General features: G+C 35.6%; 5 protein-coding genes, 2 long non-coding RNA genes and 2 pseudogenes across 16 annotated transcripts; 6 read left to right on the plus strand and 3 right to left on the minus strand.

Annotated features, from left to right (window-relative positions):
• Positions 1–26,407: 26,407 nt before the first annotated feature.
• Positions 26,408–32,705, plus strand: LOC147499687 (clustered mitochondria protein-like). Of its 10 annotated transcripts, XM_086561476.1 has the most exons (10): positions 26,408–26,703; positions 27,415–27,474; positions 27,751–27,935; positions 28,021–28,155; positions 28,300–28,339; positions 28,478–28,697; positions 29,821–29,897; positions 30,098–30,154; positions 31,244–31,342; positions 32,228–32,705. In XM_086561476.1, the coding sequence occupies exons 3-5, from the start codon at positions 27,797–27,799 to the stop codon at positions 28,314–28,316; spliced, it is 291 nt and encodes a 96-aa protein (XP_086417602.1). In that variant the 5' UTR covers positions 26,408–26,703; positions 27,415–27,474; positions 27,751–27,796; the 3' UTR covers positions 28,317–28,339; positions 28,478–28,697; positions 29,821–29,897; positions 30,098–30,154; positions 31,244–31,342; positions 32,228–32,705. The 10 variants fall into 10 exon arrangements, with proteins under 10 accessions (XP_086417602.1, XP_086417604.1, XP_086417603.1 ...); XM_086561478.1 differs by lacking the exons at positions 26,408–26,703; positions 27,415–27,474 and having other exon boundaries at positions 29,799–29,897; positions 32,442–32,705; XM_086561477.1 differs by lacking the exons at positions 26,408–26,703; positions 27,415–27,474 and having other exon boundaries at positions 32,442–32,705.
• Positions 32,706–38,341: 5,636 nt separating this feature from the next.
• Positions 38,342–39,297, plus strand: LOC147499688 (anamorsin homolog pseudogene; annotated as a pseudogene).
• A 233-nt stretch (positions 39,298–39,530) lies between these two features.
• On the minus strand, positions 39,531–39,902 carry LOC147499689 (small ribosomal subunit protein eS19 pseudogene; annotated as a pseudogene).
• Positions 39,903–42,085: 2,183 nt separating this feature from the next.
• LOC147499690 ((-)-kolavenyl diphosphate synthase TPS10, chloroplastic-like) lies at positions 42,086–46,921 on the plus strand. The gene is made up of 9 exons (XM_086563518.1): positions 42,086–42,398; positions 42,499–42,682; positions 42,806–43,020; positions 43,110–43,230; positions 43,324–43,436; positions 43,517–43,743; positions 44,550–44,665; positions 45,462–45,560; positions 45,644–46,921. The coding sequence occupies exons 1-9, from the start codon at positions 42,086–42,088 to the stop codon at positions 46,146–46,148; spliced, it is 1,893 nt and encodes a 630-aa protein (XP_086419644.1). The 3' UTR covers positions 46,149–46,921.
• A 911-nt stretch (positions 46,922–47,832) lies between these two features.
• On the plus strand, positions 47,833–49,721 carry LOC147499691 (uncharacterized). The gene is made up of 4 exons (XR_015194506.1): positions 47,833–48,218; positions 48,892–49,041; positions 49,131–49,216; positions 49,500–49,721. It is a non-coding gene; the product is annotated as an uncharacterized LOC147499691 (long non-coding RNA).
• A 4,892-nt stretch (positions 49,722–54,613) lies between these two features.
• Positions 54,614–55,289, plus strand: LOC147499692 (uncharacterized). Its single transcript, XM_086563519.1, has 2 exons — positions 54,614–55,104; positions 55,190–55,289. The coding sequence occupies exons 1-2, from the start codon at positions 54,614–54,616 to the stop codon at positions 55,287–55,289; spliced, it is 591 nt and encodes a 196-aa protein (XP_086419645.1).
• Positions 55,290–58,111: 2,822 nt separating this feature from the next.
• LOC147499693 (uncharacterized) lies at positions 58,112–58,993 on the minus strand. The gene is made up of 3 exons (XR_015194507.1): positions 58,881–58,993; positions 58,669–58,772; positions 58,112–58,318 (listed from the first exon to the last, which is right to left on the minus strand). It is a non-coding gene; the product is annotated as an uncharacterized LOC147499693 (long non-coding RNA).
• A 6,564-nt stretch (positions 58,994–65,557) lies between these two features.
• Positions 65,558–66,969, minus strand: LOC147499694 (iridoid oxidase-like). The gene is made up of 2 exons (XM_086559161.1): positions 66,706–66,969; positions 65,558–66,414 (listed from the first exon to the last, which is right to left on the minus strand). Exons 1-2 carry the CDS (start codon positions 66,880–66,882, stop codon positions 65,779–65,781), a joined length of 813 nt encoding a protein of 270 aa, XP_086415287.1. The 5' UTR covers positions 66,883–66,969; the 3' UTR covers positions 65,558–65,778.
• A 2,838-nt stretch (positions 66,970–69,807) lies between these two features.
• LOC147499695 (uncharacterized) lies at positions 69,808–71,625 on the plus strand. The gene has a single exon (XM_086563520.1). It carries the CDS (start codon positions 69,808–69,810, stop codon positions 71,623–71,625), a length of 1,818 nt encoding a protein of 605 aa, XP_086419646.1.
• Positions 71,626–72,089: the final 464 nt, after the last annotated feature.

Genomic DNA, 72,089 nt, shown 5'->3' on the forward strand with positions numbered 1-72,089 from the left:
ATTTATAGTTTTATAACATTCTAAACGATTTTTGATGAGATTGTACATCTTCAAATGAACTAATTTTTTGTGAATATGATCTCCTTTGTGTGGAGAACATCTCCACCAAAAATCAGCTTCTAATTCATTGTATTTAGTGGTGGAGTAACTTTGGAGTAACTTTAAGTAGAGTTCATATAACCATCCCGATATATATAAAAATGTTGTATATGGATCCCTCCTCATATGTAATAATACACAGTGAATATATCTTATTTCGTTTTGCGCAAATAATTTTAGAAGTGATTGATTTCCACACACAATGTGCAAGTCCACTTATGGATTGTGTATGTCGTTTCCATATGTCAACGTTATATATGTGGAAATCAATTAGTTGTACAATTATTTGTGCGAAAGGATATAAGTTTCAGTCTTGAACATTGATGAAGGAATGAAAGGTTATAAATTTATTAGTGTTGGAGGATGGTTAGTCAGTCAAACCTGAGAATTTGTGTCTTATATTTCCAGAAGGGCATTTGGGATGGTGTAACTTGATTGTATGCTAGGAAATTTTTATTTATTTGTTTGTTGATCAAAATAAAAGTGGCATCAATCACTTGCATTTTATATCTAAGGAATGAAATTTTTTATTCTGAAATTGATTAATGATCTCTTTTGTTTAAATAAATAATTGCTTCTAGAAAATTATTTTGATCTATATTTTAAAGCTCTCATGTTTTAAGTTTGCTCCATGACTAAATTAAAAGGGAGGGGCACATGTTAAAAAAACTCGTAAACAAACTCAAAATCGTTAGGGCATTTATAAGTTTTAGATTAGCCTAATTTTTAGTAGATATGATTATCTAACTATTCTAAACATTGTCACAAAAAAACAAAATAATACAAAAATTCTAAGCTTGCCAAATATAGTATTAAGAATCGTGAAAATGAACGGTCCACAATTAGTTCTTAATTTGTCGACTACATTTAATGGGGTTACAACTTTCTGATTTGAATAATTTTTTGTAATAATGTTTAAAGTAGTTAGGAGATCATATCTACAAAAAAATTAGGCTAATCTAAAACTTACAAATGCCCTAACAATTTTGAGTTTGTTTACGTATTTTTTTAACGTATGTCCCTAGAACTTAACCCCATGGTGTGACTATATAGTTTTATTAGTTATTGTGCTTTAATTACATCGTTGTTTTCGTACAAGAAAATATGATATGACTTATACTTATTCCCTCTGTGCAGGGGTGGATCAAAGCAAAAAGTCAATTCAATGATTCTGGTTCGTCACTGATTAGAGAATAGAAAGAGAAATGTTAACGTTGGTAGAAATTTATTTCCCTCATACTTTTATGGTGAGAGAGCTATAGAGACGACATCATGGAAGATATTAAAAACTTGATATTGAGGCACTAATACTGTAGTGATGCCCCCAACACCTTAATTAATTGTATTTAGAACTTAAAGTAAGGTGTTTGGTCATCACAATTTCACAGTCCAACAAAATCCTGAAAGATATCTACCAACTATAACCAACTAATTTAGTATTTAATCCTAAACGAACATAATCTTCAAAAATTAAATATATGCCAACTCACCTTGCATGGACTATAATTAACCTATTGATTTAGTATTATATATATACTAAACATGTGATACAATGTATGTCAATATATAGTATATATTCCAATATATGTTCTCGATAGATGCAATTGTTTTCAGCCTTAATAGTGAAGTGGATATCTACCTACAATGTCAAACTTAAGTAATATCACTACTAAAAAAAGGACTTTTTATGACCGCTATTTTTTTTTACCTTGACGGCTTTCGTATAAGCCGTTATTATATGTATTTCACAATTAACTTTATGATACTTGATGTCAAATGTTGACTGTTATAGAATAGGCGTCATAAATTTCTTGATCCTTTTTTATTTAAGTGTCAAGGTTGTGTCTAACAATTGTAAACCAAACAAAAAAACCAAGAAAGCCTTAATTATTCGCCGCGTTCTTCTTGAGATTAAAAGGGATTGAGAAGAAACCCAACCCTCCAACCCCCAACTCCACCTCCGTAACAACAAAACCACTGGATCGACTTCCCTCCTCTGCTACTTGAAACCCTAGCTAAGCTCTTGATAAGAGCCCAAAACTGTAGTTTTAACCCTTTAACAGTCATACTTTTGGACCAATTATGTGAGTAATAATTAAGAGTTAACACTGATTACGTGTTTTTATGCATTTCAGGTTTCAAAGTCCATTATGTGCAGAAATGTGCCACTTTAGCGAGATAAAGGAGTTAAGGTCGGTTACTAAGGAGTTACGTAATTTAAGGCCAAGATTCAAGAAGACAAAGCCTTTCTAAAGCCCGGTCAAAAGCTGAAAAGTCGACGCGGGCTGAAACAGCACACAAGTCAGCAGAACTTCCAAAAGCCGTACCTTTGGACTCAGACCTCGGAATTGGACTTACCTTATGTCAAAACGACCGGCTCGGAAAGAGCTTTCCAATGGTCTAAGCCTTGACCCAATCAGAGGAGTAGAAGTAGACGAAAAGTCTATTGAAGCCAACTATAGCTGAAGAGGCCTTTTTGGACTGAAAGAATTGGATTTTGGGCCTGATTCTCTGGCCCAAAACATGGCTCCAAGCCCATGCACGATTTTTGGATCTGGATGTATAAAAACAAAAGTTTAGCTCTTTGTTAATGGTAGCTAGTTAGACCTAAAATAATATAGATAATTCTAGATCTGTTTTCATTAATTAAATTAAGCTTTAGTTCCATTTTCAATTCTTGTTTTAGATTAAGTCTTTGAATCATTGTTCTTGATTGATTAGATAAATAAAATAGTTGTTTTATCAATTTCGAATTGTGTTATTTCAATCTATTAGATCTAGTTTCAATTATTGTTGGTTACCATCTCTTAGTTGTTAATTAGAATTTTAATCATTGTTTAGTTTAGATTAGTAATTTTCGAATCTTGATAATATGTTTAGTTTAGATTCATATGGAAATGATTGTGGAATGATTCAAGGCTAAAACCTCCATTAGAGGGGTTGATGAAGCCTTGATGAAAACTTGGTGGTATAGTGTAGAAACATTGTAGGATCTATTCCAATCTAGAAGGTCGTGATTCGCCATGAGAATGGGTGGACGACCTCACATGCTAGTTAGTACTCGGTAGAAATGTCATGAACACTAGGGATTAGAACTCGAATTTCTTGCCGTAAGAACGTAAGAATCGAGATACAAGAATCTATGTTAGGTTATTAAGTTGGATTCGAGGTGGATTCAACTCCCCTCTAATCCTTTATCTAGATTCAAAACAATCATATTTCCATAGCATTAGTAGTTTAAAAGTCAAGTAATCAAATTCAGTAAGTATCGTAGCATATTACCTTCATAAAGCTCTCATTAGACTTAAGACCGACTAATTAGATTAGAAAACATTCCATGCTAGAGCACTAGGAGTGGAACGAACTTCCTACTCCACTATATATCATAGGATTGAGAGTAGAGAATCTTTGATAAATTAGACACATATAAGATTAGTTTTAGTTTTACTTGCGTTTTGAGACCATCGTTCATTTCATAGGTAAGACTATTCAATTTTATCGTTTATCAAATGGCGCCACTGCCATCTTAGTTGCACTTTAGCATTGTTTTGATAGTAGAATTAGTCATTTTTAAGTCCCATTAAACCCACCCACCCTTGTTTGATTCATACTGTGGTTATTCGTATCAGCGTTAAAAATTCGGGAAAAATTATACGGGCGATCGCTTATAAGGAGCGGCGCTACCTATACTGGACTTCGACCTGCGACCCACCCTCACTTATGGACTCGAGCGACCAGCCCTCTTACCAAAGCGACCCGCTCTCACTTATGGACTAGGAGAGCGACCGGGCTTCTATCGCGCGCGCGCTGCGCCTCTATGCAAAATTTTTTGCGGATTTCTACAGTTTGTTTGAACCCGATTTTTTAGTTTTTGGTTGTTCTAACTTGTTATTTACACTAAACACGCGTAAGCAAGACGCTATTCATAAAGCGAAGCAAGGACGCTATCAGGTATTCCTTTCTTCCATACCTCGCATCTCTAGTTAGAGGTTCATACTAATATATCAAGATTGTTTGGATTGTTTTCGTGTTTAGACTTAAACTTGCATGAGATTAAGGTCTGGTCGGAGAAAAACACCGAACGTAATTAACCGTCAACAAACAAACATATCGAGTATACCAATCACTACACCTCTAACTACTATCCCACCAACCATACCTGCATAATGGCTGAAAAAAAAGAGACTCCTCTCTCCGACTTCTACAAAGCTTTGAGCAATAGCCCTAAATCTTGCATCGTTCTAGCAGACCCAGTGGGGGATTTTCAAATCCCCCCAAACATATTTAATTTGTTACCCGTTTTCCATGGTTTAGGCCATGAAAAACCTTACCAACACATGCGTAGGATTGAACAAGTCCTTATAACATTCCATCATCCTACGGTTGGTGCGGAACAAATTAAACTGAGGGTATTTCCCTTCACCTTAGCCGATAAGGCGGCGTCTTGGTTAACTGCCCAAGCGCCTAATTCTGTGGACTCGTGGGCCAAACTTGTTCAGTTGTTTATGGAACATTTTACCCACCCCTAAAAAGCGGATGAAATGCTTTCCAAGATTCACTTCTTTCACGGAATCCTCATGAATCATTTTCGAGGCTTGGAATCGTTTCACCGACGCTTATAGAGTGTCCACACCATAATCTAGCAAAAGACACGTTAGTGCGTGCCTTTTCAAAGGACTTCAACATCACCATAAAGAAGTCCTTGACATAATGAATGGGGCTAGTTTCCTAAGTAAAGGAGCCTCAGGAGGCTTACAAATTTTTAGAAGAACAAACTAAACACAATACCAATTGGGGAGTGATGATATCCCCGCTCGCTAGTTCTTCTTCAACAGATTAAGGCAGCCCGGTATGTTTGAGATGAAACCCGATCCGAACTTAAAAATTTAATCAAATCTCTAACTAAAAAGGTAGAGGCTATTTCTATTCAACAAAAGCCTATTATTCCGTCATGAATGTCAACTCCAACCCATGTAATTTCTGTTTGAGTCCCGAAAGCACCCGACTCCTATATTGTCTCTAGCCTATGAACAATAACAAGTAGAGCAAGATAATGTTTGCTCCATTAATAACTATCCTATTCCTAATGCCCCATGGAGACAACATCCCAACTTTAGTTGGCGAAACAATCAACAAGTTACAACTCGGGGTTTAATAACCAAAATGTTAGGCAAACAAACAACTATAATCAAGCTCCACCTAGGCAGGGGCGAGGGGACAAGGTCAGGAAATTATAATAATTATAACAATCAAGCGCAACCACGACAAGGTGTAGCACAAGGTCAGAATAATTATAATAATTATAATACCAATAGAGGTATCGTTCCGGTTAACAATAGTAACTATCAAAATGTAACGCCCGTATTTTAAAATACGTTTTTTATCTATTTAATTAATTAATTATTTATTTATTTTCAAAATTCGTCGGATTGGATCGGGATACGTGGGCCTGGTTTTTGGGCCCGAGTCTGTGTTGGGCTTGGGTTTCGGACCCAAGTATATAAACACATTTTTCTAGAAAATAGGGTTCAGAGTATAATAGAATAATGAAAATGGAGGTAGAGATAAAAAATTTGGATTTTCGGAGGGTGCACCCGGCGACTTCGGACTTCGGAGGAATTAAGTAGGATTTTCGTTCATACAGGTGAGTAGCTATTTTGCTATTTCACCGAAATACAAAAACCGTTTTATTGTCCTATATTTTCACTAAATTTTATTGTTCATTATTCGGCGTTCTGTCGTGTTGTTAAAACTTCGAAAATCGAAATTTTGAGATTTAACTGTCCAAGCTTTATGGGAATTAAGGGCAGTTAAAGCCCCATTAGAGAAATCGTCATTTTCTTTGTTTTCTCTGTTTATACTCTTTTTGATTTACTGTGGGTTGAACTATGATGTTTTTATTTGTTTGAACTCGTTGGTTGATGTCGGGCTGTCGAAGCTTTGTCGAAAGTTTTCGAGGTAATAAACGCCGGCCGGTTGGGCTTTTTGGGTTGGTTTTGGGTTGAATTGATGGGGGTTGAACTTCATTATAGCCGTGATTAAGATTGGTGGTTAGCATAGAGCTGTTGGAAGCTCACAAAGAAGGCGTTAATGGCCAACGCCACATCTTGCGGATCTTGAGGGGTTGGGTTTTCATTTGTGATTTTCGTTGTTTGAACTGTGTTTTGGTATTGTGGGTTGGTGGTTTGATGTATGGGGGTAGTAGGAGTTTGATGGGGCTGTTGGAAGCTTGGGGAAGCCATTAATGGCGGTCACGATTTTTAGATCTAGATTTGATGAAGTTTGGATTTTAGGATTTGAGGTTTTAGCTTTTGTTAATGTTATAGGGGTTTTTGCAAGGGTTAAAACCGATTGGTTTGTTTGGGTGGTCGATTGGAATGGTGGTGGTCGGTTTTTGGTGGCTGTTGGTGGAGGAGAAGATGAACGATGATTTCGGTGTGGGCTTGGGCCGGTTTAGATGATTGGGCTTGTGCTTGGGCCAAAGCCAATGGGTTTTGTTTTGGTTGGGCCCGATTTGTTTTAAGTTGTTGGGTCGGACCAGTTCCACTAAGTTTTGGACCAGTTTAGATTAGTTCTTTGGGCCGAAATTTCAGTTTTAGTTTTTGGGGCCGAAAACTTAGTTGTATTGTTTTGGACCAATTTAATTAGTTTCCTTTGGGCCCGATCACTTAACTGTTTTGGGCCAGTTTCTAATATTGTTTGGGGCCAGTCCATTGGACTCAAAATAGATCTATTTGGGTCTTTCAATGTTTAGACTTTCGGGTTCTAAGGTTTGGGCTTGGCCAGCTGGGTCCGAACCATTACCTTTGGTCATGAGCCCATGAGCCATGCACCTTTGACCTTTGACCATTGACGTTTGACTTTGACCTTTGACCTTAGCCATGAACCATGGCTATGACCCTGGACTTGTCGAACAGGGAAACGACAGTTTGACTTTGACCATGACATGTTGACTTTGACTTTGACCTTTGACCATCGACCGTTGACTTTGACCTTTGACCATGGCATGTTGACTTTGACTTTGACTTTGACCATGGCATGTTGACTTTGACTTTGACCATGACATGTTGAGTTTGACCTTGACCATGATGTGTTGACCTTTGACCGTTGACTTTGACTGTTGACCGTTGACTGTGAATGTTGACTTTCCCAGTTTTTCATATGTTTGTTTATATGGATATATATAGTAATAAAATATTGTCGATATTGTATAATTTGGTTGCCATTATCTAATTTAGATTTGACGTGAGTAGTGTGTAAAGCATATATATATTGGGCTTTGATTGTGGACTGTGGACTGTCTAATTGTACTACGTTTTATGTTGTATGTTATATGGACAACTATAATAATAAAATGTTGTGGAAAGTTTGTATATATTTGGTTGTCATTATCTAAGAAAGATTTGAAATTGATGTTGTGTGTATTTTTGACACGTGACGATATTGAGATGTTAGGAGATATTATATTCCTAATACATTATAATAAAATGTATGTGATACGTTGAAGCATTGTGACATGATATAATATGGATATTTATATTAATGCAATATCTTGGAGAAATGTATATACACTCCATTATTTTATATATGAGATGCTACTATGAGGTAGCATAGTATTAGTGAAATATTGCCCACGGGGAGTGTGGTGTAGTGCAATAATATATTGGTAACGTGAAAGTATGAAATTGGTTATGAGATATAATTGAGATATTTCTATATATTGTGGCTTAGTGCAATAAGGTAATTGACACTTACGTGATATAGTAGAAATGGTTATGAGTCATAAATGTATGACACCTGAATAAATTACGAACGAAAATCCTAGAACGACTACCACAACTCATGTGATTGGCCCTTCGGCATTTGAGTTAATCGAATGGCCTTCGGTGCCCTTTCCGGGCGTTTTAGTAAATTTGAATGGCCCCTCCCGGCGTAGCCGAATAATGGCTTGATTATTCCGTTCGCAAAATAGAACGATGATGCGTAATATTTTATGCCGAATAGTGGCATTACTTACATAATTGCTTCCGTGTGAGGATTTACGGTGTCGCGGCATCCCATTTCGTGGTGGTTACGCATACCGGAGTGGTTCATTATCTAAGGGGAGGCATGTGGATGTACATGTTCGTTGGGTTCGCGATTGTGGTAGCCAGGAAACTAGGTAAGACATAGATACGACGTGATTTTAGGGACACACAAATAAAGCTTTAATTAATATAATTATGGTAATATGTTGGTAAATGATATATCTTTAGATAGATGATATAATATGCTTGGTTGGTTTTTGTTTAGTTAGAACCTAAGGCGCCTCGATGGAGGAACTACCTGCCTTATTTATTATGTGTATAGGTTGTTGTGTGGTTAGTGGGAAGTTAAGGCGCCTCAGTGGAGGAACTACCTGCCTAGATTATTGTACTTAAGGATCTTGTATTAGTTGTTGAAAGATACGGCGCCTCGGTGGAGGAACTAACTGCCGTATGGATTATGTATATATTTGTATAAGTATATGCTATTTTTAGAGCTACTCACACCAGCATTTTTATAATGCTGACCCGATTTGCATGTTTGCTTATCGGGTGTGTTCATTAAATGAACATAGTTGATAAGTCTTTACAGGTTTAGTGTTGAAGAAGGTTGGCTGCTGCTTGTGGTTTGCATTAGCGTTACATCTCCGGATACGTTTTGTTTTTCCCTTGAGGTGATATAGCTTTTCAGTCTAGACAATGTTTTTGTATTCTCATTTGTATATTTTAATTAAAGAGTTATTGAAAAGAGATTTGTAACCTAATCTTAATTGGGAGTTTTGTAATGAAGAGGACATTTGTATAATAGAAATTTTTATTGGTTTTTAATTATCCGCATATTTTAAACTGTTTATGGGTTTTTTGGAAGTTGAGAGTGCGTCACACCTCGGAGATCGAAGAGTCGGGGACAAATAATGTTTTTCCGAATTCTGTCGAAATTCGGGGTGTGACACAAAACCCACCCATAAATAATCAACGTGAGATAGTTCCAGTCGCACCACCTGTGACTACTAAACCTACACAACCGGACCGTATCGACGCCTTTATACAGGTTACCCAACAACTTTTCCAATCAATGACTCAATCAAACCAACAGATCTTACAATCCATAAATCGGGGCATACAACAGCTTAGCCCAAGAGAAAGCCCAACTAAAAGCGTGTTTCCAGGACAAGCGTACCAAACCCTAAAACAACAAACACAGCCTTTGAGGTAAACGGTAATACTAGTACGGAAACGACAATAGTAGGTGACCTAAATGCCATCACCACTCTCCGCTCTGGAAAAGTGGTTGATAACAAAGTAACTATGCCTATAGTTACCCCATCAGAACTACCTACACCGGATATCGAACTAGATACCGAAGTAGAAACTGAAGAGCTTACCACTGTAGAGGTACCGGTTAAACAACAAACTCAGAAACAGAAAGCCAAGGTAACATATCAAGTCGAGCCATACGCTAAATATAGAGTCAAACCACCATTCCCTCAGAAGTTAGCCATGCTAACCAGGGGATACAAACTTTAAGGAGGATTTAGAGCGTTTTCAAGAATCTAACGATAAACCTTCTTTTCTCGAAGCTATTAAAAGCTCCCTAACCACGCTAAGTTTCTTAAAGAGTTGTGCACTACTAGGCGTAAGACCAACATACCTAAAGACGCTTTTTAACCGAACAATTCCCAACTTTATCCGAAAATAATGGAATTGTTAAGTACAAGGACCTTGGTCGCCCCCCTCTTGTAAAATGCACCTTAGGAGATTCCCACACGACGACCGCTTTATTAGACACGGGGCGAAAGTGTTAACTTACTCCCCGTGATTACTTGTATAAACAAATAGGTCTACAGTGAAATGCAACCTACAAAAATAACGCGTTGCAATTAGCGGACAGTCTATTAAGTATCCTAAGGGGTAGTGGAAAACGTGTTTGTTAAGGTTCGGGGATTTCTACTATCCTGCGGATTTTGTTATCCTCGATACAGAAGTCGCTAATGACTCTATACCGATCATCTTAGGGCGCCCCTTTTTAGCAACTGCCAACGCACTTATTAATTGTCGCGATGGTAAGATGTCCTTATCTTTTGGCCATCTCATAGTTGAGGTAAATATTTTTAAAATGATGAAACAGTTACCAGATTCATCTATAGATGGGGAGGTTAACATGATCGAGAGCTTAGCTCAAGATTATTTTAACAACACGTTTCCTGAAAACAATATGTACAAATTCCTTTCTTTTGGAAAGTCAGATTTTGTAAATGACTCCTACTTAGAGGAAGTCAACACCATCCTTGAGTCCACACCAATTGTAGACACTTCGTTGCTCCACATATTGAGTATGAAGACTTGCTACCTAAGCAAGTATTCATTATGCAAAAAATGAGGACCCGACGAAACATTTATTGATTTTCCTTCCACCCGGTGCTTAAACCCCTTCCCCGAGTTAAAATATATTCAACTCGATCCGGATGGTAGTCATCCGGTAATTATATCTTTCTGTTATCTATGGATGAAGAGACACATTTAATCCGGGTGATTAGGGAACATCGGTCTACGATTGGTTGGTCCCTAGCGACATTAAGGGAATTGACCCTAATGTTTGCACTCATCGTATCCATTTGGAGGATAACGCGAAGACTTCGTGAACCTCGGCCGCTTGAACCCCGCCATGAAAGAGGTGGTTAGGGAAGAAGTCTTTACGATTACTCGATCGCGGGTATCATATACCCCATCTCTCGATAGCGAATGGGTAAGCCCCATTCATGTAGTTCCTAAGAAATCGGGGAGTTACCATGGTTCAGTAACGGAAAGGGTGACTATGTTGTCACACAAGGTCCTATGAAATGGAGGATTTGTATTGATTCTGTGACGTTTAAATGCTATGACACGAAAGGATCACTTTCCTTTACCTTTTATAGATCAAATGCTCGAATGCCTAGCTGGTCATGCTTTTTATTATTTTCTGGATGGCTACTCAGGCTATTTTCAGATTATTATTGATATTGATGACCAAGAAAAGACTACCTTCACATGTCCCTTTGGAACGTATGCCTATAAACGAATGCCTTTTGGCCTTTGTAATGCTCTTTGGAACCTTCCGGTGGTGTATGCTTCATATATTTAGTGACATGGTAGAGCTTTATGGAAGTTTTCATGAATGATTTTTCTATCTATGGAGACTCCTTCACGATCGTTTGTCTAACTTTGTTTAAGGTTTTGACACGTGTGAAGAAAAGAGCCTCGTTTTAAACTGGGAAAAGTGTCATTTCATGGTGAAAAAGGGCATAGTACTAGGTCACATTGTATCTAGTGATGGCATCGAAGTGGATAAGGCCAAACTAGATAAGATAGCGACTCTACCTAAACCACCGTTTGTCGTCCGCGGATATTAGAGCCTTTCTAGGCCATGCGGGTTTTATAGGCGATTTATTAAAGACTTCTCGAAAATATCTAGGCCTTTAACTAATCTGTTTTTGAAAGATGCAATCTTTGATTTTAATTTTAACTGTAAGCAGGCTTTTGAAACTTTAAAAGCGCCCTAACCTCTGCACCAATTATACTGACCTCCCGATTGGTCTAAACCTTTCGAACTCATGTGTGATGCTAGTGACTATGCAGTGGGTGCAGTCTTGGGACAAAAACTAGATAATAAGTCCACTGTCATTTATTATGCTAGTAAAATATTAAACGATGCTCAACGAAATTATTCAACTACAGAAAAAGAATTCTTAGCTGTCATTTATGCTTTAGATAAGTTTCGTCCTTATTTGGTTGGTTCTAAAACCTTAGTTTACACAGACCATGCAGCCCTTAAGTACCTTCTTGTGAAGAAGGATGCTAAGCAGAGATTAATCCGATGGATCCTTCTCCTGCAAGAGTTCACATTAGAAATAAATGACAAAAGAGGGGTCAAAAACGTAGTTGCCGACCACCTATCTAGACTCACAAACGACGATCAGACTGATTCTGATTCCATACCGGACTCTTTTCCTGATGAGCATCTGTATGCCATTTTTTCAGCACCATGGTATGTTGACATTGTAAATTATTTAGCGGCTGAGGTTATGCCTTATAATTGGTCAACAAACGAACGTAAGAAGTTTTTGGCCAGAGTTAAGTTATACTACTGGGATGAGCCCTACCTTTTTAAGTATTGTGCGGATCAAATTATTCGTCGTTGTATTCCCCGGTGGGAATATAATGAAGTTCTATCATCGCTCTGCCATGACAAAGAGTGTGGTGGCCATTTTAGTGGGATGAAAACAGCCGCTAAAGTTCTTCAATGTGGATTTTATTGGCCTACCCTTTTTAAGGATGCCTAAGTGCATTGCAAGACGTGTATTCGTTGCCAACAACTTGGGCCGAATCCGCGAAGCGTAATATGATGCCATTAAATCCAATCTTGATAGTTGAAATTTTCGACGTTTGGGGCATTGATTTCATGGGTCCTTTCCCAATTTCCCACGGTTTCATTTATATTCTAGTTGTCGTGGACTACGTGTCTAAATGGATAGAGGCCCTAGCTTGCCGTAGCAATGACCATAAGACCGTTGTATTTTTATTAAAGAATATATTTTCTGTCGGGTTTGGCATTCAAAGCCATCATTAGTGATGGTGGAACACATTTTGCAAATGAGTTGTTGCATCCCTAGTGAAAAAAGTATGGAGTTACACACAAAGTAGCAACTCCTTATCATCCACAAACTAGCGGACAAGTAGAAGTTTCTAATAGGAAATCAAAAAGATTTTAGAAACAACTGTAAACCCCGATAGGAAAATCGGGTCAAAGCGTCTATCGGATGCCTTATGGGCGTATAGAACTGCTTTCAAAACTCCTATAGGTATGTCTCCCTTTAGACTTGTATTTGGGAAACCATGTCATTTGCCCGTTGAATTAGAGCACCGCGGCTCGTGGGCTATAAAAGCCTTAACTTCAATATCGATGAGGCAGGTGTCAAACGCAAGTTGCAATTGAATGAGCTTGAAGAAATCCGTAGCGATTCGTACGATCTCGCGAAGGATTATAAAGCTAACATGAAACGTGTTCATGATAAGCATATCTTGCATAAAGAGTTTGTGGTCGGTCAAAAGGTTTTGTTTTACAACTCCCGTCTACATGTTTTCCCAGGCAAACTAAAAACCCGTTGGTCTAGCCCTTTTCTAGTTACTGAAGTCACCCCTTACGGGGCAATCACCTTGGTAAATCCAAATGACAACAGTACCTTTCAAGTTAATGGTCAACGGTTAAAACATTTTCGAACCACGTCCCGATGTGTAGGAAGTCCTTTTACGGGACCACTGTCTATGAGGATCGACCCTTTTCATTTTGGTGTACTTACTTTCATTTCCATATATTGATAAGTACACCATTCAGGTAACCGGGCCCTCCCTATGGAGTGTGTGGCTGTAAGTACCGGATCCTAAGTCCACAGTTCACATAATTCACGTTTTCCACTTTTGCATGTTTTCTCGGTTTTTGAGTCATGTTCCTCTATGGAGTGAATTATGTATTTATTGTTTTTCGTGTTTCTTATAATAAACATATAAAATTAAAATTAAAATTCTTAAAATCATAGAAATAGCAATCCAACAAATCTTGGGAATCTGACTTTAAACGACCCATGTTGTAAACAAATTTTGTGTTTAAAAATTTGTTTGGGGGTGGGCAGTCGATCTTTCCATCGGGATTGTTCGAACTTTCCATTGGTTTGGTTTAGGCCCATTAGTTCAATTGGGTTGACGTAATCTAAACTTAGATTTCTTTTCGTTAAGATAACTTACGTCACACACGCACTTCGAGGCGTTCTTCCACCCTCTTATACATCACCCATGGTTGGAATTGAGTGTTTTATGGATCATTGGATTGGAAATTCTCTCCTGATCATTTCCATAACTCATTCGCCAAAATCGGGCTAGTAACGAAGCAGCAAATTGAGTTTGAATTTGCGCAAAAAATCGGAAAATTTCGGAATTCAAACTGGGCTTGGGCCCAAACCGCACGCACGACGGTGCGTCACCTTCCTTCCCAAACCGCACGCACAGTGTTTCCACTTCCATCCCGCCGTTTATAAGTTAAATAAAATTTTGGAAACCAAAATAAAAAATAAATATAGAGAGAGGGAAGAAAACCTAACTACACCTACACCAAGGAAATCAAATCCACCTAAATCTTCTCTAAACCATCATCACCACAAACCCAACTCTGAAAAACAGCCCCCAATTATAGTCTCCACCACCACCACCACCGCCACCAACGCCGTTTTTAGTAGTTTTCTTCAAAACTCGCCTCCCCCACAGTCTACAAACCATTAGTAGTCTAAGAAATTTCAATGGCGCTACGACGTAGAATTTTGCCGGAACACGCATTTGCTTCCGACAGTTTCGCGCCATTTTACGACGCGAAGATGTTTAAGAGACATTGGAACGGACTGTTGTACTCAACTGAGGAGTTCTATCACTATGATTTGGTAGAACAGTTTTATAAAAAGCGAGAATTGGAAGGGGATAGGATTTTCATAAAGTTAGGAGGAATGCGGAGAGAAGTAACACGACAGTTGTTAGCTGAACTGTTAGGAATAACACTTGAAAGCAACCTAGTAACTACAATTCAGGAACCCCAGTATACTGGAGTTCCTGCTTTGATGAAGGATATTGTCGTAGAGGGTGAATACAATTCGACATCCCATTGCGTCCGCCAGACCACCCTGAGAACCAATCAACTGGCTGTAGCTCAGTGGATTGGTAGGAATGTCCTCGGGAAAGACAAAGTCAGTGATATCGGCCTGCAATGTCTGCACGTTCTCTGGATTTTGCAAACAAAAAAGTATAATTTCTGCATCCTTGATTTAATGTTTAATGTGATTCGAGGAGTGGGGAAGAGTTTAGCGCCTCTTCCCGTATTGATCACTAAGATCATGCTCTCCTTTAACTGCCGCAAGATCGCTCCTATTAAGATCAAATTGCATTCTAATGCAAGTATCTATCTGGATTGCATCCAAGAGACTTGGCCGTTGTCGAAGAAAAATGGATGAGTCGGAGGATGAAAGGGAAGATATGACATGGATGGATGAAGATGCATTAGAAGTGTAATTCTAATGTAGAACGATGCAAGTGTTGCAAAAACGCCTTGCGGTGCGTTTATGGTATTTGTGGAGATATCCGAAATAGGCGGATAGTAGTTCAAAAGAAGCAAGGGAACCTTCGGAGGAGATTTGAAATGCTCGAAGGGGTTCGGGACGATATCTTGTATAACATCGGAGACTATCCACCAGCAACAACAAACCCAAGATGCGATTACTTTCGATCTGAGATGGAAGCCCAACGCTTGTTCGAATAGAGATGCTACGACGATGCCACCCGTGGAAGACTCTGTTTCAGCCGAGTCCATTGTGCATGATGGCGTCGTCGCCAAAGGATAGAGGGTTCAAGCCAATCTCCATCTCGGGTCCATCATCATCATTAAAACTAGGTGCTCACCCCGGTTGGAGTTCATTTGTTATTTCATAATTTCGTTTTATTAGAAGGATTTTAATTCAAGTAGTTAAATTTAAATAGTAATGTGTTTATTTAATTTTGTTTGGATTTATATTTTATTTTATTTTTAATATAATTGGTTATTTTCGAAAGTAATCGTTTGTTTTATCATTTATCCCACCTTCCCGACTTGTTTGGGGGTGGAAATATTTAGACGAGCAGCATAAGTCGTTATATGATCATATATATGTGAAGTTGTCTTGGAGGAAAGGTTGATAATTTGGCCGATATCGGCATATCTATGACTTGTGTGGTGGTAGCATGAAATCTAGGAGAGTTTAGAAGTTCTTATTCTAAATCCAGTATGAAAGATACCAGGATTTTTAGGAAATCATGAAAATGGCTTGTTTCCGTTTTCGGTTTTGGGAATTTTCCTATTTCCGGAAATTGCCTTCAAATAAATAGGGAACTTCCCGATTCGTTTTGGAAGCTCCTAACCTATTTAAACTCCATCCTTTCTACACTAACAAACCACAATACATCCCACCATCATCCCCGCACCATCCACTCCAAGTTTTACCTTCTTTTTGCTCTAAACTCCGGTCTCGGCCTTTTACGAGCCTTGTCGGCAAAGCGCGCGCCTTTTACTTTTTTTGAAGAATTTTGTCGAGCACGACCGCCCTCATATCGGCGACCGACCACCCCATCGGACCTTGGAGCGAGCTTTGGACCTATCGACCTAGACCCCCCCTCATACCAAAGCGACCGGGCCATAACATCAGAATCACATTTACACAAGAGCGCCGCCTATCTGGCCAATACGCGCCGCCTTCGTGAACGTGGAAATTTCCAATTTTCACTGGGGTCATTCCAAGATTTTTTGTGGAACTGTTCAAAGAGTAGTTAAGATGACATCTCCCCGTAGTCATACGAACAGTCTTTTCGAAGATGTGTTGGGCACCGAGACCTATGGACACCGGTTCCGGCGGGATGATCCCGAATTAGGATGGTGTCATCTATCGGTAAGTGATGACGAAAGTCATATTCACCACAACTTTCATCGCTTATTTCTATGACCACGTTAAATTCTATTATTGTCGGGATGGAGATCAAGAATTTCTCCGTCAGTAGTCGATGACACGACACATGAATTCAATAAAAATTTGGTCGCTTTAGTTTTAGGAATACCAATACCGATCCGTTCACACACATGGGCATATATGACTGATAATGCATATTTTATGATTATACATATTTCCATGATTATTATGGGGGAGGGGTATTTCGAGTAATGGACCAGGGACGATATAGCATTGCCCTTGGTAGCCTTTCCTTAAACGTAGGCACCACCATGTTATTCATCTTGATGAATATTTTGGGGAATGGCGGTTCATTTCGCAAACAAGATCGCTGGTGACATTTTCCTCGCTTTAGGCGGGGACGCCGCCATTATGACATTCCCCGAAGTTTTGGTCACTAGTCTTAAGAGAGCCCAAACCATGAGGCGTAAGTATCTTCTTATGCCCGTGTTGGTAAAAGCCGTATCATCATGCGTAGTTGTTTACGTGATTCTCGCGCACAATTCACAGATTGAAAAGGGTTGAAGTCATGAGACCCACCAATAGGGGTGGTTCGCTCATTCGAATAATAATGACTTGGTGGGATGGCAGGTGCGACCTCATTTGGTCGCCCCACATCCCATCAAACATAATAACACTTAACATGTTAGCATTAGTAGATGATAAATGGCGGCAAGGCAAGCTTGGCAAGTTATAATGGATTTGGCGGGGATCTTGAAGGAACCTCATATCTTTAATGAGGAGGAGGATGCTTAAGCGGGAGATAAGGTAAGTTTTTAGTTTTTTTTAGTGTCTGCTTATGTCCCAAGCAATTTCATTTTTGTTAACCCCATAATGGGTGGAACTCTTATAGAGTTGCGTCAGTTTTTTATTTTCTATATTAGTATGTTCTAACCTTGTTTTGCAGATGTTCCAGAATTTCACGCGTTTCCATGGTATTTTTCCTACCCTCTTTATTTACAATACTTTGATGACAAAGCATGATTCTTGTTTGGGGGGGGGCATAGAAACACGTGTAATTGAGGCATCTGTTAGGATATAGATATGTATAATATGTATTTGTTTTCTAGTTAAAATTTTTAAAAAAAAAAATCAAAAATATAAATAAATAAGTTATGCTATACACTTAGGAATATTTGTATTGTTTTCTTTCTCCATGCTCTTAACAATCTAGAAGTCTCACGTAGCTTTTGCATCAGAATAATTGTTAGAAACTTAGGTTAATATGTAGGTAATAATCTTTGCATCTATCTATAAATATATTACATGAGTATCTATGATTGTTAGCAGTAAGTTTATGAAATCTAGGCTAGAGTATTTATTCTACAAATCCTGTGAGAATATAGCCTAAAGCTTTATATGAAATAAACAATTGAGAAATGACACAAGGGAGAAGTAAAATCCGGATAGAGATATCACACGCCCACTTGCTTGATCACTATGCCATATCCTAGCGAGAATTTAGGCCCTTTTTGGATCGATATAGCCGAAATTCAAACCTATGAATTATTTTCCGCTAGTAGCCCCCTCGAGCCTTTCTTTAGCCTTCCATAAAACAATTCCTTTTACCCTGTTACAAAAACAAAAACAAAATAAAATAAATAATAAATAAATAATAAATCAACCTACCCAATTTAGAATAAGTCTGAGAATAGAATGAGTGAAGAAAGAAGAAGAGAAAAACCTGTGTAAACAAAAATTAGTTAGTTAAAAAAAAAGAAAAGAAGTTTCCATCCAAGAAAAAAAAAAAAAAATAATAATATAGAAATAAATAAAAACTCCAAAAAATAGAATAAAGGGGAGTCAAACCAAAGAAAAGAAAAGAAAAAATATGGCTAAGGATGGAAACAAAGTATAGAAGCAAAAGAAAATAACAAGGTTTTCTAAGTTACATAATATGAAGACTCTATTATCTCGGGACTTGTCCTTTTGAATATCCATTTCCTTCCTTCTTAAACCATCTCCTAATCCCCCATGAACACCTAATAAAGACCTCTAGCTCAATTAGGAATAGGTTAGTGTGATAGTAAGTGGCAGATGTGTTTGATCGACCCGGCTTCTTTGTTGTTATTGAGATTGTAAGGTAAAGTGTGCCCACCGCTACTTCGGAGCAAATAAAACTTGAGTGGAAAAATCGAGTGGTTTTGTCTTGACATTTATGTGAGGACCTACTTAAGGACGCTTATTCGAGTTTTTAAACGAACCCGCTAGACATTTCATAGTATTACTCATAGTATATATATTTGTATTATAGATGATTGATTATTATGCATATATTAGTTTAGGTTTTAACTTGGATATTCTTATTCAATTGCTAGTGAGATGTATAGATAGTTGAGACATGAATGAGGAAACAATAGTTTTATTTCTTAGTCGTTGTAGTATAGATGAAGTTTGTGAGTACCTTCACTGGAAAACTCTCACGAGGATATAACTCGTCCACTAGGGAATTCCTAGTGGTTTAAGCGCCTGTTGCATATGGTCAATGCAATCGCACTCAAGTAAACGAGTAGAGTAGATAGAACTCCATTTTTGGTCACTTATTTTAATTTCTCATCTTTGCTTGAGGACAAGCAAAATGCTGTTTGGGGGTGGTTTGATAAGAGCCCAAAACTGTAGTTTTAACCCTTTAACAGTCATACTTTTGGACCAATTATGTGAGTAATAATTAAAAGTTAACACTGATTACGTGTTTTTATGCATTTCAGGTTTCAAAGTCCATTATGTGCATAAATGTGCCACTTTAGCGAGATAAAGGAGCTAAGGTCGGTTACTAAGGAGTTTCGTGATTTAAGGCCAAGATTCAAGAAGACAAAGTCTTTCTAAAGCCCGGTCAAAAGCTGAAAAGTCGACGCGGGCTGAAACAGCACACAAGTCAGCAGAACTTCCAAAAGTCGTATCTTTGGACTCAGACCTCAGAATTGGGCCTACCTTATGTCAAAACGACCGGCTCAGAAAGAGCTTTCAATGGTTTAAGCCTTGACCCAATCAGAGGAGTAGAAGTGGACGAAAAGTCTATTGAATCCAACTGCAGCTGAATAGGCCTTTTTGGACTGAAAGAATTGGGTTTTGGGCCTGATTCTCTGGCCCAAAACATGGCTCCAAGCCCATGCACGATTTTTGGATCTGGATGTATAAAAACAAAAGCTTAGCTCTTTGTTAATGGTAGCTAGTTAGACCTAAAATAATATAGATAATTCTAGATCTGTTTTCATTAATTAAATTAAGCTTTAGTTCCATTTTCAATTCTTGTTTTAGATTAAGTCTTTGAATCATTGTTCTTGATTGATTAGATAAATAAAATAGTTGTTTTATCAATTTCGAATTGTGTTATTTCAATCTATTAGATCTAGTTTCAATTATTGTTGGTTACCATCTCTTAGTTGTTAATTAGAATTTTAATCATTGTTTAGTTTAGATTAGTAATTTTCGAATCTTGATAATATGTTTAGTTTAGATTCATATGGAAATGATTGTGGAATGATTCAAGGCTAAAACCTCCATTAGAGGGGTTGATGAAGCCTTGATGAAAACTTGGTGGTATAGTGTAGAAACATTGTAGGATCTATTCCAATCTAGAAGGTCGTGATTCGCCATGAGAATGGGTGGACGACCTCACATGCTAGTTAGTACTCGGTAGAAATGCCATGAACACTAGGGATTAGAACTCGAATTTCTTGCCGTAAGAACGTAAGAATCGAGATACAAGAATCTATGTTAGGTTATTAAGTTGGATTCGAGGTGGATTCAACTCCCCTCTAATCCTTTATCTAGATTCAAAACAATCATATTTCCATAACATTAGTAGTTTAAAAGTCAAGTAATCAAATTCAGTAAGTATCGTAGCATATTACCTTCATAAAGCTCTCATTAGACTTAAGACCGACTAATTAGATTAGAAAACATTCCATGCTAGAGCACTAGGAGTGGAACGAACTTCCTACTCCACTATATATCATAGGATTGAGAGTAGAGAATCTTTGATAAATTAGACACATATAAGATTAGTTTTAGTTTTACTTGCGTTTTGAGACCATCGTTCATTTCATAGGTAAGACTATTCAATTTTATCGTTTATCAGCTCTCTATTATCTATCTAAATCACACTTGTTTTGAAACAATTGAGAAGAAGGGGATTTGCACTCGAACTTAAAATGGGAAGAAGCGATTTTGAGAAGAACAACTCGGTTTTTGATTGTGAAGGGTTTTCAAGCGTAGGAGTGGAAAACAGAAAAACGAGAGGTAAAGATGCAGAGAATAATCAAAAGCCAAAAAGATCTCAACTTCAAGCTAATTGTTGATTTCAGAATTACTTGCCCTAAATGCTAAGGTACCCACCGCGAAACCCCAACTGAAATCTCACCCTTTTTCTGTGCTTGTTTGTTATTTGATGTTTTTTATTTCATTAAATTTCTTTAGTCTTAAATTTTCTACTATACAAACAATTTGTTGCCGCTAAAAGATTGTTTTAGATGGATATATAGAAATTAGAGAAAGTGATGCACTATTTTTATTTTTTACAAATGATTCTTAATAGCATGCGGTTTAGAGATGAATTTTTTCAGTGACGTTAATGGGTATGCAAGGGGCGCATTATCTGTTTGATAAAATGCTAGACAGAAGTTTTGTTGTTTTGGTGTTAAACTTGTTTGTACCAATGTAACTTGAAATGAAAATCGATTGGAGTGTTTTGACACCCTAGGGGTAGTCTGCTATCACTCTACTTTGATTCTCATTCATTTTTTAAGCCTTCTATTATTATTATTAGGGTTGTCCCAAATACATATTGGGATTGACCACCCAACATTAGTGAAACAATAAATGGAAGGAATATAGGTGGAAGTGATTTTCTTTTATTGTAAGTTGTATGCTCTTAGTTTCCTTGATGCCTTAGAATTTGATGTTAATCTGGACCTACCTCTAATGACTATAGTCTTCGATTAATGGTACACGTATGAATAGCTTGTGATTTGCTTGTCTGATTTTGTCCGTGCCGGTTACACTTATAGCAGCTTTGCTCTCTCTCAATCTATCACCAGGTATGAATTTAACACTTAAATTTTTCTTTCAATAGACAACTTTGTTTTCTCAAAGGTGTTTTTGAAAGTGAATATTAACTTTGTTTTCTCAAAGATCTGGATATTGTAATTAAGGAGAAAATCGTAGCCCTAATCACAGCAGCAAACGAAACTGGTTAGCCAACTCTTACTATCTTTTCTCTCACCTATTCGTCGATTTTAATCTAATGATTTTTATATTTTTTTGTTTAATTTGCTTTCCATGACTTTACACTCCGAAGAATTGAAGTTGGAGGTGTTTCGGTTGAAAGGTTTGGATTGGAAATATCTCGAAAGTTTTCGTTTTGCTACTAATATTAATTTCCAGGTAAAAAAATCTTAGGTTATATCATTTTTGTTTTAACATACAACTTCAAAAGTTTGTTTATTTGTTTTTTTTTTAATCATTTTCATTGGCATTGTTGTTTAGATTATATTTTATGTATGGTTGAATTTATGTAAATGAGTGAACTTTTATTACTTCACACATACTGAAAGGGCTCAAGGGTGAATACTCTAACTAAAAGATTTGTGTGGTTTTGACCCGAGGTATAGTCTTTGCATCTAGTACGTGATCACTCTGGGTCATCATATAAAGAGGTACTAGTTGATTAGAAATATGTATTATATACATAGACTAAAATGGTAATAAGCATATGTTAGTTATCCTAAACAGAGTTGCACATACAAGTCACCTTGATAATTTACTCAACAATACTTGCAATTTCTGATGATCTTGTGTGCTAGCAGTTTGGTGTGGTTAGCTTAGGCGTAATATTATATAAGGTGACAAACTTGATATATTCTAGTATATTGTCAAAGGTTTTTGCCTTTCGATTAGTGTGGTTTCAAATTAGGGGATACGAAATAAGTGCATAATCAAATGAGTTATCAAGTGCTTTGAGTCTTGTTTAGCAGGTTCTCATTTGGTCTGACACAGGTGCAACTCTTGAAATTAGTTATTCTTTCTTGTATGTTTTGCATAAACATGCATTTATATTGAAGAAACAATTTGTTGTAGTAAGAATTACTTGTTCTATCCAAAAAGTATTTAGATGTTAGAATGTGTTGTTTACTTTGAAAGGGTTTGTACATAAGTTTGGGAAGTGTAAACTTCCAATTCATCTGCTAAATGTTTGGTAAGTTCCATTTACTTCAAATTACCACTCAATGCGTGTGCATGATTTTTTTTTCTCTTAATTTGGGGTTTTTGTTGGTTTATTGGAATCCTTAATTTGGGAGCTTAATCAATAGTTCACATGTTGCAATATGGGTATTTTTGTAGGTTTAGTTTGTGCTCGTTGTTTACCAAGAATGCCGAGCAATATTGTTGAACAAGGTAAAGCATTTATGAGGATCCCATTTAGCTTGCTCAATAAATGTCATGTTTTTAATGGAGAAACCCAAGTGTGCTATTTCATTTGATTGAGAACAATATCTCTAAAATAACAATTTTGGATTTTTGTGAGATAGTAGTCTATCTTATATGTGTTTATGCACTTCTATCAAATTCACACGTGGCTTTGGCTGCCACTTATTTATATTCCCTTTATTGTGGATATATATTGGACCTAATCCCCACCCCCACACCTCCCTATTTTGGCTACACTTTTTTAGGTCTTGCCTATATGATATTGATGTTCAGATGGATATGCTTGTTTGAGTTTTTATTATCTTGTTATGGTATAACAAAGCTATCTGATGGATCTTTTTTTGTGTTCCACATTGTTGTGTATCCTGGAAAGGTATATTTGGCTCTTCAAGTTGTACGTGCTAGTATTACTAGGTAGTCATGAAATGTCTGTTGGCGTGCGAGCGAAACCACTATCTACCCAATTTAAAGTAGAAGGTATTCTTTTACATTCGTTAAGTTTATCTAAATGAGTTTAAGCTTTCCTTGTATCTCTTATTGAAAAGCATGCGGGGTTTGTAAAATTGGAATTAGATTGCTCCTATATATAATTTTCCGATCTATTGTGTAAGTTGTTATATTAGGTGGCCTACAATTATACTAGCTTTTGAATTATGTCATCTGGATATATTAATGCTTCCCTTCTATACCATTTTAAATTGTTAAATTATATTAATGTCGTCTTGGTACTTTTTAGTTATGATTCCACTTTCCGCGAAACTTGGGTTTCTTCATGGATAAATCTTTTTGTTGCTTTGAGAGGTCTCTAGGCTTAAGAGTTAAAATGGATACCTTGGTGGCTGTTGTCTTGGGCAGAGTAGTTACAATAACTAATGCTCTTAGGATGGCTGTTGTAACTCTAACCCTAAATTGTCGAAAATTTTATTGATTATCTGAGCATGGTTTGTTCTAGTTACCATTGCTAATCAGTTCATTCACATTAGCCTGAACTTTTTCCGCCAGACATTTCGAATTATGTAGAACATAGATTCAATTCAACACCATCAATGCATCTCTCAATCCATAGGTCTAATTTCTTACATTCTTTCCTTTGCCTATTAGCTAAAGGGTTATTTGTGTACTTGTGGTAAATATACGGATCAGATATATCCTACAGTGGTGTATGTTATTTGGGGCATAACCAACATGATTCTCTATCATAGTTGACTGTATCTCTTTCGTTTAGTAGTTATTGACTTATTGTGCTAAAACATTGTTTGTGTATTTTTTTTAATCTGTGTTATATGATTATATTTTTAATTTACTTATTAAACAAACTAACACATTCTTTTTCATATTATTGCTTTTTAGGTTATAAGTGAGATAGCATGGTAGCTCAATTAAGTTTGTTTGAGATGGATCGGTTGATTAGCAATTTGTTGGATGGGTTATGTAAATTGCATTGTTGTTGGATTATGAGACTTGATTTTGAATCAAGTGTTTGAGTTATTTAAATTTTTTTCTCCGTGAATAAATCATGTAATATGAACAAGTTCTTGGAATGATTTATGTTGGTAATAAAAGTATGATTTTCGTTTCTGTAAGAGACTTGAGTTGTTAAGTGTATGAATACATTGGTTCACAGGAATTTCAAATTTACAGGAATTTTTAGATTTACAGGATAAAAAAAAAAGTTATGACGGCTTCCAAAGAACTGTCGTGTTACATATCAATTCTTGACAGTTTTTAGTGCTAATTTCTTGACGCTTTTGTTTCTCAGGGTGACACTTAAATAAAAATAGTCATAAACGAAGATTTAGTTCTTGACGCTTTTTCTAATAAACTATGACGGTTAAGTAAAACATGTCATGCAAAAGGATCTAGTTATTACGTTTATAAATGAATTTTTGTCATATTAAGTTTGAGATTTTATGTCAGCTTCTCCAAAACCGTCATTAAATTTATGACATTTTTTGTTAACTTTTATGACGGGCTCTATAATGACGGTTATTTTTTAAATGAAAAAATGTCATTAAACCTGTTTCATGATGGCTAAAAGCTGTCATCACAAGTATTTTTTTAGTAGTGGTAACAATAAAAAAAAGACCTGTTAATGCTTTAATTAGTAACAACAAAGAGAAGCGCTAAAAAGAACACCCCTTGTGACTGGTAGAGTGAGGAAACCGTATTGAACAGGGTTAAGTCTCGTGTTAGTATAGCCTTTTCCTTTTTAGCCAATATACGTATGCCCAATTCACAAAAAAACCAAAATATATTTAAAACCCTAGCTAATACTGGAGAAAATATAAATCGATATGGATAAAAGATTTCCTGGTTTGACAAATAGATACCGCGCGCTTCACTACTAAAAAAATGACTTGTGATGACGGCTTTTAATCGTCATGAAACAGGTTTAATGACATTTTTTCGTTTAAAAAAACAACCGTCATTATAGAGCCCGTCATAAAAGTTAACAAAAAACGTCATAAAATTTATGACGGTTCTGGAGAAACTGACATCAAAGCTCGAACTTAATATGACAAAAATTCATTTATAAACGTCATAACTGGATCCTTTTGCATGACATGTTTTACTTAACCGTCATAGTTTATTAGAAAAAGTGTCAAGAACTAAACCGTCATTTATGACTAATCTAATTCTTGGATCCTCAGTGATCTTCAACGCCATGCGAAAGAGGTAAAAATTCCTGCTTATTTTCACTCGGATTTTTAGGTACTCGATCTTGGAGACCCTGGCATAGTATCGGTAACCTCTTACTTAGATCACATCACTTGAAATCTGCGTCGTTTTAACTCATCATATATCACTACTAAAAAAAGGGCTTTTTATGACGGCTATTTTTTTTCTACCTTGACGACTTCCGTATAACCCGTCATTATTTCTATCTCACCATTAATTTTATGACGCTTGATGTCAAATGTTGACGGTTATAGGTCAGGCGTCATAAATATATGTGACGTTTTTTTATCAATGTGTCAAGTTAGTGACTACCAATTGTATACTTACCGTTCACTTTATGACGCATGATGTTAATGTTGACTGTTATAGGCTAGCCGTCATAAATAGCTTTGACGTTTTTTATCAATGTGTCAAGTTTGGTGTCTAATTTATGAGTTCATTTTCACAAACGTCAAGTAAAAAATTGTCTAACTTTTTCCTTCCAGCATGACCGGTGTTTAATTAATTATCTAACCTTTCGGGAGCAATTAAAAACGAACCCCTTCTAACTGACCGGTCGAGTGAACCATGAATAAGAATAATTGGGTTGAGTCTCGGGTCAGTAATAGTATAACCAATTCATAATAACCAAACTTTTTTTTTTTTTGGTAACTCAATAACCAAACTTCCCAAATAACCAAAACCCTGAAACCCTATCTAATACCGAAGGTAATAAAATTGATATGGAGAAAGGATTTCCCCGCTCAACAGATATACAGCGTGCGCTTACTAATCTAATTTCCGGATTCTCCTCAACCCTTAAAGTTTATTATCGTAAGTTGTCAAATTGGGATTGGAGATTGGTTGCCGCGCGAAAGAGGATTTGAGTAAGATGGAGGAGGCGGCGAAGACCACGGAAGAGAATGCGGCAAAACAGGGTGAAAGTAATAATAATAATAATAATCTAGGTTAATTAAATTTACTGTCTTTTTGTGTTTTGTGATTTTGTATTGGTTGTATGCTTGTTGATTGTTTTTGTGAATTAATGAAAAAGGAATGACTTAGTTTAGACTTTAGAATGTAGTTATTTGGTTTTAGGGTTGTGCAATGTGATATATTATAAGTTGTGCGTGTTCTGGAATGCGGCTGTTTATGGAATTTGTACTGTATAAATGGAGAGTGAGTTTATAGTGTAGCTCCTGTGTAGAGTGTAAGTATCAAATAAGTGTACATAAATGAACTAATATTACAAAGATTGTTGTTTAAGTTAGGGAAGCTGATAATTTACTGTTTTCAAAATGCTACCGACTTAAAACAAGAATAAAGTTGGGAATGGGGATATACTGGCTTACCTAAGTACCATATCTTGGTTTCATCAGTTGCCAAATTTGAAAATTGTGGGAGAATTTGTTTTTTGTGTTCATATTATCATGAAAATGAAAAGGTGAAGGGAAGCCATGCTTAATTGCTTATGGTGATTATAACTTGGAGGACAGATAGTGATTATAATATTTATTCAGAGCCAAACAAAAAAAAATTGTTTTTCAATTATATAAGAGGTCTCATTGCTTCCAACCTAACACTCAAGAGTTTTTTTTAATGTTTGTCGTTTATCTATTGGTTGTGCTTTGCTTATTTGTTTTCCCCTTAAACAGGTGATATTCGTCTCTATCCTGTATCTGTCAAAGCACAAAATGGCGAAGCTAGAGTTACAAGTAAGTTTCTTTAAGCCTTTGAAGTTGTGCTAGAAAAATATCTCATCTATATTTGAAAAAAAAAGTATATAAGAACATTTTAAAAAGTAGGTCAATTGTGGTCGGATCCTTCATATCAAACGTTTTCATGGGACTATTGTTGCTTTCCTTCCTCTTAGATGACCATGGACGATTTGAATCACGTCATTTTCCTGAAATGAGCTGTCATTATATTTGTGTTTCTCGAGGAAGAACATATGAACTTCGTCATTTTTATTCAAAATTCTATTATTTCAGGTTAAATCCGGGGACTCAGTCATGGACTTGAGGCAGTTCCTTCTTGATGCTCCTGAGACATGTTACTTGCTATGACTTGAAATTGCACACTAAGGATGATTCCATTCATCATCTAGCGGATTACAATGAAATTTCTGAAGTTGCAGATATTACTACTGGCGGTTGCTCCTTGGAGATGGTTCCTGGTTTGTTAAAGCTATTTTTTTCCTGTAGCTTTATTTCCTTTGCATGTTATACTGTTGTCTAATATTGATACATTGCACATGGCAGCATTGTACGATGATAGATCTATAAGAGCTCACATCCACCACGCCAGAGACTTGTTTTCTCTTTCTGTTGTCCATTCCTCATTGTCAACGTCACTTGCTTTACAGCTATATGATACATCACGAAACACAACTGCAGGTTTTAGATAATATCCTGTGATTGTTTTGGTTTATACTTTTTTGTTTGTCCTATTTTGCTTTCTATATACTTTTGTTATACTTTTCTCTCAGATTCCGGTTTTACTTGGTTATTTCACTGTGTTTTTGTTATGGTTTTTGACAGATTGGAATGGAAAGTAGTGGTAGGCGTTGGGTCGATCAAGGTATGGCTCCATGTCTTAATTTCTCCAACCCTATTTCCTTTTTCATTTCGTTTTCTACTAAGAGGTGTGAGTTTTTTGTGTTTTGGATTTGATCGATTTCCTTGATTTCGTGCATTGTATGCATCTGTGTATAATCAGTGATTGGTTCAGACTATATATCTCCTTGAATGCTCAAGTGCTTAAGTGTTCTAAAACAAGGGTGGGATTTGATGGTTAAAAGCTTCAGGCTCTTGAATGATGCAAGTAAAGCTGGTTGTGCTGGCTTTTGTCTTATCATATAGCTTGTGATTTGCTTGTCTGATTTGGTCTGTGCTTGCCACACTTATAGCAGCTTCGCACTCTCTCAATCTATCACTAGGTATGAATTTAACACTTAAATTTTTCTTTCAATCGACAACTTTGTTTTCTCAAAGGTGTTTATGAAAGTGAATATTAACTTGTTTGATTAAATTTCTGATAGCAATGTATATCTATCAAAGGCTTGGTCTTCTTGTGTGTGCTTGTGCTCTGGCTCGCTCATCTTTGAGACAACTCTTAGTTTGTTCTCCTGAATATCCAAGGTGGTTGGCTGGTTGCACTAGTACATATTTTGCCTTTTGTCACTGTTTAGGAAACCCTTTTGTGGCCTTAATAATCGATAAGCGTGACATATGGATTTTTCATTTTTCGGTAAAGCACAAAAACTAAACCCGGACCACTTGTGGTCACTATTTGCCAAAAGAGTTACTAGTGGTATAATTTTCGTCACTGTTTTAAGATATTCAGTTCCTTAAACTACGTCAAACACCACTATCTCAAAGCGCATTTCATCTCCTTCCTAACTGTTCAGTCATGACTCTTATCTTCAATCATGACTCTCACAGTTTTAACCGATTTGAGAAAGCCGATTTGTCGCCATTTCGGGTATCTCTCTCTCTCTTCTCGGAACTTCAATTCCCCTCTTAATTAATATTCTTTCCCCAAAGGTTTGTGTGCAGGTTGTGTCTTATTTGGTTAAGCAGTATATTACCAAGTGTTACAACAACTAACTAGATTTCGTTCACCACATTTATATTGATTCTAGTATTATGCTTCGTATTTATGGTAACTCTATCGAATCCTCTAACTCAATCTTTGGAGTTTTTTTTTATTATAATAAACATTGTTTAATAGATGCTTTGTATAATAAACATTGTTTGATTGTTAATTATAATTTGTCTACATTGCTAGAATTTCATATTTGTATTTTACTTAGGAGTTGATGTTTGCATGAATGTGAAAATCAATAATCAAATTGCTTTCGTCAAAAGTTTTAAAATTTTCAAGTTTTTAGTATTTTTGATAGTTCATAAAGCAACTTGTATTTTGGTGAATTATTTGTTAGCTTGAAGTTTGCTATCTTACCCATAATTATTTATTGAGCTTTCTCATGGTTTTTTCCTGCCCTTGGCTGTATTCTACTTTGCTTTTGTCATAACAGTAATGGTGGTTTCCTTGTATAGACATCCTTATGAGCACTCATGTATAAGAAACTGGACGTTGCAAAAGAAGCCCGAATGGCCGCTTCATGTACTTTCAGGTTCCATTTTGTAGTTTGTCTAAGTCATGTTCAATATGCTACATAATGCAAAAGAATTCTGATTATGTGGTGTACTAGACGTAGACTTCTAACATTGGTTTAATTTTCGACTTTGCTGATCATGAGCATTTATTCTAAAAATTTATATTAATCTGTTTAAACTATAAGGAAATAAAGTACCAAGTGATTCTATCTTTCAGGTTAGGGAACTAGGTAGGATGAAGAAGGGTCGTTGTGCTTGTGGTGACTTGCTGAAGGTTTATATTTTTTAGCTTTTTCTTAGTCATTTGAAAATACCCTTGTTTAGTCTATAGTTTGAAAGTTGCACTTGTTAATCTGTTTTACTCAAACAAAAATCTTTTAAGCAATAAATCTAAACACATTTTGAAAGAATGGTGTTAAGCCACTTGCAGCGCCATTGTAGGACACAATGTAAAGAATAGTTTGACTTTTGTTTTTAATTTTAGACTAGCAATTTCTCAAAACTTTGATGTAATTTGCTTCTGTTGTATGATTGGTATTTGCAATGCCTTAGAATTTTAACTAAGGGTAGTTTTGAAATTTTCACTTAAGCGTTATAGGTTTATGCTAGTGGAGTTAGTCTTATTGTGAGCTTGGTAATTAAAATTTTTAATTTCGAAAGTATTGGGTTAGTGCATAGTTTATTAAATGCATGATTAGATTGTATTCTATCTTGGTTTGTTCTCATTGTTTAATTAGTTAATTAAGGTTTATTGTGGTGAAATTCAAGATTTTAGTGTTATGCATTATAGGCAAAGTGTAGAACACATTGAGTTGGATGGTGAGTTTGTTACGTTAAGCCTATACTAGAGTTAATTCATGAGTGCATGGTCATGAGCTACTCACCTAATAGCATGTATAAGCAATGATAGTATTGAAGAGTCACTAACACATACATTGCTTGAGCTGGTCGGGCTCTTCAAATTCAATTAGATATGTTCAAGTTCTGCCGCCACCTAAGGGCTTTCTTGGAGATAATATCACTTGTGTATAACACACCTCTTGGTTGTAACAACATGAGTTAGCTAGTTGCTTACCATACCAAAAAGGAACCCAACAAATGGGAAGGAAGGTCTATCATCATGTGGCTGATCGGTTTTGGGAGATAAAATCCGACACTTAAAAATTATTCAGCCACTTCTCTTTTGCCTAGTTTGGGTTATGTGTGCTGAATTTTCTGGGGTTCTCTTAAATAGACAATTGGAAATATCTTTGTTGTTTTGAAGTGCTTGCTTGAGTTCTTTGAAGAGTGGAAATATCTTCTTTTTTCTTGATCAGATCTTCCCTGTTTCTAATATTATTGAATAGAATTGAATTGGTTGTAGTGATTTAGGAAGTCGGAAGGGAAGGATTCAATTTCAACTTAATAGAAGGTCTGATCAAGGATCAAGAAAAGAGAAAGGGAGGAGGCTAATTAACTAACGGTAAACAATCATTCCCTCTATTGCTTACATGTTTTTTGCATTATAGTGAAATCACTACTAGATATTATATGATTTGAATCATGAAATCAAAAGACGCGATGATTCATTGATCCTATTAAGCAAGATAAAACTTTGGTCTAATTAAGGGATGGAAATTGCAACTTTCAAGGTGGGAATTCACTAGCGCACAAGTGTCACCCTTGTATATATTCTTGAGGCAAGTGATCTTACATTCCCTACTTGCCCCTCGAAATCCTCTGGTAGGAAAATGACATATAACTATAGTTTCGATTGGTCGTGTTCATATAAGTTCTTTCTTTTTGTTCATCTGGAGGTATAAAGTGCGTAATGGTCGTGTTCATATAAGTTCCTTCTTTTTGTTCATCCGGAGGTATAAAGTGCGTAATGTGTAAGAATTTAGTCATGTATTGGACATTCTATATCCTTAGAGCATTATTTTTAATTTAACCATCCAGTGTTAGACAAATCCAACTCGTATTCTATGCTCTTCATTTTCACACGGCAAGGTATTGAACTCTTGTTTGTTGTCTTGGTTTTACATTTCTTCAAAAGCTTATGATTTCTTCAAGAGATAATCGTAATTCTCTTAGTCAATCTGGATTATGGTTTGCCTAATAGAACAATAAGTGTAAACAAAAGCAAACATGTACGTGCCCTATCATTGATTACAATATATGTTTTCTCTAAGAGTTCTTAGAACAATTTGCTACATTCATCTGCATTCAATTTTTTTGTTTTATGTTTAATTAAACATCCCCCCTTGTCCAACACATACAAATGTTGCTATCTGACTTTGTACAATCCTATTTTCTTATTCACTAAAGCTTAGAAGCAATTGTTATATGGATTTTATTTGTTTTGCAGGTCTCCCTCTTGAGAGTTGGTGTAAATAAATTTTTGTCATTCACTTTATCTTTAGCATTTTTAAGATTTTGTGGGATAAACACTTTGGTCCCTAAGTATTCGATGAAGATGGTCTAGTACTGTTGTGTGGACGTGTGGTAGCTGCCAAAACCTTGTTTTGATCTTTTAGTTCCTTAGTTTTCGATTTTCATTTCTTTTACTTTAAACTTTTCAGATCAAGAAACTTTCTAACTAGCAAGAAGACTTCCACCTCGGTTGACAGCGTTCGATCGATCGATGGATAATTACTTAATTTGTTGATGATGGAGTTGATTAGAATGATTTTTAGTTTAGTTGAATGTGCTATCAAATAAATGTATCTAGCATTTTTCAATGATATTCGATAATAATTTGCTAATTTTTCTTGTTGAATAAATTTATGTAAGAAATAAGTATTTTTGAATGGTTTGAAAATATATAGGGTTGAAGTTAATGTGGATGTTCTAATTTTATTTTTGAGAATTTTATAGTTTTTTTATTAGTGAAATAAGTTTACATGTTAGGAATTGAATTACAGGTTATTATACAATATTTTTAGAAGGAAATATAATATAAAAATATAATTTATTTTTTAAAAAAAAAAAAAAAATAGATGACGGTTTTAGAAGAACTGTCATAGTGTAAACTATTTGTTGGCGTATTTTTTTCTTCCATAAAATGACGGTTCCACAATAGTCAATGAGCATTTCTTGACGGCTATGATGTGAAGTGCTTCAAAATATTGTGAATTTCTTGACGGTTCTAACTATAATTTATGGCGTTTACATATGAGGTGTCATAATAAAATTTACCTACTATGGCGTTTTAAAGACTAATATATGTCATAATGGAAGAAACTTTTAAGACACATTTTTCTATGAACCGTCCATAACTTTAATGACGGTTTTGGTTGACTTTTATGACACCCCCAAGAATGACGGCTAGTTTTTTAATAAGAAAATGTCATAATATGTATTTCATGACAGCTAAAAGCTGTCATAAAAAGCCTTTCTTTTAGTAGTGTATCTCTCATTTCAAAATCGTAGATGTGTTCTTTTATTGTCGAACTTGGAGTGCAGTTCGTTGATTTTGCCAACAGATAGATACCAGCGCACTTACTTGATTTCTTATCAAGTAAGATCGATTTTCTTTGAATTTTTTTGTTATCTCTTTTTGTTTAATTATGCTCCTTTGATTTAAAATTTTCCTCAAATAAGGTGATGGAATTGTTTGAAAGGTGTTATCTTGATGTATGATTTTGGTAGTTGAGGCTTGGTTTTGTATGTTATTGTGATTATTGTGCGAGATACTATTAATGTTTTGAGAAAAGTTTATTCTTTTTGCTTTCGACTGAATGGATTATACATGAAGTGCAATAAAGGTTTCCCTTCTTACAAGGTCTAGGGTGTTGTATCATGTTTGATACTTCAACGTTTAGTGTAAAATGGAATATCATGTCCTTTTGAGGTTGTACTTGTTCTATCTACAGGGTAACATGGATTAGGTACTATGTAGAAGAAGTAGTCACTACTAAAAAAAAGAATTGTGATGACGGCTTTTAGCCGTCATGAAACAAGTTTAATGACATTTTTTCATTTAAAAAACAACCATCATTATAGAGCCCGTCATAAAAGTTAACAAAAAGCGTCATAAAATTGATGACAATTCTGGAGAAGCTGACATCAAAGCTCGAACTTAATATGACAAAAATTCATTTATAAAACGTCATAACTAGATCCTTTTGCACGACATGTTTTACTTAACCGTCATAGTTTATTAGAAAAAACGTCAAGAACTAAACCTTCGTTTATGACTGTTTTTATTTAAGTGTCACCTTGAGAAACAAAAGCGTCAAGAAATTAACACTAAAAACTGTTAAGAATTGGTATGTAACACGACAGTTCTTTGGAAGCCGTCATAACTCCCCCCCCCCCTGTAAAGCTGAAAATTCCTGTAAATTTGAAATTACTGTAAACCAATTAATACATTCAGACGCCTGGAGTCATTACGGAAACCAGAATCATACTTTTATTGCCAACATAAATCATTCTAAGAACTTAACTCAAGCACTTGATTCAAAATCAAGTCTCATAATCCAACAACAATACAATTTACATAACCCATCCAACAAATTGCTAATCTACCGATCCATCTCAAACAAACTTAATTGAGCTACTGTGCTATCTCACTTCTAACCTAAAACAATTTGAAGAAGAATGTGTTAGTTTGTTTAGTAAGTAAACTAAAAATATAATCATATAACGACTTCTACACAATATTAAAAAAAATACACAAACAATGTGTTAGCACAATAAGTCAATAACTACTAAACGAAAGAGATACAATCAACTATGACATTGAATCATGTTGGTTAAGCCCCAAATAACGTACACCACTATAGGATATATCTGATCCTGTATAGTATATCTACCATAAGTACACAAATAACCCTTTAGCTAATAGGCAGACACTACTAAAAAAAAGACTTGTGATGACGGCTTTTAGCCGTCATGAAACAGGTTTAATGACATTTTTTCATTTAAAAAACAACCGTCATTATAGAGCCCGTCATAAAAGTTAACATAAAGCGTCATAAATTTGATGACAGTTCTGGAGAACCTGACATAAAAGCTCGAACTTAATATGACAAAAATTCATTTATAAATGTCATAATGGGATCCTTTAGCATGACATGTGTTACTTAACCGTCATAGTTTAGTAGAAAAAGCATCAAGAACTAAACCATCGTTTATGACTGTTTTTATTTAAGTGTCATCCTGAAAAACAAAAGCGTCAAGAAATTAACACTAAAAACTGTCAAGAATTGTTATGTAACATGACAGTTCTTTGGAAACCATCATAACTTCTTCTTCTTTTTTTATTTTTTTTTTCCTGTAAATCTGAAAATTCCTGTAAACCAATGCATTCATACACCGTGACAACTCAAGTCCATTACGAAAAAAATCATTCCAAGAACTTGTTCATATTACATGATTTATTCACGAAGAAAAAAATTAAATAACTCGAACACTTAATTCAAAATCAAGTCTCATATATAATCCAGTAACAATACAATTTACATAACTCATCCAACAAATTGCTAATCAACCGATCCATCTCAAACAAACTTAATTGAGTTACCATATTATCTCACTTTTAACCTAAAAAACAATATGAAGAATAATGTGTTAGTTTGTTTAATAAGTAAACTAAAAATATAATAATATAACGACTAGCTTCTACATAGTATTAAAAAAAATACACAAACAATGTGTTAGCATAATAAGCCAATAACTACTAAACGAAAGATATACTATATAACAACTATGACAGAGATTCATGTTAGTTAAGCCCCAAATAACGTACACCACTATAGGATATATCTAATTCGTATATCTACCACAAGTACACAAATAAACCTTTAGCTAATAGGCAGATTTCTGAATTCATCTATGGATTAGACAAATTCAAATGGATACAAGTGTTGGTCGGAAACTTCCACAAAGTGACAACCTCAGCCAATTAGATTTCGAATTGTTTACAACAAGACAAAATGTTTAAGAATATTATTTGAGCTACGACTACAAAGATCATCTCATGGAAGGCTAGTTGTTCCTGGGTTACTTAGAGTGTACAAACTTATTGGGTAGAAGCCAAGAACCTTTATACTCAGAAAACTAACTCGTACAATTTTTTCCTTTAACTAAAGAGATGAAAATAATTTCAATAACTTTTACCTTCTGTGGTATAAGTCTTGCACTCATTCATTTAAAACCTATAAAAACCAAAGCACAGACAACACAATTTAATAATTTTTGTGAAAGAAAAATTCCATAAAGTGAAAACGATAAATTATTGAAAGGCCAACCACTAACAGCAACAAGACTAGGTGTTAATTAAGGATTTCTAATACCTTACTATGTATGCCAAAGAAAAATTTGCTATTGTAAGCAACAACTTCCATGATCACCAGATGAAGAGAGCTAGGTTCCTTTCACATGCAAGAAGGGTGCTACTTACAATAACTCCAACTTAAGTTTGTAAATCCACATGTACACCTTTAAATGGAACACCTGAAGAAAAAGAACAATTTTTTTTAATTTAGAAGCTATTAGCACCATGCAAGGAAAACCAACTCCTAGTCCAGGGTAGCTAATCAAGGTTAACAATAATATATATATGAATGACAATAATCGGAAACTTATTGTAATATAATTAAGACTATAATACCACACAAACCATCTTTCCTTTTCTTGTATCTGACATCTATCTCCAATCATTAATGAGAAAATCCACAAAGTTCTAACAACATGCAATGCAAGATAAGAAACATATACCAACACATACTTACCATGCATGCCTTGAGCTGTTCTCAGGCTGAAACATGGCTAAGGCTAAGCTTCACACGATACACATATCTGTATATTACATTCACAACAATCAGAGTAACCAAAAGGACAAATAAAATACTACAAACACTCATTAATAGGGAACTATTTGAACAGTATACCTACCATATATCTTTGGGATTTAATTCTTAAACAAGAATGCAAATTTTTTGAAACTACATTAATTAAGTAAAACCAAGGCCAACAAACATGCTCATTATCCAAAATACCAAATATGGAAAAGACAAAAAAGATTTTGACATTATATCCTCTTCAACTAAAATGGACCTACAAAACCTTGGACAAAGGATAAAATGTAGAAGCAAGAGAGATTCCAATCATGGAGCAGCAGCAAGAACTACTATACGTCCAGCAACCTAATCAAGATCCCACCGACCAGTAGATGTGATTACCCTTTCACTGTTGAAAAACAAGAAATTCAACATCTACAATTAGATAATAAGAACATGAAATTATTTTACTTAATGTCTTCATGTATGCTATTGAATACGTGTCAAACCCATACATGAAAAGCTTTTTCTGTCATTTGTCATCATAGATATCTCAGTCCTATAAATGGTCGAAGCTAAGCCCTGGATCGAAGCCAATTCAACATTTCATGGCCAAAGGTGGAGTTCAAGCTTAACCATCACCAAGACACGACATAACAACAAAGACTCAAAGATCTAGTGTTTCAACATTCTTTTCCTTTCGTAAGTCTTTTAATCTTTTCACAAGACAATCAAATAGGGGTAATTACGTTCTCTAAGCTAGCCTTACGTTGGCAAATCACCGAAACTTCTAGTAATCCCATTTATATACTAATCAGTACCAATCTGATTTAAACACTAATCCCTCCCCTATATATAGGGACTCTATAGGAAGGACATCTCAAGAAAAACTCCAATCAAAAAGGGAAGAGAAACATGTAATGGCAATTGGAGGCGGATTTGTGAAAAATTTGATGGGTGGTGGAAAGAGAGACAAGCTTCAGTAGCTGAATCTTCCTCCCTAATCATCAACCCAAAGCACAAAACCCATACTATGAAGCCAACTTTCAGAATAAATTCATGAAATTGATGTCAATGACTGAAAGGATGGGCACCCTGCAGAGAACCTACAGGTATTTCAGAGCAACAACGCTCTTCACATTTTGCATCCAGACCTTTCCTTCCACGGTTCTTACCTTCTTTCCAGAAAAGCAAAACCATGCAAGAATAAAGAAGAATTCAAACTTATGAACACATGAAACCTTAGTTATATACTTGAAGACCATACATCTATGTTACAACCATTCTACTAAACAATGTAAGAAATGCAAAACTAATTTCAGCAGAGGGAGCAGTTTGTGTATTCCATAATTTGTAACAGTTAGGCATATATCATGTACAATTTGTGCAGCATATAAGCTATTTCGACAGTATTAAAATTAAAAAGGGTTATTTAGGAATAGGTCCTAAAATTATCAATTATTAGGCTTTAGTCCTACTTCTATCAATTGACCTCGAGTCATCTCAGTTGACCGTGGTCAACCTATTTTATAATAATATAATTTTCGTTTTTTATAAAAATGGCCAAACTACCCTTGAGTGGGCTTGACCAGACTATCTCTAAAATGGAAAGCCCATGAGTTTTATTCCAAATTTCACTTTAATCCCAACACTCAAACACATTCACGACTCGCAAAAACTGCTTCATCAAATCCTCATTTTTTACACCCAATAAAAAAAAACCAAAGTCAAATCTTGGAAAAATTTCGATCAAAACTAAATGGGATCTATTTCTCAGGATACTGCTGAGATGAACAGAAGTGTTCTAGCACTTAAAGACAATGTGGTCATGCCTGTCGGTGTAGTTTTGATTGCAATTGAAGAGCATAGGGTTAAAGGAATTGAACAGAATGATCCCTTAATTATCACACAAGCTTTATCTTTAAAACAGTTGCCAATTACATCTTTCTCAATGGATGCTGCTGTCTTTGTCTTGACGACACACGAGCTTCCTGGTCATGAGTTACTCGAAGAGATGTTTAAAAGTGTTAAAGCCTAGTGGTGCAGTTACCTTTCAAAAGTCTTAGTCTGTCGCAGTGAACAAAGATGAGATAGTTTCCTCTCTTAAGCGTAGGTTATTGCTGGCGGGATTTCCAGATGCAGAAGTACCATTGGAAAATCTCAACTCCTTCACAGTTAGGGCCAATAAGCCTTCGTGGAAGATGGGTTCCTCCTTTACCATAAAAAAAGTCTACAAAGAGTCTGCCCAAAGGACAAATTGACGATGATTTGGATCTGATTGATGAAGACAGTCTTTTAATGGAAGAAGACTTGAAGAAACCACAATTGCTACCAGTTGATGATTGTGAAGTTGGAAGCACAAGGAAAGCATGCAAAAATTGTAGTTGTGAACGTGCTGAGGCAGTGGAGAAAGTGGAGAAGTTGGGACTCACTATGGACCAGATTGAGAATCCTCAGTCCTCATGTGGTAGTTGTGGTCTAGGTGATGCATTCCGTTATGGCTCGTGCCCTTACAAAGGTCTGCCTCCATTTAAACTGGGTGAGAAGGTATCACTGGATGGGAATTTTCTTGCATTTGACTTCTAGTTATCACAAAAGAAATCTATATAAAAGTTTGTTGTTGAAGAATTTATTTACGATGGAGATGTTGTAGTTTGGAATAAAACTCATGGGCTTTCCATTTTAGAGATAGTCTAATCAAGCCTGCTCAAGGGTAGTTTGGCTATTTTTATAAAAAATGAAAATTATATTATTATAAAATGGGTTGACCACGGTCAACTGAGATGACTCAAGGTCAATCGATAGAAGTAGGACTAAAGCCTAATAATCGATAATTTTAGGACCTATCCCTAAATAACCCAATTAAAAAATATGGGAATCACAAACTCACCCCTTAGGATCAACATCAACAATTTTCATGTCCTCTAGCTGGTGAAGAATATTACGAGCAATAGCACCACTGCTCTTGCATAAATGTGGTGGACAACTTCCGTTCCTCTTGCGCTCACCATAGATCTTGCGGAATCCTCTCACTCCAATGCCCTGCCTCAAGTAAATCTTCCTAGCCATGGAAGCAGCTCTAAAATAGTACCAATCTGGGTCATATAGAGCAAGCTCCTTGAAAGTAGCAGTCTTCACAATATCAATCCAATGAGGAAGCTCCATCTTGCCGGAGCGTTTGAGATGAGCAGAGTAAGCCTTGTTGAACTCATGAGGAGATACGTCTTTCACTGTTGTCGCGGTTCCGACGGCCACCATCGTTTTTTTAAGGGTTTTGTTTCAAGACTGTGTCTCCTTTCTTTCTTTCTCTCTCTCTCCAAATTTTATGTCAAATACATGTTTCTAAAATGAGATAACCAAGTAAAATCGGAATCTGAAAGAAAAGGAGGCGCCTTTTTCTCCATGGCTAGATGAGAGGCAAATAAAGATTCAGTGAGATGTCGATTTCAGAGAAGGAAATGGAGAGGTGCAAGTGCAAATGTGTGTTCTAATTGGAGAGGACGAAGAAGATGACCTGGGTTTCCAGGAAGAAAACGCACTTTTGTGTTTTTTCTTTTTTCTCTAATAAAAATTAAAAGACTGAAAAATTAAGAAGATGGGTGAGGAAACTCCGGAGTGTATTGACGGTTCAATTTTTATTAGTGAGTTACTTGATTTTGTTATATATATTTTTGTTAAGTTGTTGACGGTTTAATTGAAAGCCAAAATGGTCCAACCTCGTGCCCCAAAAATTGTGAGAAGGTTGACGGTTTATTCTATTGCTAATTTCACTGTTTTAGGAATATTTTCTTGACACTTGTGTCATACACAACATAATATTGCAATAGCCGTCATAAAATTATTATACTTTTTGACGCTTGTGTCATACACGACATAATGTTGCAATAGCCGTCATAAAATTATTATATTTTCTTGATGCTTGTGTCATACACGACATAATGTTGCAATAGCCGTCATAAAATTATTATATTTTCTTGACCCTTGTGTCATACACGACATAATGTTGCAATAGCCGTCATAAAATTATTATAATTTTCTTAACGCTTGTATCATACACGATATAATATTGCAATAGTTGTCATAAAAATATTACTAAAACACCTATCTTGATGGTTTTTAACAAAGCCGTCAAGATAGATAAAAAACAAACGTCATAATATGTCATTTTTTTAGTAGTGTTGCTATCAGGTGTGTGATTTGCCAAATGAAAAGACGGGAGCGGCAGATTACTCTACCCTGCAAACATGTCTACCACACAGATTGTGGAACAAAATGGCTTAGTATCAACAAGGTCAGCTAATCAGAGCCTTCCTATTTGCTGAATATCTCATACTAAATTACCATGCATGTTACTTTTTGTTCACCACTAAACATGTATTGTCCTTCTCAGGCCTGTCCAATTTGCTATACTGAGGTGTTTGGCGATAGTTTTACAAAGTAAAACCTAGTGAACAACAAATGGAAGGTCATCTTCAAGTTATTTCAGATACATCGGTGATGCTTACTCTCCTTGAGGGTTTTTCTCTTCATATAGAGAGCTAGATAGACTAGAGTTTTATAAGGAGAATCTTTTCTTTGTAAATGTGGAATAGTCATCATAGGCTAGTGATAAGCGAATGTAATGGATTACAGGGACAAGAATGTAATGGATTGTTGGGACAAGATCTCTCTGCTCCACAGATGTGCAGAAAAGTTGCAGTTACATTTTTGTGATCTTTCAGTCTCATTGTTATACAACTTTACTAGAATAGTTTTAAACAAATAACTTCTACCAAAAAAATTACTTTAAACAAATACGACGGGGAATACTATCGTTACTTGCCTTCCCTAAGACAATACACCACGAAAATGCGTGTCCTACACTTAAGACGATAATTTACGACGGTTCAGTACGTTCTAGATTTGAAAATAGGCAGTTCTAGCAAAAAGGAAATTTGCGACGGTTTTGAATGCCCTATAATTAACAACGGCCGTGAATGTCGCATGCCCGTCGCATTTCTAATTCGCTTTACCACGCATTTTCCCATCATTAATATTAACGACAGGGCTATTCGCGACGAACTCTAGGACACCATTTCCCGTCTTAAATCTCGATTTAGGACGGCAATTTCCGTCATTTATGGCCTTTTCTGGTGTAGTGGGGGTGTTTAATTTTTGTGAGAGAGATGTTTCTAAATTGAGCAAATAGGGAGGTCACAAATTGCCTACTTAATGGTAGAGAGGGGTTCCTCAAACCCAGCTATCATATAGTGTAGAGATGAACGCATGGAGAAGATAGTGTGGGCTTGGTTTGGAAGGGCAATTCGGTAGAAAATGGTTCTTCATGTGGTCGTCAGAATTAATGAAACCATTAGCATTTTGGCAATAGCCCGAACTTGTTTAGTTTATTCTAAATTTACGAGATCTTGTTCTTTGTACTAACTAAAGTACTTCAAACAAATATGCTTGAAGGTTTCTATTTTCAGAAGCTCATCCAACAAGTAAACGTCATCAAAGCAAATTTACAGTCCATTCAAGATGGAGAACTAAGTTCTTCAGCCTATGATACTGCATGGGTTGCACTAGTCCAAGATATCCATGGAAGTGATGCTCCTCAATTTCCATCTTGTCTAGACTGGATCATCAACAACCAACTCCCTGATGGTTCCTGGGGTGACCGTTCTATATTCATAACTTATGACCGATTAAGTTGCACTTTGGCTTGTGTTGTAGCCTTAAAAACGTGGAACATTCATCCTGAGGGTCGCAAAAAAGGTAATATATAAGCGCTTACACTATTGCAACATGTTTTCTTAAACTTTGCATGGATATACAAAGGGAGCCTTATTTATATGGCTAATTTGTTTAAATATAGGAATGGCTTTCCTTCGACAAAATATGCACAAACTCAAAGACGAAGATCCTGTGCACCTTCCGGTTGGCTTCGAAGTTATATTCCCTTCTCTGGTAGAAATGGCTCAAAACTTAGGATTGGAAGTTTTACAAGATTCTCCTGCTTATAAGGACATATATGACCAAAGGGAACAAAAACTGAAAAGGTTAGTATTTGTAACAATTATATCAATCTAAATTCTATATTTACTAGAACTAGTTTTATTGTTTGTAAGAAGCTAGGCCTAAACTTATTGACATGCATTCATCCTTTTTATGTATGTATGTAGAGTACCAAAAGAAATACTGCACAATGTGCCTACAACACTGCTATATAGTTTGGAAGGAATGCCTGATTTGGACTGGGAGAAGCTTCTCAAGTTGCAACACCCGAATGGTTCATTCCTATGTTCGACAGCCTCAACTGCTTACGCTCTTATTCAAACTAAAGATGAGAAATGCTTCAATTATCTGAAGGAAGTAGTTGAGAGATTCAGTGGAGGAGGTAAAGTAGAATATAAACTAGCTAATTTAAATGGCATTTATGAACTGAATCTTTTGTTGGTACTAATTGTGCATGGTATAATTTCATAGTGCCACATACCTACCCAGTTGACTTGTTCGAGCGTCTTTGGGTTGTCGATCGCTTGGAGCGACTAGGGGTTTCACGATATTATACATCAGAAATCAAAAAATGTCTCGACTATGTCCATCGGTATGAAAGTTACATAAACAAATTTTAGATAACTAAAACTTGCAACAGGAATTTGTCCAATAAGTTCTATTGTTTAAACACCAATCTTGTCAGATATTGGACTCCTAATGGAATTGGTTGGGCGAGAGATGTAGTCAACTTTGATATTGATGATACATCCCTGGGTTTTAGGATTTTACGCTTACATGGTTACGACGTTAAGGCCGGTAAGTCAACAATCTCATGCTACACTCGCAAACTTTATAATTATTATTTCTGCATGATGGTTAATATAATCTTGCTGCAGATGCATTTCAACAGTTTGAGAGACGGGGCCAATTCTTTTGTTACCCCGGACAAATAAGTCAGGGAATTACAGAAATGTTATGCTTTTACAGAGCATCTCAAGTATCGTTTCCCGGAGAAAAGATTCTTGAAGATGGAAAGACTTTTGCTGCTAAATTTTTAAGAGAGAAACAGGATATGGGACAGGCTGCAGACAGGTGGATAGTCACTAAGGGCCTGGTAGGAGAGGTAATCAAGAGATATTAGTTCACCGTCTCTCTTTGATTTGCTACCATCCGTGAAACCTACAAGCTGAGATGGGAACAGAGCTTTATACACAATTTGCATTGGTTAATCTACGGTTTACAACAAGTGCTAATTTTTTACGATATGATCTCTCAAATCACAGGGTTCATCCTGAAAAAAATGCTCATTTTGACCCTTCTTAACTTTTCTAAAGAGGATTCAAATTTTTAAAAACCTTTTGGATCTATCTAACGATTTAGAATTTTCTCTTTTCAAAATCTTAGAAATGACCAAAAAAAAAAAAAAAAATTGTGAGGACGAGTATGTGAAAACGTGACTTTTGTATGACTTTGAGATTAATCTACCCCACTTCTAGGTGTGTCCTATATATTCCTCTCGATATTCATAGAATTTACCCCTCTAGACCCTACACAAGTCTATCCCTAAGCCTCTCCGCGCGTAAAGCTTCATTTATCTTGTTCGTTCACCTATGCACCTTAGGTATAAACCGTATAATAAAACATGGGTATATATAGATTCCATTCTTATTTAAAATATTTGGGCCTCCATAGTCCATACCGGCTTGTTTAGCTTTTGATGATTTCAAAAACTCAAATTATTGTTCCCAGAATTTCAATGATACATTATAAAAATGCAATATTTAAGTTGTCTAGAATCAACATTAACAAGAGTTTAACTCTTAATAAATAATGTAAAGTCCAATATATATCTGGTAATTCAAGGTTTTCTGTTGTATCTCCCCTTTAATACTCGGACTTAACTCAACAAATATCATGTCGATCTATCAGGTACAATATCATTTGGATGTTCCATGGTATTCAAGCCTATCTCGTATAGAGACGAGGTACTATATTGAGCAATATGGTGGAGATGATGATGTGTGGATCGCAAAAGTACTATACAGGTAATTATTGATAGTGTTAATGATAGTCTATAAAATTATTCAGAAATGTGAGAGTAATCCGATCTTCTGATGTGTTTTATATAGTGAAGAAATCATACCTACAAAAAATCAAGAAAAGAGTCCAAATCACCAATTTCGAGCAAAAGGGGAACTCTAGAGAATACTGTTTTTTTTAGTAACTCACAAGAACAAATTCACACTAATTAACCCACAAATCTACGATTTCAATTTTAGTAATCCTTGAGGACAAAATAAGTTTACCCAACTTTTTTACTTTTTTTAATATACCAGTTTTACCCCTCTGTGTTATGTTTATAAAGCAAAGAAATTTGGTGATTGTTCGTACCCAAATAGATGAACATACCTCATACACTATGTTGACTGAACAATTAAATATGTATGAACAATCATTGTTCATACATCCAATAGATGTTCTTACTAGTCATACATTATATTGAGGTATGGACAATGATTGTGCATAGCTCATGTTGAAATATGAACAGTAGTTGTTCATACGAACAGTGATTGTTCATAGCTCATGTTGAGGTATAAACATAGATTGTTCATAGCTCATGTTTGAGGTATGAACATTGATTGTTCATACTCCAATAAGTGTTGTCTTTATTCGTCCAATTTGTCCTTGAGAATCACTGGAAAAAAAATTTGCGTGATCATGAGTTTGTTTGTGCCAAATTTATGTAAATCTAAAAGGCATAGAAGATAAAGAATGTCGGTCAATGAACAGATATTAATAAAAACTAATTTTAGCATTTAACATGAATTGTATTTGTTGAAGGATGTACAATGTGTGCAACAACCTCTACCTTGAGCTTGCCAAATCGGAATATAATCACTGCCAAAAGTTGCACCAGGGGGAGTGGATTGACATCCAAAGGCAAGCGAATTAGCATCCTTCACACACAAACTTAAAATTTTTGCTTTTACTTTAATTCATGGACACAATCACCCTTCGTGCAGGTGGTATGAAGAGCTCAGCTTGAGAGACTTTGGGCACAGTAAAGATGGATTACTCAAATCCTACTTCCTAGCAATGGCAAACATATTTGAGCCAGAGCGGGCAACTGAGCGACTGGCTTGGACCCAAACAGCAGCCATGATAGAAGCTGTCTCAATATACTTCAGAGAAAGCTGCATTGAGCAAAGGAAATCCTTCATCCAAGCTTTTAATGATGGTATCGATCATGGTAACAACAGGTACATCATTAGCCTTAGTCCTTATTGGTTATCACTCTGGGAATATTATTACTTGAAGTTACTAAAAGATTTCAAACGTAGGGGACTCGGTTCCAATGGAACCAAAAATGAACTTGTAGAGGCCATTCTCATAACTATGAGTCGTATCTTGTTAAAAGTCCAAGAGGTGCATGGAAAAGAAATCTGCCAAAGTCTAAAACACGCTGTAAGTGCATATAATGGTTTCTTGTACATAATGCAGCTCAAAAGGTTCCAAAGTACAACCTAACAACTCTTTACTTCACTGCATAGTGGAAGACCTGGTTGCAGTGTTTGGAAACCTCATAAGCGAAGCACTTAAGCCCTGAGAATGAAGCAGAGCTCTTGGTATACACTATAAACATGTGTGCAGGACACAACTTCACAATAGGACTGGCATCTCAGCCTGAATACTTAACTCTCACCAAGCTGACAAATAACATCTGCAATTGCCTTCACCAGAGGAAAAACTTCAAGGTTTGATTTCCTACGAAATAAGTTTATCTGTCATGTTGAATTGTTGAAAATGCTTCAATTTTGATTCTATTACTTGTCAATAGGCTGGAAGGAAAATTGGATTGAGGAACCGGTCATTAACATATCCATAGAATCTTTAGAGCTCCAAATGCACGAGCTTCTACAACAGGTGACAGAGAGCAAGAATTCACTTGATAAGGAGATTAAACAGACATTTTGGACAGTTGCAAAGAGCTATTACTATGCTGCCAACGTTGAGCCTGCCACCATTGACCTCCATATTGCTAAAGTACTATTTGAAAGAGTAGTTTGATCTTATTGCTATGCCACAATTAATGTCAATTGATTTGAAGGTACTATTACAAGATGCGCCAGAGAATGTATGATGTCGTATAGGATCTAGCAAATATGTTTATGGATGTTTATGATTGTGCTTCGGGCGTGTAGTTGCTTCACTTCATGGGCGGGAAGCCTATTGTTTTTCTTTTAGTTCCTTACTATTTTGTTTTAGTAGGTTATGGTCTTTATATTATATATAGGCCGCATTAGGGGTTGTGAAAGAACACTTTTGGTTTAATAATATTTCTTGATCGACTCTTGGTTAAAGATCAATTCTTTTGATCGTTTCTTGGTTAAAGAGCTGTTATTATAGATTGTTTGAGAGCTAACGCATTTAGTCATACATTATTAATGTACGTGACATACATCAAATATATGCAAACTGTCTATACATCCTTTGCCAGTTAATGTTAGTCTTATAGCGCTAGAGAGAATGGGTCTTGTAGTGGAGTATATATAGGACACGAGTATGAACCTGTGTGGTTAAAATCAGCTGAAGGAGTGCTAAAATTGAATACTGATGGATCAGTGTCAGATGACAGAGGTGGAACTGGTGGTGCAGCAACAGATTCCAAAGGAGATGTTATTTTTGCGTTCTCAGGAGGAGGCATAAAATCAGTGGTCTTCGGAGCTTAAGGCTATAATGCAAGGACTGCAGCGGTGTGTGGAATGACAATATAAGGATGTTATTGTTGCTTCAGATTCACAATGTGCGATTAATATATATCCTTAAGAGAAAATAGTAGCCTCCTTGGATCTATCAGAACTTGGTAGGTGAAATAAAGTTGTACCGTAATAGTTTCTCTAGTATTGAATTTACTCATGTATTTCGAGAAACTAATAGGGTAGCTGACCCATTTAGCAGCCTTAGAACATTACTAGTATTGAATTTACTCATGTATTTCGAGAAACTAATAGGGTAGCTGACCCATTTAGCAGCCTTAGAACAAGGTAATGGTGTAGCATATTTTATACCTCCACTGAGTTTGCAACTCATGTGTATGGTGGTGGAGGACAAGAACAAGATATATTTGAGAATCTAATGTAGGTAGGGGTCTGCCTAACCTAAACTTGGTTCAATTTTTTTTTTTTCAGGAAGTCAATGAAAAAAATAACATTAGTGCTGAAAGAAAAAGCATGCATTTTCATAGATTTTGTTTTCCGCGCTTCTATCTTCCCTCTACATATTCAACTTCGATGCTTCTTTCTTTCAACTCAAAGCACTCTTTCATTATCTTCATCAAAGCTCTCTTTCTATCTCTGACTCTCTGTTCTCAATTATTGTACGTGTTTTATTTCTTTCAAGCAAAGTCAAGAAGATAGTAATCATGAGGTCGTTATAGTGCTTTTGATGCGGTTTGCATAGAATACTTGGGTCAGAAGGTTTGCTTCGCTTCATGTCCCTCTAATTTTCTAATTTTTGTTCTACTAACATCAAGAAATAAGAGGTCGAGAACATGGGACCAGAGCACAGGAGACTAGTGCTTCAACACCATCAATACAGGTTAGTAAGCCTCAGAAGAACCAGCATACACCACCAAGATTTGCAGAAGAGCTAGATCTAACTAAGACAAACTTTAAATTGTGATGTAGTGTGACTAGATCATATTCTTTTTTTGATTTTGACAGATACGAAGTATCTATGATGCATGAGCATGGAACAGTATTAGATAGTTCTAATTATCTTATATATAATGCCGAAACTTGCCTTATCAATTAGTTTCCGTATTCCCGGTTTTAATCCAAAGTTTTTAATGCCGAGACTAGGGTACAGAAAGTTAAACAGCCACTTTCTTTTTGCTCTTCACACAAAGGGTAAAATTGTAAACACGCTTTGCCCTATACATCACTTAAATTACAACCGAGAAAAACTAAACAGACGTACCCTTTCCTTCGCTCCTTAAATCACAACGGAAAAAAATAACTGAAACAAATTATCTTCAATGCTTTTTCATCATCATCCCAACTCTCCTCATCATCCGAAACTCACTCACCACAAAAATTCTAATTCATTGTTTTTTTTTTTTTTCTTTTTTCTTTTTGTTTTAAAATTATCGATCTCTCTTCATTTTCATTTAGTCAAAGTCCTGATGTTAGAAGTACTTTGTTTTTGCTTCTTTTCAATTACTGCTTCCTCTGCACTTTCATTTTTACGCTTTAATTTTTGTGTTTTACAGAACTGAAGTGTCTCGCATGGACGACGCGGAACCAGGCTTAGAAGAAGAGGTCCTGAAAATGACCAACAAAGACGAAGGCATTCTATTAATCGTAGAAATTACTATCAAAAGCAATCAATCAACAACACTTATCTTCTAACGTTAATGAAGGTTTGGTTTTAACTTAATCCGTGTTTAAAACTTTATTCTTTGCCTCCGTCTAACTTATTCTTATTTTTAACACTTTTTTAAAATATCAGAATCCCATCAACAGCATGTTCCTAAGAACACATGCCTGCGACTAACAACTCATTGCGAATTGCTAGAAACATAAACACGAATTTAGGTGACATCTTCATCTATTTTTTTGATTTTATAATAATTTTTGTTGTTTATGTTTCTCAAATTGCCGCTTTTAGTTATTTTACGTCGTTTGCTCCAATTGCTAAATTCAAACACAGTAATAAATAGTTTTTTTTTTTTTTTTTTTTTTTTTTCAGTATAGTAGAAGTTTCTACATTTTCTTTACATTTCTTTAAAGTTTTAACTAATTTGAGAATGTTATATTACTCAGAGGAACTTTTCAATACCTTCTGCGCTTATCTCTTTACTCGATCTACACTTTTCAGGGAGATCCAGCGCGCATACAATGTCAACAACTCTTCTATCTTCAAGACTGTCTAGGATAAGTAATGGGCTTTATAGATGTGCAAGAGGTTTTGTTTTTTATCAAAACTTCGAGCCTTACATGTTGCCCGAACCTACAATTTGTCACTATTGTGGAGCTAAACAATTCATTCACGAGACATTTGAGATATGTTGTGTGATAAATACCCAAAATTGTAATATAAACCCCATATAGACATAAAATTTTGGTTAAATATGTGTTTAATAAATATAAATTAATTATATTTTCATGCTTTTATAAGTTTTGGCATTCAAACGACAAAATACAAACAAAACCTACATTTTAGTACATAATACGGTCGAATAAAGCTGGTCTTGAAATCTTTCATCTCAACTGTTTAAAGCTCACAGATGCCAAAATAAAGCTCATGGACTCAACGGGCCAGAACAACTCAATAGTGCCACAACGCCAACCAAATTCTAGAGCTCATATGTTCTTATTCTGCAAGTGACCTGCCCAGAAGATCAGTGCAACATGCTCTATCAAATGCCAGATTTTGCAAAAAGTCAACTTTCGAGTCTCACTGGTAAAATCTATGGGTCCCACCACAGGAATGGCCCCCGCCATGGAAAAAGTCATTAAACAAGTCAAAAGAACAGACTTAAGCCCTGAGCCAGCCAAAAGAGTTATTTTCGGGTCGAAACTTGGTCAAACAAACCTAAAACAGCTCGAGAATCAGGAGAAAGTTCAAATGGCGACATCTTCCATCTCCAAACTCTGATTGAAGCATATGACCTGTCAAAATGATAAGCGCAGAAAAATCTATACAACGGTATATTGCTTCTACAAAATGGACATATGGTTTGAAATCAGAGATAAAGCCAAGCACGTCACTATTCATCAAAGACAACGTAGATATTTTAAATTTTTTATTATTTAACATTTTGTAAAGTCAAAAGATGAATAGTTCCAAATAGTGTCAAATAGTGATTACTATTCCTTAAAGTCAAAAAGTTGAATAGTGATCAAATCTTAGTCGTTGGATCAGATTTATAAGATTCGATCACGACCGTCCATTCAACTATAAATAGAATGGTCTAGTTTTAGTTTTTCTCATGGAATGGTTAGTATTCCATTAGTAGGAGTAGAGTTAGATTTACTGCTTTCTAGTGTAATTTTACTGCTTTCAGTTTTCAATTTCATTTTACTACTTTCTTATTTCAAATTCTGTTTTCAATCTCTAAATCAATTAGGTAATAGAAAAATCTCAAAATGCTTTCAAAATCAATTCAAACTTTCTCTCCTCCACTTTCTCACTAAATCACGTGATCGAATTAATAGTTTATATTTATAAATAAATATTTGCAATTTTATTGAAATGTGAATGAAATGACAAACCCAATCGCTGTTTCACAGATAATATCAAATGGCGCCGCTGCCATCCTAAAGACGCAAGGTCCATACGTTACAAGCTAGAATAGCTCCAAGGGGAACCCCCCACTCGCTCCTACCCTTCCATATCTTTTATTTTTCGTTTTTAGGTTGTTTTCATTTTTATTTTCTTCACGTTTCGCTACTGATCCGTCTCTTGGATATTTTTTATGCTGACAGGTACCACAAACTCAGACCTGGGACAGAAGTTTCACCAATATCTAAGACTACTGGGAAAACTTTAAACGTTTATGAACTTTTTGGCTCGCGTGCGCTAGCTCAATTTCAGGCTATTTGGGTCACGTGCACTGGCAGTTTGTTCCGGTTTTCAGTGATTTTGCAACAACATAACCTCCTATATATTCTGTACAAATCCAGTATTGATTTGAGTCCAGGCCATCTTTATTGTATTCGTCCAGTACCTTCTGGAGTTCGACACGCTCACGTGGGGAACGACGATTTCGGTTCTAAGGAGGAATTGCGGGACGCTTGCATATTCCAATTTTTATTATAATTTTGCATTATATTGATTCACATGTGTTTATTTATTATGAAGTAGGTAATGGACTATTATTTGCATATTAGGTTAGAAATATGTATGAATCATGTGAATACGCCTGTTAATATGTATATATACATTAAGATGCAATTCATAATCAATCAAAATATATATATATATAGGGGAGGGATCAATATACCATAGTTTTCATACCATGGTTTATACCATGGCCCACAACTTCATCCACAAGATGAACTAGAACCTAATTTTTTGTGGATATGTCCAACAAACCTTGAATATCACTTCCACAAAATTTTAGCTCATTTGATGATGTTTAACAATGTCAAACGATGATTGCAAAATTGAAAAATTGGGGCCGTTAAAAAAATTTAAAGTTGTCAACAATTTTTAATTAGGTTAGAGATTTCTAAATGAGCCGAATTTTTGTGGAAAATCTATCCATAGTTAGGAGATCATATCCACAAAATATTAGCTTTTAACTCATCTTATAAAGGGGCGTAGTATAAACCATGGTATAAAAAACCATGGTAAACGGATCTCTCCCATATATATATATATATATATATATATATATTTGATTGATTATGAATTGCATTTTAAAAGTAGGTACTTAAGATAATAACTAACGGAGTAAACCTCACAAGATATCCCACGAGATTTAGTCAATCCTAAAACTAAAAAAGCCCACTCGTATCTCTCTTTCTCTCTTTCCCTCCCTATTTTCTCTCTCCCATTTCGTGACTTTCTTCCCTTCCATCTTTTCTCCCTCACGGTTCTCCCTCGTTTCTCTCTCTTCCAAAAAAAAAAAAAAAAAAAAAAAAAAAAAAAAAACATTCATCTCTCTCCATTACTTTTTCTAAGAGAAAGTTTTTTTTAATGTTTAAAGGTATGAGTTACTACTTATGCCTCATTAACAATATTCTAATATTATATTGAAGTGGCACTAGAATATTTTGCCTATAGTCTATCTCAAAAAATAAATGAAAATCCGATGGAATGTAGTGTTTTTCTATTTGTTGTATGACTTGTTTTAGTTTAACATTTTGTTGGTTTTAACTATTTTGTTTTGAGGTTTGGAGTTGAAGTGTTTGTGTTGTGGATAGATAGGGGGGGGGGGGCGCATGACACTATAAAGTTTGGCATTAGTCTAATTTGGAGTTTGATCCATTTATTTGTTCTTAGCAAGTACGTGGTTTTGACATTGAAACCTTTACTAACAAAAGACAAACTTTAGTATTTGTTACCGCTGGAATTAATTAAGTTTTGTAGTTTGGTAATTTTATAGTTATTAGTAGGTACTATGCTAAAAGAAACAATTAATTATTACTACATAGTGTTTTTTGGTAATAAGTTTAATTTATTCTTTTGTTAGGTTATAGTGATGGAGAATCCGGAACTCGATGCAGAGAGTGGGAGCTTAGGTGCTAAAAATTGTGAGATCTATACTCCTCAAGAATCAAATGACATGAAGCCAAAAGTAGGTCAAGAATTTGAATCATTGGATGACGTTTACAACTTTTACAATGCATATGCAAAAATAGCTGGATTTAGTATACGTAGTTGGACTCAACAGAAGAAGGATGGTGTAACAGTAAGAATGGAATATGTTTGTTATAAACAAGGAAAAAGTTTACTAGTAGTGGATGTTGGGAAAAAAAGGCGTCGGGGTAATATAAAAGAAGATTGTAAAGCAAAAGTAGCAGTGACGAAGACAAAATCCGGTGCATTTGTAGTTAGTATGTTTGTTGAGGGGCATACTCACTCGTTGTCAACTCCGAGTAGAGTACACTTTCTGAGATCTCATCGTGGCTTTTCTAATTCCCAAAAATGTTTAACGCGACAACTTAGCATGGTTAATATACCATAACATCAACAATTCAGCTTGCTTGGAGTGCAGTTAGGTGGGATAGAAAACATTGGCTTTATACAGAAGGATTTATATAACCAGAAAAGGAACAAGCGTAATGAGATGAAGGGCCACGATGGAGATATGTTTCACGAGTATTTAAAATTGGAACAAGGAAAGAATCCTTCTTTCACTTTTAAGATTGAGGCAGATGCTGAATAAAGAATTACTCGTTGTTTTTGGACAGATACAACCTTTAGGCGAGCATACAAGTTTTTTGGAGATGTGGTTATTTTTTATACTACCTATAAGACCAATCAATATGGATGGATTTTCGCACCATTATTTGGGGTTAATAATCATTGCCAGACTATTTGATTTGCTTGCACTTTTTTATGTGATGAGACCGCAGTTGTCGTTTTGTTGGTTATTCGACCAATTTTTAGAAACTATGCCGAGCGACGCGCCGAAGATGATTATAACATATCAGGATCCAGCAATGACAAAAGCCATTTCTCAAGTTCTTTCAACTACTTATCACAAGTATTGTAATTTTTTCTTTTCTTTTCTTTTCTTTTTATTTCTTTTGGCATACTAAAGATTTGGGCACTCTGTCACAAGTACTGCAATTGGCACATATTAACGAAATTTTCTGAGAGATTAGATATAGTTAAGTATACTCAGTACTACAGTGAGTTCTCAAGTTGCATATGGAGATGTGAGACGAAGGACGAATTTGACTCCAAATGGAATGATCTTGTTGAAAGGAGTGGTTTACATGAAAACAAATGGCTACAGTCAATGTATGATATCCGTTCACAATGGGTGCATGTATATGTGAATCATATTTTCTCTGCTGGTATGTCAAGTAGCCAATGAGCGGAAAGTGCTCATTCATTCTACAAGAGGTATGTTTCCAAGGAAAATTCTTTAGTAAATTTTATGATTCAATTTGGTAGGGAATTATGCACCAACGCCATGAAGAATTAATGGTTGATAACAAAGATATGATTGAGAAGCCTAAATTGAAAATGCCCCATAATTGTTTGGTACATAAGGCTGATGTTTATACACTTGAGTTGTTTTTTAAATTTCAAGATGAGTTATGGGAGAGCTTGAACTATAGATTTGAGCTTCTTAGTGACGATGACAGTTGTGTTTATAAAGTTGAAAGGAAAATCTTGGGGAAGAAAGTGGTGGAAAAGTATAGAGTGCGGGAAGTTTGTTATAAAAAAATTTTGATTTGGCTTCATGCAGTTGCAAAATGTTTGAAAGTGTGGGGGTTCTTTGTAGACACGTTTTGGCATATTTTAACAAGATGCATGATTTTGATAAATTGCCGGAACAATACATTTTAAAGAGATGGTGTAAAACTGCAAAATCAGAGACAATCATTAATGATTGTGGAATGGAGATAAAAGATAATAAATTATACCTTTTAAAGAGGAATGAACTGATTAAAATGTCTACAGTTGTAGTTGATGAAGCTCTTAGAAGTAAAGAAGCAATTAAAGTGTATAAAGATGTTTTATGTAGTGCACTTGAAGAGATTAAGAAGTTAGTTGATTGTGGCACAAGTGTAGCAGCAACACGCGATAAAAGTAATTTTCTTAGAAATAAGAGTTCTAATCTGGAAAATAATTATACGGAACCGAGTCAAGCAAGGTCAAAAGGTTGTGGAAAAAGGCTTAAGAGGGGAAAAGAGAAAGCACTCAGAAAGGGAAAGCAATGTAAAGGCAGGCGGTGCAATGGATGTAATAAGGTTGGAGTATCTCATGACAAAAGGAATTGTCCAATGCTTAATAATGGGTAAGAAATGTCAATTTAGTATTTCTTCATTTTTAATCCTAAAAGTGCATTTCACATATTCTTTGTTATGTTAATTGTCTTGCAGTGAACAAGCTTCACAAATTTCTTCATGTGACGAGGAGGATGAAACTAATATAAATTCTAATAGTGATGATGATTCTTATTCTGCCTTGAGTACGCACTGATTTTTTGTATTGTTTTTTACTTTTTAGTATTGTATTACTTTTATCCTCATCGCTATTGAATTTTTGCTTGATATTAGGTGATTGAACTTTGCATTGATTTGCATTGACATGCATAAAGTACATGGTAGTTGGTGGTGCGTGGATAGTAGTTCTCATGCTTAAATCCCAAAGTCGGACAAGTGTTGTTTTGGTTGGCAGTGATGACAAGTGTTGCAGTTCTAATAGCTTTGAACGTTGGTGGTTCAAATTTATTCAATCCTTGAGAAGTACAACAGTACAACGAGAATTTAGCTTGGAGGATTTGATTCTGTTTCTGCTAGGAAGTGTTCTTGTGCGCTTGGGCCATGCTGATGGTCATACTTTATGTAGATTTAGCTTTTCTGAAATACATGAAACTATTTCTGATTGAATTCTTGATCTAATATAGATTTTCGAAAGAGATGCAAAAATGCGTTCATCTTCCTCTGACGTAATTGGCAGAAAGGGATTTCATATTTTTTTCCCTTAGCTCTGCAACTGGAACATATACTACAGGTTGTTTGTTCAGACTAGGTTTATCTATTACATCATTATTCACGTTATCTATAGTCAACAACACTGTCTTCATCTTTTCAATTTTCTCCTTGAAACGACAAATCCTCTCTATCTCAACAATGTATGGCAGCTCCTTGTTATCCGAACATGTTTGATTGACCTTTTTCTTTTGCAGGACCACTTTTCTTTTTAAACTGCCTATTTGCTTCTTCGAGCTCACTATTTTGCTTAACCACGGAGTAACTTGTAATGCATCATTTCAACAACATAGTAGGGACTGGCTATTAGAATTAGATATAAAAGGTTTCTGCTGCAGGAAACAGACAAATGTTCCACCCAAAAACAATAAAACATCAACAATATAGGATCTTGGTGGATTCGAACCACCATATCTTTGGATAACCCCGAAGTGCTCTACCATTTGAGCTAAAGATCCAATCCTTGTGAATGTGTTTATCGGTACTTTATAAAACCAGTTTACTCCCTCACGCCAATAATTACCATTAGAAACCCAACAACCAAAGGTAAAACCAAATTCAACTTCAGCTTCACTACATCATGCCCATTGACATACCCATCACTCCTGATATTGAAATTCAAGACGCCATATGCCGCAAAAGAAAAAAATTTAACTACAAAATAAAATTACTAACAACAAAATTTGCTACGAGAAATAAGTTTCAAAAATACGAAATCCAGCAATATGAGTAAGACTCTCAGGAATTACACCATTCAAGTTGTTTGCAGAAAAATCCAGCCTAGTTAGGTTAGGTTAGATAGCTTAGATATCGAGTCTGGTATGCTACCTGAAAGGCGATTCTCATTCAATAACAGAGACGTTCGCATTGTACACTGCAAGATTTCTTCTGGGATTTGTCCTGAAAATTATTGTTCCCAAGATCAAGCTCCTTCAAATGGGAAAGCCTTGAAAGATCAACTGGTAGCCCACCAGTTAACCAATTCGATCTAAGCTCAAGTACTTCAAGATTAGAACAATTACCAAGCTCAGTTGGAATCGTGCCAGAAACACGATTATCAGATAAAGACAGTACCAATAACCCCTGCAGAAAACCATAAGTTGCTGGAATCTCACCGGAGAAAGCATTGGACGTTAAGTTCAGATACCATAAACTTGATAAACTACTAAACCCTTCAGGTACATCACCAGATAGCATATTCTGTTCTAATGAAATAAACTGCAAATTAGGCAAACCAGAAGTTTAGTTGGAACCTCACTAGAATTTTTTTGATGGCTCAAATCCAACGTTGTGAAACTCAATAAATTCCCAATGGTGGCTGGAATTCTTCCTGAAAACCAACACTTACTCATATTAAGAAATTTCAAAGTCCTCAAATCCCCAAAAGACAGTGCACCAAAAAATTTATTACCACTGAGAATCAAACTACTCAAGTGGGAGAGAGAGCAACGATAGTTTTTTTTCTTTTTCATTTTATTTTTATGTTCCTTTTGTTGAGAGAGAGAGAGAGTGTTACGGGAGATAAAAAAAAGTGGGAGAGAAAGTTGGAGAGAGAAAATAAGAGACAGATACCGAGTGGGGTTTTTTCAGTTTTAGGATTGACTAAATCTCGTGGGATACCTTGTGAGGTTTACTCCGTTAGTTATTATCTTAAGTACCTCCTTTTAAGAGAGGGACTAACTATATATACTAGACTCATGCACGTGCTTCGCACGTTTTAGGTGAAATCACAAAACTACAATATTTTTCTCTCTCAAAACATAGGTGAGTCTCTGATATGACGGTTCTTATTGGAATTTATAAATTTGCCCCATAATATACGTTATTTACACGTCTACCACAGACAAATTACCTTTCTGCCCACAAAAAAACAAATATGAAATTCGTAAAATTACCATTTTGCCACTACCAAAAGTCAACAAAATAATAAAATTTTTCGAAATTAAGCAATTGCCACCGTGAAATCACAAAATAACGATTCTGCCACTGTACACAAAACAATGGATTTGTGTCTGTCACAGGGGCCGAAATGTCATTTCCAACTCTTAAAAAGTATTTTTGGACACTTGTCAATCATTGGTGGTCTTTTTTGACAAAAAATAATAAAATATTAAACAAAATTACTTATTTACCCCTGTGACGTACGTGAAAACACTATTCATTATACCCCATATTTTTCTATATAGTAAGATATATTATATTATTATATTTTTCCAGTAAAATATACTCCATAATAACCTGTAATTCAATTCCTAACCTGTAAACTTATTTCACCAATAAAACAGCTATAAAATTCTCAAAAATAAAATTAGAACATCAACAGTAACTTCAACCCATATATTTTCAAACCATTCGAAAATATTTATTCCTTACATCAATTTATCATTTATCCAATATCACTGAAAAATGCTAGATACATTTATTTGATAGCACATTCAACCAAACTAAAAATATTCTAATCAACTCCATCATCAACAAATTAAGCATTATCCATCGATCGATCGAACGTTGTCAAACCTAAGAAACAAATAAAGTAAAGAAACATTATTAGTAAATTTGCTACCAAAAGCTCAAGCCACTGACCAAAAACAGACTATTTTATATAGGCATGAGGATAACAATGTGATGGGATCTAGTTCTCACAACGGAAGAAAAAATAAATGAAAATACCTACAATGCAAATGGGCTGTGGTTCAAGATATACACTACTATATATATATATATATAGTACATGGTTGTCAGAGAGCTGAAAACAAAAAAGACCCACAAATGCAAGGGTCATAGCACAAATCTTTACTAAAGCCATTCCATACCTCAAAGCAAATCAAAGAAAAACAAAATACTATTTTCGTAATACATACGCATACCTTTGGCTTGGCGAGATAAATCGTTCGATAAAGTCAACAAACTCCATACGAATTTCAATAAGCTTAGCGGTGGTATAGGTGATAGTGTTGGCCAGCTCCATTAGCTACACGAGTACGTCAAGTCAACAAAGAATTTAGTATGATCTACGCTTTCAAGAAAGAATTACATAGATATTTTAGAATATATATATTAAAAAGAAAGACTTGTTAACCTTTGTCTTAATTGATTAACTAGGATCCATCATAAAGTGTCTCATGAACCGCAAGACATAATATCCACATACGTATCCTCATGGTTGAATTGGGCACTACACGAAAACATAAACAAATTGTCAAAACACATTCAATACACTAAGTAAATCTTTCACATTCAAGTACTGTATATTTACCTTGACATAGTCCCACTCTGGTTCCACATTTTTTCCTTCACTTAATGCTAATGTTTTCATCCCACTAAAAAAAAGAATTTTACAATTAAGTTACAAGTTGTTTTCATATATGACATACAAAATAAAAATATGATTTACCAACTCACGTGTTCACCATGAATCTTAGCTTTATATCAGGGACACCTCCAGTTGAATCAAGAAAATATACTTTTTTTTACACTTAAGTCAATAATTACCAAAACCAAGCTACTAGACAGGGGCGGCTCAAGGCCATTGGGGGCCCTAAGCAAAACTCGAATAGGGGCCTTCTACAATTAATACCAATAAAAATTGTTTACAACTTATTGCTTTATATATTTACATTATTTCATCATATGAATGCAAACCCTTATCCTTTATCCGGGCTTGGGACCGGCAATGTATTATCAAAATACTTTGGCAGACTTTAAAGTTTTTTGTTTTGTTTTGTTTTTTTTAACACGAAGAAATTATTACATTTCACAAACTTCAATTAAATTTCATTTTTCTTACTTTTTAAGCTGCAAAATCACTAATTAAGTCTTTGTATTCAAGTTCTTCTAGAAAATCTCTTTCTATAGATAATGTAGCTAATCCACTCAATCTTAGTTAGGTATCAATTTTACCTCATCGTCCGGGGTCATAAATATCTTGAACTAAAGAGTTGAAATGTTCATTGAGGTTCTCATCAATACAAAATGCAAGTCTTGTTGAGTTATCATTTTTTTCATTTGTTTGATTTTCTTCAATGTTATCTTGAACATAAACACTAGGAACAAAATTTACATTAGGATCATTATCAGTTTGTTCTATATTTTCATTATTATCCACTTCTATTGGTTGGTCAGGTTGTTCATTTACTAAATTATCGCTTGAACTAACCGATTCACTTTGTTTATAGTTTTTTATAAATTTAAATATTGCTCCTCCTTGAGATTCAATCGCCTCATCTGTTTTTCTCTTTTCTTGACGTTTTTTATTACCGGATTTATACTTTCGGTTCATATCGAAATGTAAAATAATATGCAAGCAGCAAGCAATAAGTCCTCACATATAGTCACATAACATACCAAAATTAAAAATAAAATGGAAACAATCACCGTGAGATGAAGCTTTATTGATAGCCGAAGTCACGTTGGAATTTCGAAAAAGTAGACAATCCACGAGACCACAACAACCACTTTGACTAAGCAACTAGTCCAATTATATCTGTTAAAACCACTATCCATTGTCCACAAAAAGAAAATAATGAGTTTGAGTGTAATTATAAAATGATCTAATTAGAATTTAGATGATAACAAATTAACAATTAAAGTAAAAAAAGACCCCAACATTTTTTTTTCTTTTCTTGAATAATCTTCTCACAAGTCACAAACTTTAAACTTTAATAAATTGCTTAACAAAGAATTGCAAATAGAGAGACAGAGAAGAAGAAAAATGTAGAGAGTCAGAGAGAATGAGGGAGTGATGAAGAATGTTGATTAGTTATGGAGGCGTGTATATTTTTGTTTGAGAAGGCGTGGGAAGGTGGGAAACGGTGGAGAAGGCTGAAGGCGAGAGAAACGAAGGGTTTGTTTCTCTGCATACCGTTTTTTTTCTCTAGTTTCCATAAAAACGTTTTTTTTTCCCTCTCTATCGGTCTGAAGAAAAATGAGAATGCGATAGTGGGCTGGACCGCTGGAAAATATTGGGGCCCTTTAGGCTGCGGGGCCCTAGGCGGCTGCTGATTTTGCTCTATGGATGAGCCGGCCCTACTACTAGAAGAACTCTTGCAAAATAGGGGACTACCCAGACAAACTCTATGGTGGACAAAACTGTACTAATCAACCAAAAGAATTATACAAATTCGGCAGTAAAGATGCTTTTGGTGAACACTAAAAGAAAGGCTCAAAAACTTCCAATTTATATATATCTTGAGGGATAAGTACATAAATAAACCAAAATAACTCAAAAAACAATTTAAGATACCATACACATGAAGGGAACTACGTCTGACCACTTATGTGCCTTAAATTTAATAGCGGGATGCTTTACCAACTTATGCTCAGACATGCTCAAGAAAGAACTAAAGCAACTGTAAATAATAGATTGGAGAGAAGCTTGATAGAACTACTCCACTTAATATATGACATTTTTTTTTTTTTTTTCTTTTTTTTAAAAACCCCTAGAATAGTGAAATTTCATTGTAGGTGGAAAGTATTTATAATACTATACAACAATGAACAATGTTACCTTAGACTCAGAATGGTATAATGCAAACTAACAACTGTGTCTGAGACCAACCTCTATGATCTTGAAAAAAGACTATAAACCCCTCAGAAGAATAGACACTGCAACAATATTAGAAGTCTTGTTGTGAATTGCAGAAACATTTATTTTCTTAGTGGAACAGAAGAGCGTTAGGTCAAGGCAAATAACATTTCAAGTTTCCTGGGAAATGCAACATACATAAACAGCAAATAAAAACTACACTTAACAGTTAACAACAACTATCTGAATACGCATTATACTCAAAAAGAATCACAAAAAGAAAAAACATAAGGGAAATATCTGTGTTAGGAATGTCCAAGTTGCCTCATAGATCACCAAATCTTTCATTAAACCACGACGTTAAATAGGGAAAAGATACTCTTTGTCTTTTTAGTTTCAGTTCATGAATACTACCACATTGTAAGTTCTTCATTGTATGCAATAGAAATTACAAGTACAAGTTGTCGTTCATCTACTTCTGCAAATTAATCTTGTCTATACATGTTTAGATCTAACCAACAAACATGATGCAATACAATGAACTTTAAATAACCCAAGCACCAGCTCTACATCACAGGTTCACTGCAGCTAGCATATTCTATCAAAAACTTGTCTTTATTATTGACACTAAAAAAAACTTCATGGCTTCCTTTCTCCAAACAATGAAAAAGAGTAAAGAACCATCAACTGATAATCTACTCCTAACGACAAAACAAATATATGCATCACATGAAAATAAGGACAAGGTAACTTGTTCCATTCAGCTTACAGGTTTGTATGTGAACCACTTTATTTGTCTAACATTTTTTTTACCATCATATCAACATAGAACATCAAGTCCCAAAGAAAAACCCAACTCTTTCTGTCTACGTCAGGTGAATTGAAAATTGACACATATACTAGTCAAACGAGTTCAAAGAAAACAAGATGTTCATTACATTAATAACATGCTCCAACCAAAACTGAAAGAAACAAGCTAGTATTTTTAAATAAGGAGTAACATGTTAATTTGAATCTTACCTTTCATTTCGGGAACTTTTTCTTGAGAAAAAGGAGCCACTCTTGTACTTGGACACTGGAAGCAATTCAATAAGTTCTTTAGAAAAGAGCAATTGATAAACGCACACCCACATACCAGCATACTTCAACGACATACTTCTTAACACTCCCCCTCAAGTTGTAATCATGCAAACTATGCATATTACAACTTGGATTACAGAAATAAAAGATAAAAATAATCTGCTCCCCTTTTCGCATAGAACTGTCTTTACTTGAAGAACTCAAAGAACTATTGAGACATTCTGGAAAGTGAAACTGCCAGTTTAGGCAATGGCCTAACCAAAATACTAAAGTTGTACCACATTCACAAACTGAAACAATTATACGGTTTGATGGTGCGCTGCTTGGTTGTTATTCACTCCATTTGCTACTATGGCTTTCATAATACAAATTGCAAACAATAACACTGACTTGATGTGCGTTACTTAATTGGCTACTACTATCAAAATCACTATTGTAGTCAACAAAATATTGTTATGGATACTCCTGAATACTGAATACTAATGCAGTTTAGGTATGACTGCTACCTGAAAGCAACTGATGCAGATTAGGCATGATCGCTACTGAATATCGATGCGATTCGGGCATGATCACAATTGCACGAATCGATGTAGTTTAGGCATGATCAAGCACCTGAAAGCAACTGATGCAGTTTAGGCATGATTGCTATCTAAAAGCAACTAAATACTGGTGCAGTTAAGGCGTAACTGCAACTTGAATACTGAATAGTGCAGTTTAGGCGCGATTGCAACTTGAGAGCTGAATATTAGATAGTGGGGATGCCATTTTCTCATACTAATATGGGTCTCATACTCTTCCACACATGTCTCTATATTCTCCCCATCAAGTTGGAACATACAAAAGATTTGTATATTCCAACTTGACCAATATTTGCAATACTATAGAACACCATGGGAAGGAATGAAGGATGCAATATAAACTCGTGAGAATATTAAAGAGCTACCTACTCATGGAATTCCACTTGTCTCAAATAATACTCAATGTCACTTATCTCAAATACTACTCAATGTCCCATATCTCCATATTCTCCCCCTTAAGTTGGAATATACAAGTCTTAAGTTGGAAGATACACAGACTTGTCTATTCCAACTTGAACTTGAAACAAACGAAACCAAACACCAACGCAATAAAAAAACTGACCATGCCCAAATTTTTACAACCAACCAATGCCCACTTCAAAGAACAATACTGCATTCCTCAATAGCCATATTCTCATAACTTAAAAGAATTAACAAACACCGAAAGACATATTGTACTCGCACACTGAAGCATAACAAGAAATACTCAGAGTAAGTGGAAAACTACCTCAAAGAATAGTTGGGTATTTTAACAAACACTTGGATGTGGAAACATAGGACAAATACTTTGTTCACCAATACTAACTGTGGAAGCCAAAAACTCAAACATCCATAACAATACCAACATCAAACTGTAATACTCAAAATTACTCTACGAACAATACTATATGGATACCAAAACTACTACATAGTTGAAGAAAAATCCAAAGACAGAGAATACATGATCCTCTTTGCTATATACCTCAAAAAAAAACCTCAAACTCGTTCCCACAAAGATGAAACCATAACTAATACTCAGAAAATACTGGATAGATGACCTCAAACTCATTCCCACAAAGATGAAACTAAAACTAATACTCATAAAATATTGAATAGATGAAAATACCGCATACCGGACAAATTAAAACCAAACTCATCACTTTGGGCCCCTAACTCCATAAGCTCAAGTCCACCACTTTCATACTGTAGGCCTCGGCGGGCCTATGGTTAAGGGTAAAGGTATAGGCGTGCGCCTATGAATCAAGGCAGGAGAACTTCAAACTTTGTCGGTCTCCTTAGATTACATTCTTGTTTGGCTTTTTGAACTCGTATGTAGCAACAATCTTTAATACACCTTGATACTCATTTTTTCATGTCAGAAAAATTAAAACTTGAATAATGAAAACTGAAAAATTGATTTTTTTTTTCTTATACTATTTTTGTAGACAACTCTCCTAACATACCATTAAACTAATATTTGAACCTGATGCTCTAATACCATAGTAGTGGTGATACTAGGAGAGCTGTAACATTATTGTAAAGAGAGAAACCAGTGTTGTTGATAAATCAATGCGGAAACAATGTTATCCACTACAAATAGATCAACCCTACACAAGAATTGATTATTCTCTCTAGACAAGACTTCAACACCCTCCAAGTACTATCCCAACACTTCTCAATGTCAATTAAATAAGCATATAAAGTAAAACAATTAATGTACAAGAAGAACAAACCACAAGACGAGATATATCGTGGTTTGGCAATTTGCCTACGTTCACACTGCAAGTTCTAAGCTTTACTAGATGTCCAGAGTAACAGATTATAAGAGCTCTCAATTCACTCACAAAGAATGAACACTCAACTCACTAAGAATTGCTCTCTTACAATCTCTCTTTTTCTTGGTTTTGGTTAGGTTAAGTTTTTACAGAAAAAACTTATATTTATACTGTTTCTGAAAACTTCGAAAACAATCAATTCGTCTTTGAAAACGATTGGAGAAGCGTGCATGCCTTTGGCGAGCAAAGTCCGAGGGCGCATGCCCGAAAAGTAATGTTCGTTTTCAAGAGAGGAGCGTGTGTGCTCCCTTGTCCAGGTGTACACAAGCGCGGGAGCGCCTTATACGAGAGAAAGAGAAAAAAATACCTTTTTTCTCTACAACCAGTAAGTTGAGGTTAGTAGATGAGAGGGGGAAGAATGGAGGCTGGAAATAAGCGTTAGAGAGTATATTTTACTTTACCTAGAGTTTCATATATATACTTAGCCCTAATACATGAAAATAGGAAAATAGTATATACTATTAGGACTTTCACACCCATAGGCGTGCACCTATATATAAGGCACAATAGATTGGCTCCCGCCTATATACAAGGAACAACTGATAGGCACACGTCCACATACCAACATACTTAAACGACATACTTCTTAACACCTACCATTGATAAATTAATGGAATTAAAGTACACGTCGGGTGTGCATTCAATTTTTAGATGAAACCTTGTGATGCAAAGTGCACTTACGTGAATTCTAATTGAACAAGGCTAGAAAACTCAAATATCAAGTTACAGACACAAGGAAACCACACTTATCAAAGCTTATAACTAGATGGGATGATGATACATTCTTTTCCACAAAATTAATAAAATTTTACAATTAATTAGAACAGTTTGTAGGCTTTAAGAATAGCTTGAACCTTGAGCAGTGAATACCAAATTTCTTATTAAACTAAATATACCAAATTACTAGAAGGAAACTCATTAAAGTAAAACTTCGAACGTTACTCGTCTGCAAATTTGTATTCATATACTATTTGCAGACTTCTAAGCTGTACCAGTTTCTGTCCCATGTGTAGGGATACACGTGCACGATCTCCTGTACGCCATCACCTTCAGTGGATCTTCCTTTCGCAAAGTTATACCAAACTTCTCCCTCATATCCATTTTGTCAACTGTAATACCATTTGGAAGAGCCCATTCAAAAGAATGAATCAATGAACCTATTGCAAGGTGAAGATTGCGATGAGCCAATGTTAGGCCTGCACACATCCTTCGCCCGGCTCCAAATGGGATTAGCTGAAAATGTTGTCCCTTGTAATCGATACTGGATCTTAAGAACCTCTCTGGCTTGAAAGACACGGGATTCTCCCAGGAAACCGGGTCTCTTCCTATTGCCCAAGCATTCACAAAAATCTGTGTGTCCTTGGGTATCGAGTACCCCATGAATTTCGTATCCTCCAAGGCCTTACGAGGTATTAGTAAAGGTACTGGAGGATGCAGCCTCAGTGTTTCCTTAACAACAGCCTGCAAATACGGTAATTTTCCTATGTTACTCTCTTCAACCTTTTTGTTTTGACCGACTACTCTATCTAGTTCGTCCTGGAGAATTTTCATTATACTCTCTGTCATTGCCCACTCTATGGTACTGCTAGTCGTGTCTATTGCTCCTGAAAATAGTTCCTACAGCCGTTGTCGAGTATGATCAAGTCAGTGGTATACATTAAAAATCATAACAGAAAATGAACAAGAAGAATCTATAGATAATAGTTGTGGAAATTGATGAAAACAGTAGGACCTCGTAAAACAATCAATTTATGCAATTTAAATTTACATCTCATAGGTCTAAAATGATAATTCCTAATAAACACACTAAGCAAAAAAGCAGGGTCAAATATCTATCTGGACGTGATCGACTATATAGTGTGTTTATATTTAAGGTACGCCTACACATGTGATTCAAACATTTCTCACCAGAATCATTATGTTGATGTTGTTTTCTGATATCTCTGTAGGTTCACCATCTTTCGGAATGCCTTGAAAATCTAGAATTACATCCAGGTAATCCTTCACTGGGTTTTCTTTACCCATTTGTCGGTCTAGAAGTCGTTCTTTGACGAAAGCAGAGCTAAAGTTGAATGTATGCCCCATGTCTCGTTTAACATTCTTCTTTATACATTGTGGATCAAGCCATCGTAAAATGGGGAAGAAATCCACCACATTTGGCTTTCCAATACATTCCAAAAGTCGACCGATGGAGCTAAAGTATTCCGTAACTTCCAATGGAGAGTGTAAAAATCCACCTCCATATAGGCTCCACATAAGCGCCATTAGGATTATACACTCTATCTAACTCCAAAATATATAAAGTATATATTTACTACTTTGGCTCTTCCAATTGTAGGTGGAGGCAAATGTGTAAAAAGAGATAACAACGGACTTACTCTGTAACAGCCCATTCAAAATAATGAAAAATGACGGGCTTGGCCGTCGCAAAGGCTTAAAACAAATAATGGTCCACTTTCATACGACATTCAAAGCAACGTAAGCAACGTCCATGTTTTGTAAAACTTATAAATGGGACTGAGCTCTAAATAAAGCTTCCCACGTTAACTGAGCTCTAAATAAAGCTTCCCACGTTAGTTGAAGTGACGTCCGGGCATTTTTATTAACTAATAGCCAGATAGGGAATTCCCCACCCCATCTATTAATTAATAACCTATTATCTACGATATACAACCCCCATTGGAAGGAGTTTTTTGGTACTTGGAGTGTAAATTTTACACTTTATACTGTTTACACCCCCTATTGGAGATGCCCTAGATTTGAGATCCACGACGTCTTTAGAGAGGGTAACATTACAGATGACATTGAAGGTCATAAGTGAGACAAACCGAGCAACTTCTACACTACCTTTCTCCTCAGCTTCCTCCCAGATCCACCTTGTCATGTTGTCTACGCACCTTTCACGTAAACTTTCGGTCCCATTAAGACGACTAATGGTGAAAATTTCTGTCGTGAGGATGCGTTGAACAGTACACCAATATGGCCCGTATTGCCCCACTGCCATAGAGGCTTTATCAAGGGTATTGCTATATATAGACCCCATATATCTCAAGGCAGACTCCATTTAAAAAAAAAATAATACCAGATATGTCCCCAAATAATCTCTTAGGGCAGACTCCACTTAAAAAGTGAAAACACATAAATTTCAACTTTTGTCTTTTTACTCAAGTTTTGTCTTTTTACTCTCTCTCAAGAAACCTTCCTTAAACCCCACTTTTTTTTTTTTCCACTCCTCTCATTTTCCAATCCAAATAAACTTAACCCATACATCTTTTCTTTCTCTACGCATATTCATCTTTTTTTTCAAATTCTTTTGTTCTATTTCTATTTACAACCCTTTTTTTTTATGACATTTAGTGAAATGGAATGGGCATATGATGTTTTTAATGTGAAAAATGAACTATTTAATAAAGAGAAATTTCAATCAAGTGACCAAGACGGCGACCAAGACGAGGTAACTCCATATACAACTATTGTTCATAATGATTCCAATATCAATTTATTATGAAATCATTATGAGGACGACTTGTACAAAATGTGATTACAAAGTATTTATGCAAACTCAATCTATAAGAACGATCTCTTCCGTTTAATGGTTGATTTGAATAGTGAGTGTTGGGAAATGGGAATAGTCTTACGTTCGAGACGTCCCAGGCCAACTAACTTTCTAAGACTCTAGCGCCCCAACTAGAGCGACTTATGAAGCATTAGACAGTCTAATTTGGCCGTCTCTTAGTTACTTTGATAGATATCCTATATTTTTCTTGTGACAAATTTTTAGCTAACATTATAATTCAATGTAAATGTTATAGGATCCTCTATACAGTCACAATGAGGTACCAATTGATGCACTTCGGACTTCACAAAATTCAAATGCATCTTCGGAGGAGCACTACATAGATCAAACCGAACATTTTAACACCAACATGGTATGCATAGATGAATATATGTTTTGAAACTTACTTTTTTGATTTAATACCTTTTTACCCATGGATTAGTGAATACTTAAATTGATTTATATGTATTTGATAGTCGTCAAGATTTGATTGATTGGACACAACATAAATGAAGTGAAGTGGGAGGTATTATCGTCACTGGGAAATCTCAAAATGCAATTGGTGGGAAGGCTCTTAGACTTACTTTGATATGTGAGTGTGGTGGTAAATTTCGATCTCATAAAAAGGTAGAAGCAAACGAGAATGCAGTGAAAAAGACTGGAACAAAAAAGATGAATTGTCCTTTTAAATTAAAAGCGTGTTTTGAACGTGGTAGTTTAGATAGATGGACACTAAGAGTTGATTGTGGTCGTCATAATCATGGGATGGCAAAAACTATGGAAGGTCACTCTTATATGGGAATGTTTAATAAGATGGAAATGATTCTTGTATCTGAGATGAGTAGAGTTGGAGTCAAACCAAAAGAGGTCATGAATACTGTCAAAGCAAGAGATATATTAAACTCGTCCTCCATGAGACAAATGTATAACGCAAGATATAGAATTAGACTTGATGAAATGGAAAATAGAACACAGTTGTAAGAGTTGGGTAGATTGTTAAGGGAAAATGGATATGTGGAGTACAGTAAACGTCGAGAAGGTAGCAATGAGGTTTGCGAATTGTTTTGGGCCCATCTGGGTTCGATCCAAATGTCTAAGACTTTTAACCAAAATTTTCTCATGGATTGTACGTATAGGACAAACAAGTATCATTTCAAGTTGTTAGAGATTGCAGGAGTGACAATAACCAATATGACTTTCACTACATGTCATGTGTTGATGGAAAAGGAAAAAGATTATGACTACACTTGGGCATTGGAAAGGTTTCGAGAGATACTCATGCTTGAAGTTCCAGTGTTGATTGTGACTGATAGGGAGCTAGCTTTGAAGAATGCGGCCGATGTAGTCTTTCCAAATGCAAAGAAGCACTTGTGTTGATGGCACATTTCCCAATGTGTCTTGAAAATGGGAAAAAATATTCTCAGTGACAAGAAAACATAAATAAACTTTGTGCCATGTGGACTAATGTGGTAAAGTTAAAGACACAGGAGAGTTTTTTGAGAAAGTTTGCTTATATAGAATTAGCTTTTAAAGATTATCCTGTGCTCATCCAATATTTGCGTAGAACATGGTTGCCTTACAAAAAAGCATTTGTTGCTTACTGGATAGACCAACAAAAGCACTATGGAAACACTACAACGAATAGGGTGGAAGGATTGCATGCTCGACTGAAGTCGAGCTTGAAGGGAACATGCAAACATGATTTTCTTGGAATGTGGAAATTGATCCATCCAGTTATCAATATTGAGATGAGCGAAATTAGAGCCTCTTTTGAGAGGAGTTTAACTAGATTTCAGCACGAGCACAATGACGAGTTTTTTAGTGAGCTCAGAGGATTTATTTCAAAGAGAGCTTTAGATTTGATTTTGGAAGAGATGAGACATATAGATGTCATTGGGGTAGATGATAGTGTTTGCGACCACACTTTGCGTACTTCACACGGTTTGCCGTGTGCGCATGAGCTAGTGATACTCAAACAAAAAGGGTGCAGAATACCTCTTTCTGAAATTGATGAATTTTGGAAAAAGTTGTCTATTGAACCGAGAGCCAGTGATCCCATTGGTGTTGATTACAAACCAGCTATGGATTTATTTATTCAACGACTAGGATCGACTTCTGAAGACCAACAGAGATCTATGATAAAGATGCTCATGGAACTTGCAACGCCTGAAAGTTCATCATTGGAGCCACCAAAGGAGGATGCTACACCAAAAGGCCGTCCTAATAAGGGCAGTACTAAGAAAAGGCCAGCAAAAGAAGAGTGGTCAACTACCCGAGATCTGTCATGGTTTGAGTACCCTCCGGATGCTCCACCCGTGACTCCACAATCTATAACGAAGCCCAAGGCCAAACCATTTGTTCCAAAGAGGAAGAAACCAAATTTTGATGTTGGTTGCTCCATTAATGAAATTGAACATCCTCCAGATGCTCCACCCGTGACTCCACAATATATAACGAAGCCCAAGGCCAAACCATATGTTTCAAAGAGGAAGAAACAAAATGTTGATGTTGGTTGCTCCATTAATGAAATTGAGCATCCTCCAGATGCTCCACCTATGACTCTACAATCTATAACGAAGCCCAAGGCCAAACCATATGTTTCAAAGGGAAAGAAGAAACTGAGTTTTGATGTCAGTTGCTCCATTGCTCAATCTGAATATAAAATGTGTTTTTCGCGTGAATTGCTACAGTTTATTGTTGGTTTTGAAGACCCCGTCGGCGATGGAAATTGTGGTTTCAGGGCTCTCTGCTTGGCTTTGGGAAGAAAAGAAACCGACTGGCTTTGGATGAGACAAGAGTTATTAAGTGAGTTAATATCAAATGAGGAATATTATGTGAGGATATTTTCCCAGGAAGCTGTTGATGGATTAAATAAAAGGATAAGGAAAAAGAAGAGAACTCGTGCCAAGAGGAACAAATGGATGGATATGCCTATTACTGGGTATTTGTTTGCGTCGAGATTTGACGTTGTGCTTGTACAGTTCTCTACATCATATTGTTATACCTTTCTCCCTATGAGATCTCCAGTGGATCTAAACAATGTTAATGTGCTTGGGATCGGTTATGTTAATAGTAATCATTACATTAAACTAGATTTGGAAGATGGTTGCCCAATTCCAAAAATAGTGTTGTTTTGGAGCAGGAATAGTCTAGAAATAGCAAAAGGCTGGGAAATTCTAGTGAAAACCCGTGTGGAGGCATTCCAAGGGTTGAATGTTCAAGGGATTGCTCAAGCGGAGGCTTTCGAAGGAGATCCAATTTTTGTCGATTAGTGTAGTTGGGCAAATAGATGTTTGAAATATTTTATACTTTTACAGATGATACATGAAGAAACATTTTTTGTAAAGACTTTGATAGAATGGAATTGAGTTTCTTATATATTTTGGAACCAAACATTTTACATATTTTAATTTTGATGTTTCGACTTTCATTGTTTACATGTATTGGTCTGAAACATTTTGCCAAAATTTCAAATTAGTTAGAGTTTTAATTTTGATCAAAACTAACCTAAAAATAAAAAATGTTCAAATTCTCGTCTTCTTCAATATGGTCTTCTACAACTATTGCTTTTTTGGTTTTTCGTATTCGATGAGATGCCGTTTGGGGCACCCTAACTGAAGGCTGGCGACTAGAGACAACTTTCCCTTTCTTTTTTCGGGGCGGCATGACTATCCTTGTAATACGTCAATAGCTAACAATAGTCAAATTTCAATGACAACCCAAACTTTATGATGCA

The sequence above is a fragment of the Coptis chinensis genome, chromosome 5 (assembly GCF_015680905.1).
Source record: "Coptis chinensis isolate HL-2020 chromosome 5, ASM1568090v1, whole genome shotgun sequence".
In the NCBI taxonomy this organism is placed as follows: domain Eukaryota; kingdom Viridiplantae; phylum Streptophyta; class Magnoliopsida; order Ranunculales; family Ranunculaceae; genus Coptis; species Coptis chinensis.

Coding starts and splice junctions, on each gene's coding strand:
- LOC147499687 (XM_086561476.1), top strand. CDS start 27,797: ATGCTCCTGAGACATGTTACTTGCTATGACTTGAAATTGCACACTAAG. Junction 27,936..28,020: donor CTCCTTGGAGATGGTTCCTG/GTTTGTTAAAGC, acceptor TGCACATGGCAG/CATTGTACGATGATAGATCT.
- LOC147499690 (XM_086563518.1), top strand. CDS start 42,086: ATGCTTGAAGGTTTCTATTTTCAGAAGCTCATCCAACAAGTAAACGTC. Junction 43,021..43,109: donor TGAGAGATTCAGTGGAGGAG/GTAAAGTAGAAT, acceptor ATAATTTCATAG/TGCCACATACCTACCCAGTT. Junction 44,666..45,461: donor ATCGCAAAAGTACTATACAG/GTAATTATTGAT, acceptor TATTTGTTGAAG/GATGTACAATGTGTGCAACA.
- LOC147499692 (XM_086563519.1), top strand. CDS start 54,614: ATGCATGATTTTGATAAATTGCCGGAACAATACATTTTAAAGAGATGG. Junction 55,105..55,189: donor TGTCCAATGCTTAATAATGG/GTAAGAAATGTC, acceptor ATTGTCTTGCAG/TGAACAAGCTTCACAAATTT.
- LOC147499694 (XM_086559161.1), bottom strand. CDS start 66,882: ATGGGGCATACATTCAACTTTAGCTCTGCTTTCGTCAAAGAACGACTT. Junction 66,415..66,705: donor ACATCAACATAATGATTCTG/GTGAGAAATGTT, acceptor CAACGGCTGTAG/GAACTATTTTCAGGAGCAAT.
- LOC147499695 (XM_086563520.1), top strand. CDS start 69,808: ATGTGGACTAATGTGGTAAAGTTAAAGACACAGGAGAGTTTTTTGAGA.